The sequence below is a fragment of the Cupressus sempervirens genome, chromosome 8 (genome assembly GCF_028749045.1).
Source record: "Cupressus sempervirens isolate cs-2001-9-10 chromosome 8, ASM2874904v1, whole genome shotgun sequence".
NCBI lineage: Eukaryota > Viridiplantae > Streptophyta > Pinopsida > Cupressales > Cupressaceae > Cupressus > Cupressus sempervirens.
This window is the reverse complement of record NC_143125.1, coordinates 11,116,792-11,188,880: the sequence shown is the minus strand read 5'-3', so window position 1 is coordinate 11,188,880 and position 72,089 is coordinate 11,116,792.

Genomic DNA, 72,089 nt, shown 5'->3' with positions numbered 1-72,089 from the left:
TTGTAAGAGCAATAAAAGGGCTTGTAAGAGTCATTTATGACCTAGTGGACTTCATAAAGTTTTATGGTTGAGATATTTTGAGGGTGATGAGAGCAATTTTGACTTGGACTTGATTAGGAAGGTTTTAAGCTTGTTTAGGCTTGTGCAAATGATTAGAGGGTGGATTAGGATGGTTTAGGATTAGCTTAGGGATAGGCAAGTGGATGGCATTTAATGAGGGTGGGTGAAGGAGGAGATATTTGTTAACTTTGGCTTGGGTTAGTAAGTTTTAACCCATGTTTAGAGAATGTGACAAGGATAGGAGGGGATTAGGATTAGGTTTAAAGACATCTTCTAGAAGAGTCTAGACTTTGGATGAGGATAAAAACTTTCTAGAATAGTCTAGAATTTCCTAGGATGAGGATGAAGACTTTCTAGAAGAGTCTAGAACTTCTTAGGATGAGGATAAATTAGATTTTTAGGAAATAAATAAAGTTTTATTTATTTCAAGGGTTTGGGTTGAGGAGATATTTATTAAAACTTTTTTTAATAAACATGAGGATTAATATTTAATCTTAATTAAATATTTTGAGTTGGGATTAGGGGTAGGAAATGATGGGATTAGCCTTTAATCAAAATTAAAGAAGGATTAGAAGATTTTGGAAGAGGTTATTGGTGATAAGGAAATTGGCCAAGTTTTGGGCAAAAAATAATTTTTTTATTTATTTTAGGATTTTTGGTCAATTTATTAATTAAATAATTAATAAATAAGGAAATAATGTTTAAATAAGATTTAAACATTTTTGGGAGGGATTCCTTAATTAAATATTTTTAATTAAGATAAAGGGATTTAATGGCATAAAAATAAATAAATTAATTAAATAATTAATTAATTAATAAATGATGATGTCATCAGAACTTTTTTCAAAAAATAAAAATACTTTATTTTTTAAAGGATTTTTAGGTGTCTACAGATACAACTATTATCAAAATTCCAAACAAGTTTGAAAGTAGATCCAATGATAACACTTGTTTCAAGATATCCGACACAACCCAAGACTTCAACTTAATATAGTCAATCTTGATACATCCATCATCAAGAGTTTCAACCAATTTATAAACACATGATAACATGTCAAGTTATTGATAAGATCATCACCTTACAATAGAAATCTTATCCGCATCAAAAATTTGTCATATTTCATGCCATGTAATACATCCACAATTTTGCAATATTAATTTTATTAAATATTCATGAATAAATTACATAATATGATATTTTAATCTCAAGTTACAGTTTAGTCATACCAAGTTTGTTCAAGAAGTACTCAATTTTCAACTTTGTAAGAGGCTTGGTGAAAATGTATGCATTTTTTTTCTTCAATGCTAATGTAAATCAACTTGATAACATCTATGTCCACCATGTCCCTTATATAATAGTAAGGAGTCTCTATGTGCTTAGAACTTTTATGGAAAACTTTGGTTAACTGATAGTTAAATATAGTGTTATAATTTAGTGGCTTCGAAGGGAAGATCTAAAGCTAATGGACATGTCCAAAATGGTGGAGTTGGTGTCATTGATTGTGAAACTATCGGCCCTTTCATTAATGGTGTTGGGGTTGTTGATGCTATCAACTCTATTGATTCATTTGCCTAAAATTATGTGGCTACCAAGATTGAGAAGGGATTGATTATAGTAAAAGGAAAACATTCAAAGAAATTTCCATCCAAATCTTCTCCTTTTTCCCACAAGCCGGGTGGCTAAGGAGAAATCTTAATTCTATTTTGTTTCTATTTCTCTTAGGTGGTTAGTTAGTTTATCATGAATTTATTCCTTTTGAACACCATCAAGTGTGTGGGGGAGTGATGAGGTGTATATTTAAAATATTTATGATTTATTATAAAGTTAGTTTATTGTAATTAATACTATTTTTCTATTAGTCTTTCATTTTATTATTAATTTTATATTAATATTAAAATATTAAAAAAATTATTTTGATTATTAATTAAAATTATATTCTACTATTTTTAGTACATTTAAATCAACTTTTCAAATAAAAAAATATTAGTATTATTGAAAAAAAAATGAAGTTGAGATATGTGAAAATAAATTATAGGAAAAAGTGAGGATTTTAAAAAGGTTAACACACTTTTAAAAAAGAAAGAAATATGTTATAATAATCCTCACCAAACATTAGGGAAATAGTTTGAGATGAAAGTTATACATAAACACACACAAAAATATATCTTACAATAAAATTAATTAACAAATTAAATTTAAAAAAATTAATAGATTCATGATATTAAAAATATAAATATTTTTAAAAATCTAATTTTACTAGTGTTTATATTTATGATTTTTAAACTAATATCTATAAGATAACCCTTGATAAAATAATTTAATAAAATCATCCAAAAATATTTACTTACAAATTTTCTAAATAACTCTCTATAAAAATTAAGCAATTTTATTATATTTATTACTACGGCAAGTAATGATAATAGTTTAATAAATAAAATTCAATTGACAAACAATGCACCTTTAATCCTACTAACAATAAATAAATCATGCATCTAACAATTTTGGGCAAACTCAGATGACTCCAAACACTGCCAAATAGAAGAATGTTAGTGATGAGGAAGCATGGATGGTATGGGGTTAATGGCTCCATCCCATTCCATGCAAGGAGGGAAAATGGGACATAGTGCATGGGATTCCCAGGGGTGCAAATTTTCAACTGATTAGCCAGTGTCCACGCACATGAGCTATCCGTATTCATTTTTATTATGTGATCATAACTCCATTATTTTATTTTTTTGTCAAATTCCATACCAAATATTTCTATAGATAGTTTTAGAATTATACCCTCTTCTCCCTTGTGATGACCACATATTTAAGGTATTAAAAAGATATTATATATTAATTATTTTATGTTGTTTTCAAAGGAAAGATGGGAGAAGAGATGATGGTGACATGGGTTACTTTGAACACTTCTCCACCATTAGTTAATATTCATTATGGGTGAGGTAACTTTGAGTGCCATGCTATCTAGTGATATAGATTGATATTTCTTAGAAATAGGTAACTTTATAATAATAATAATAACTTAATGATGTAGATGACCATCTCAACACATTTTGGTTAGTACTTGATGAGAAATTTGGTTTAAATATTTTTTAAATAAATATTTAAACTAAATTACAAAAAGAAAGTGAAAATTATATAAGCTAAACTAAAAATATTCAAAATAAAGAGAAAACTCAATGCAATTTCTAAGGCTAGTTAAAATAACAAAGCATTAAGATCCGTTTAAAAGGAGAGCAACAACTAGGTAACAATGGAGTACTAACTTTTCAACATTCCCAGAATATTAAAGAGCTCTCACTTATAGCTTTTCCAATATTGTCAAGACAATCATTAATAAAATTGTTTATGTATATATATAAAGCTCACATATGTGTATGTACAAATATGATTATATATTGTTGGAGGTATTTTTCCAAACTAATAAGCCTATGAATCACCCACAAGAAAAAAAATTGTCACAAATGGAGGTCAAGCAAGAATTTTTTTCTCAAGAATGCAAAAATTGTCGTGATGCACAAAAGATAAAGATACAATTGTTCATACAATGAATCATTATAGGAAGGATATATAAATCCTTAAATCTACTTCTAAGTAGACATGAAATCCCTAAAGAAAGATTAAAAGTGGTATCCAAAAGCATTCACATCATAATGGACACATGTTAAATAAATCTCAATGATGAAATCTTGAAGACATATCAAGATCCATTACTTGCAAAAAATGTTTCATCCTTAAGAAATAAATTCACTTGAGATTAGAGAAGAAATTTCCATGAAATAGAAGTAACAATAATCCAAATCCAATAGTGTGTTTACATCAGGAAACTACTCAAATTTTGTTATTTCCATGAAGGATGATGATGCTACAAACCAATCAAGGCCATCCTAATTAATATAGAAGATAACAACCCCGGACTCTATGTAAAAACTTATGTAGAACAAGAACCATGGGTGATGAAGATGAGTTGACAACACTAGTAAAGAGCTATCAACAAAGAGGATATGGATATCCTCAAAATAATCCTATATGTTTCTAATCTAAGATGATACAAATAAGTATAACATAACTCCCAAATATGAAACCTAAGCATCGTATGTGGATACATATTGTTATTTAATTTTATTAAATTACCTTTACTCCCTTTTTAAGATTTCCCTTTATGCACATGGGTATGTGCAAGATCATGATTAACCAAACTATGGCCTTAAGCGACAATGAAAAATTAGCAAATTGGGGTTATGTTGACACATAATTTTAAAGTAGTTATGGATTTTATATCAAAAAGTTGTAAGAAAAGAATCTTTAAGAAATTGAATGTAGTTTATAAAATAGTGGCCTTATCTGGAGAAAAAAAAATTGATTTGAAAAAATTTTGGATTTTAGTTTAGTACTACAAAAATTACAAGGTGAAAATAAAAGGTAGCGGTATGTCTGACCACCTTAATCAAAATCAAATGATAATATATTTTAATATAAATATAGATATAAAAATTAAACTCGTGCCTAGATGTGATGCATATTTTTTTGTATTTTTATTCTAAATAAATAATTAAATATGAATTTTCTACTATAACTTTTTCAAAATAAAAAAGCTCCCATGTCTGACCACCTTAACTAATTGAAAACTTTACAAAATTAAATAAATTGTTTTCTTATACTAGATGAAGCATAGAATGTGATGCAACTTTTGGATTTCAAAAATGTTATACCATTTGAAAGATATAGCTATTTTTCAATCAGTATGTCAATCAATAGTTTACAAACATCTTCATTAAAAATTAACTAATAAATACTTATCAAACTCAAAATTTGACAACAATTATATCGATGGAATCTTGAGTGTTATCAAAAAAAAACTTTTTGTTTCATTGAATTTTGATGAAAAAAATATTGTCAGATGACTACTTGAAGTCTGAATGTCAATGAAACATATCTCAAACACATTTTTTGAGTTGACCAAAGAGGTTTGGTAAATACCAAGCCTAATCAGGCACTCGAAATTTGGTGGCAATATTTTTTTTCCCCAAAAAATTGATTGCCAAATTTTTGGATGGAAATCATTTAGCAAGTGTTCAACAATTAAATTATTACTATTATATATTATTACTATATATTATAATATAGTAATATATTTTATTATTATATATTGTATTAGTATATTATTATATATTAGTATATATTAATATATTATTATTATATTTAATATATACTCATATAATATAATACAGTAATGTATTATTATTATTATATAATCTAGTAACATATTACTATTATATTTAATATATAGTCATACATTATCATTATATAATATAGTAATGTATTAGTATTATTATTATTATTACTATTATATAATAATAGGGTTGTAGGCTAGGGTAATCGATGCAATGGGTTGAACGGAGTCGTGGGCTAGCCAATGACCCCATTCTACCCTATGTCCCTAGGGTTCCTAGGACCCCTAGGGGTACATGTCTAGGATCCTTAGGGACACATGTCATGATGCAATGGGTCCATTGCCCACAACCCCATTTGACCCATTTCATGACAACATATGTCCATAAAGGTCCTTGGACCCCTAGGGGGCTATTTGATTTGTTCAAAATGGTCGAAAGGGTTCATAGGATAACTTATGAGCCTTTTCGATGCATTTTGACCCTTAGGGACACATGTCATGATGCAATGAGTCCATTGCACACGACCCCATTTGACCCATTTCAGGACAACATATGTCCCTAGGTGTCTTAGGACCCCTAGGAACCTATTTGGTTTGTTTGAATGGGTCAAAAGGGTTCATAGGATAACCTATGAGCCCTTTCAATGAATTTCATGACAACATATGTCCCTAGGTGTCTTAGGACCCCTAGGAATCTATTTGGTTTGTTCAAATGGGTCAAAAGGGGTCATAGATTATCCTATGACCCATTTCAATGCATTTCATGACAACACATGTCCTTAGGGGTTTTAAGACCCCTAGGGACCTGTTTGGTTTCTTTGAATGAGTCAAAAGTGGTCAAAGGATAACCTATGACCCCTTTGGATGTATTTCATTATGAGCCCTCATCTTGGCCCATCATAGCATATCATAGTAGTTTATTTTCATTTTAGATACTTTATATTTTGCATTGTAGATACTTTATACTTTGAGACCTTGTTATATGCTGGACTATTTTGGACTGTTACTCGGACTATTGGATACTATGGAACACTTTATTTTATCATATTCATTTATCATGTTAAAACTTATTTATGGTGCTTGATGATTAGTTACATTCATGTACTTGGTTAGTTATTTTATTAAGGAGTAGGAAGTTATATTTGACCATAAATGTTAGATGGATTATATATATGTATGAAAATCATGAAATGTGGAAAAGAGTTATGTCATGTTTAGTTTGATAATGGTAGTATTATATATGCACAATGGTTAGAAATGGAAAAATATTATTTAATTGAGAAATGCCTCATGTTTTGATTCAATTATGAAAATAGAATTGATTGAGGATTTATATATGCATATGTTTAATTTATCTTGGACTATTGTTATGTGGTTTGAGTGTGCAGGAGATATCCATGGTAAAATGGAGAACCAAGACTATACCTTTGTATTAATTGAGTTTGCCAACGTTAGATCTAACGAAGAGATCTTAACCTCATTGTTAAGTATTTTACTTTGTGAACGTAATGTGAATGGATGTCTTAGATTAGATTTATTTTTGTGAAAATTGATTTTCCACTCATAATGTTAAATGTATATTTATAGTATCACTTGACACTTGTGTTGTTATGTGTGTAGTGGCAAGTCAGGTTGAGTCATTGGCAAAAGACACCCAACCTTATTCCTAACCAGTTAGAAATGTTTAAGTTTTCATCCCCTTGCATAAAAATATCTTATGAAAGTTTTAATTAAATTAAATTTCGGATTTCAAGTTTAGTGTGACTTTAGAGGGCTTTGTTTGAGTCTTAGAATATTATTTTAGTGAAATTGAGTTACCTACATGTTATTACTATATGTTAGGACTTTAATTTTGGTTTACTGGAGTTAAAATCTCTTTTCTAACACTTGTAAAATCTCATTTCTTAAGTATTGCGAAAATGGAAGAAGTCTTACCCAAAATTCCTACCTTATCTTCAGTGAGTTGATCATTCCAACCAAATAGGGAAACTTAGGTGGAGTTAAAGTGTTTGTTCTCTTCCATGATGGAGAAAAATTAGGAATGTTTATCTTTTAGAGGAAAATTGAAAAATAGAGTTGGCATTCACCCCCTCTCTAGTTTTAGAGATTTTTGGTTTTTGAGATTGGATGAAGGAAGGATAGAGGGCTCTTCTCAAACCGGGTCATTTACCATAGCTTGGAGAAAGGTTGGATCTTTTTCCATTTTTTTTTGGAAACTATGTGTTGTAATGTTTCTTTTATTTCTGAATAAAAGATGTGTAAATTTTGCTACAGATGCATCTGTGTGTTGTTCATTGTCTCTATGGTATTGCTGGGTGTGGATGAATTTCTATTGCCTTATTTTCATTTGATTTTGAGAGTGTGATGTTATGAGTGTGGAAGGACATCACTCACCCTTGGGAGGGAAGAAGTGGCCTTCGGGTGAAGGGGTTACTTGGGCCTATCCCCTGAATGTAGAGTCTCTTCCCTAGAAGGAAGAGGGATAAGCATGTAGTATGGGTTGCATGTGCCAGTACTTTGTTATGCACTTTGGGGGTGACAAGGGGAGAAATTTGTGAGAGTTGGTATTTATTTTGTATGCCTTGTGAAGGAAGATTTGGTTTTCTATATTTGGCTTCTCCTCAGGGTTTTAGGCACGCCTTCACCCATTCTATTGGTTCCTCTGGTAACCTACTATGTAAGCTCAAAAAGAGTGTTAAATGTTGTATCTTATATTGTTGATTTATATGTGTGTGTTTGACTATTATCTGGTTGGTCTTGGTTCTCCAAGCTCAGTGGGTTGTCTCTTAGAGACCTAGGCTAGGAGGTGAGCTCTCCATGGTTTACAGGGTTGTCTTGTACAAGTTTTCTAAATGGATGCGTTGAAGCAAAGCTTGGAAGATTTTTACTTTCTTTTGGAGATTTGAGGATGTTTTATTATGAACATTTGTAAAAGTTATGATTTGTAAAATATCAGAAGTAGATCTTCTTATGATTTGTAAATTGATGTAAGGATCCAATTATGGTTGTAATATTTGAAAGAAATTTTCAATACTGTGAATATATATTTTCTTTAAAAAAAATTCTTAAATGGTTTCCAAGAAATAAAATTGAATGTTATTATTGTATGTATGTGTGTGTCTTGTTCAAGATAATTTGGGCATGACATTCATGACAATATATGTCCACAGGGGTCCTAGGGACCTATTTGGTTTATTCAAATGAGTCAAACGGGGTCATAGGATAACCTATGACCCCTCTCAATGCCTTTAATGACAACAAATGTCCCTAGGGGTCTTAGGAACCCTAGAGACCTACTTGGTTTGTTCAAATGGGTTCATAGGATAACCTATGACCACTTTCAACACATTTCATGACAACATATGTCCCTAGGGGTCCTAGGAACCCAAGGGACCTAGGACCTATTTGGTTTGTTCAAATGGATTGAAAGGGGTCATAGGATAACCTATGACCCTGTTTGATGCATTTCATGATAACATATGTCCCTAGGGGTCCAAGAACCCCAAGGGACCTATTTGGTTTGTTAGAATGGGTCGAAAGGGGTCATAGGATAACCTGTTACCCCTTTGGATGCATTTCATGACAACATATGTCCCTAGGGGTCCTAGGACCCCTAGCGACCGATTTGGTTTGTTTGAATGGGACCTATTTGGTTTGTTTGAATGGGTCGAAAGGGGTCATAAGATAACCTATGACCCCTTTCAATGCATTTCATGAGAATATATGTCCTTAGGGGTCCTAGGATCTGACCTATTTAGTTTGTTCAAATGGGTCAAAAGGGGTCATAGGATAACATATGACCTCTTTTGATGCATTTCATGCAAACATATGTCCCTAGGGGTCCTAGGACCCCAAGGGAGCTATTTTGGTTTGTTCAAATGGTCAAAAGGGATCATAAGATAGCCTGTGAGCCCTTTCGATGAATTTCATGATAACATATGTCCCTAGGGGTCCTAGGACCCCAAGGGAACTATTTGGTTTGTTTGAATGGGTTGAAAGGGGTCATAGGATAACTTATGACCCCTTTCAATGCATTTGATGACAACATATCTCCCTAGTGGTCCTAGGACCCCTAGGGACCTATTTGGTTCTTTCAACTGGGTCGAAAGGGGTCATAGGTTTCATAGGATAACCTATGACCCTTTCAACATATTTCATGACAACATATGTCCCTAGGAGTCCTAGGACCCCTAGGGACCTATTTTCTTTGTTCAAATAGGTCAAAATTAAAGGGGTCATGGGATAACCTATGACCCCTTTTGACGTATTTCATGACAACATATGTCCCTAGGGGTCCTATTTGAATGGGTTGAAAGGGGTCATAGGATAACCTATGACCCCTTTTGTCACATTTCATGACAATATATGTCCCTCGAGGTCTAAGGAACCTATTTGGTTTGTTTGAATGGGTCGAAAGGGGTCACAAGATAACCTATGACCCCTTTTGATGCATTTCATGAGAATATATGTCCCTAGGGGTCCTAGGATCCAACCTATTTATTTTGTTCAAATGGGTCCAAAGGGGTCATAGGATAACATATGACCTCTTTTGACACATTTCATGCCAACATATGTCCCTAGGGGTCCTAGGACCCCAAGGGAGCTAATTTGGTTTGTTCAAATGGGTCAAAAGGGATCATAGGATAGCTTGTGAGCCCTTTCGATGCATTTCATGATAACATATGTCCTTAGGGGTCCTAGGACCCCAAGGGAACTATTTGATTGTTCAAATGGTTCGAAAGGCCTATGACCCCTTTTGACGCATTTGATGGCAACATATGTCCCTAGAGGTCCTAGGACCCCTAGGGACCTATTTGGTTTTTTAAACTAGGTTGAAAGGGGTCATAGGATAACCTATGACCCCTTTCGACATATTTCATGGCAACATATGTCCCTAGGTGTCCTAGGACCCCTAAGGACCTATTTTCTTTGTTCAAATAGGTCAAAATTAAAGGGGTCATGGGATAACCTATGACCCCTTTTGACATATTTCATGACAACATATGTCCCTAGGGGTCCTATTTGAATGGGTTAAAAGGGGTCATAGCCTATGACCCATTTTGTCGCATTTCATGACAATATATGTCCATAGGGGTCTTAGGGACCTATTTGGTTTGTTTGAATGGGTCCAAAGGGTTCATAGGTAACCTATGACCACTTTTGACGCATTTCATGAAAAAATATGTTCCTAGGAGTCCTAGGACCACTAGGGACCTGTTTGCTTTGTTCGAATGGGTCAAAAGGGATCATAGGGTATCCTATGACCACTTCCAATGCATTTCATGACAACATAGGACCTATTTGGTTTGTTCAAATGGGTTGAAAGGGGTCATAGGATAACCTAGGACCCCTTTCGACACATTTCATGACAACATATGTCCCTAGGGGTCCTAGGTCCCCTAGGGACCTATTTGGTTTGTTTAAATGGGTCAAAAGGGATCATAGGATAACCTATGATCCTATGATCCCTTTTGACACATTTCATGACAACATATGTCCCTAGGGGTCCTAGGACCCCTAGGCACCTATTTGGTTTGTTAGAATGGGTTGAAAGGGGTCATGGGATAACCTATGACCCCTTTCAATGCATTTCATGACAACATGACTTGCGCTAAATAGTGTATGCATGTGAACTACAAAATTGATCAAAAAACTTCATCGTCATTCATTGTTTCCTCTATTTCATTGCATTTGATGAATTTTTTTTATTTTGCCGCATAAGAGTCCCCTAAATCATATAACACTATATTATATAATAATAATATATGATTATATATTAAATATAATAATAATAATTTATATTACTATATTATATTTAATAATAATATAATAATAATAAATATTAATATATAATTATATACAATTTAGCAATTGATTTCTCACACTTACCAAATTTTGACTTCCCTCCTAAATTAGGGCAGTCATTTCGAATACCCAATATCTAATGAGTATCTGATCTTGAATCGGATACCCGATATGGGATCGGGTAACCAAAATAATTGCATACTTTTTTCCAAAATATTATATTACTACAGACCCAAAAATCACATTTTTTGGTCCATTTTCATGGGTTTGTAGAAAAATGATTATTTGGGGCCCATACAATCGAAAAAGTTTCTACACGGTTTGATTAAGTGTCAAGCATTGTCATCTGAATGGGGAGTAATAGTCATCAAAAGGCTAAATGCAAAATGAAGGTATCAAATAAAGGCATTACAACATATAGGGAAAGGGACAAGGTAAATCACTGAAGAAAGAGACAAGGTATGTTAAATGTGAATCAAGTTAACGATGTATTGATTGAAGGTGAAATCATAAAGTCAGATAATGAATATGTTCAGTTGGGGAATGAAAATATACCATTTGTTAATGATAATGTTGAGATTGAAAATTTGGAGAATGAAAATTTACCATTTCATAATGTAAATGCCACGATTGGTTTCATGCATATTTCTTTATTCTAATCCTTGTATTTGAATGTAAATAATTAGAATTGTTAATTAAACAATATTTGATAACTCTAAATATAAAAACATCAAAGAATGTTATCCACTATGAATTGCACACATTGAACATCACTTTCATCTACCCAACTCATTCTAAATATTTAAAAAAACTAAGAGTGTTCTCAAGTATAAAATGTACACATTAAAACCACTCTTCATCTTCCAATTTATTCTAAAATACAACAATGCCTAAGAGTGTTACCAAGTATTAGTTTTACAAACTAAACAAAAATTTTCATCTACCTAATATTCTAAACTATAACATCCAAGAGCATTATAAAGTAGTAATTACACAAACTCAATGTCAATTTTCATCTAGTATTTCACTCTAAATACTACATCAACTCCTAAGAGTTTTAACAAGTATTAATTGCACATGCTAAACACCACTTTTCATTGACCCAATTATTCTAAACTATAACACCTAAGATAATTATCAAGTATTAATTGCACATATTAGATACCAATTTCCATCTATCAATTCAAACTAAACTATAGTAGCACATCAATTCATAGATTTGATAAAGATCCTCGAAAATTGATTCTTTCAAACATCAATCACATGTATGTACTTGTGATATTACAAAATATTCAACATTTTGTTTACCTATTTCATCCACTTCATGAATTTAATTCTTTCAAATATTAAGCACATGTATATATTTGCGATATTATGAAGCATAACTTTTCAACTATCCAATTCATTCAATTCAAAGATTTGACAAGAAAAGCTACCATTTGATTCTTTCAAATACCTTTTTTTATGAGAACATGTTTTTCATGTACCTAATTCATTTACTTGGTAAACATAGACAATAAAATTATCTCAAACATTAATCATATCTATATGTTTGAGGTATTATGAAACAAATGTATTCTAAATTTGATCTAAAAAAAAAAATCTAATGATTCAATTATTTGAAACATTAAAATTGTATTTACATATATGTAATATAATAAAACATAACCTAGACTTTTATGTATTCAGTAATCTAATAGTATCCTTGACCTTTGGTTGGTAATCTAATAGTATCCTCAACCCAAGTTCATGCCAAGTATAATATAGATGTCGAGTTACAATGAGTGTCTAGTCACTCATGTGCCGAGTAAATAGTAAGTACAAAGCAGATAGACAGATGCTGAGCAAATTCAAGGGCCGAGCCCAATAGAATTTTAGTATGTGTTGAGCATCAGTAATCAAGAAGTGTTGAGCAACACAAAATTAACATAAGAGTTGTGAAGGCACAAACTATTATGTAAACCATTTATAAGTTGACATATAGATAGATCTTAAAGCTTTAAAGATAAAATCGTTCATCTTTTTGGATTCCCTATGCGAGCAATATGCAACCAATGAGAAAAATGGAAGGAATTGAGTGAGAAAGTTGGATGAATCTCAATCGTAGATTCATACCTAACCCTAAGTCACGAAACCTTTATAAAGGAGATGAAGCCCCATACTTATAGAGTGTGAGAGAGAATGCATGCAAGGAGGTAATGCTAGCAAGAATTTGAAGGAAGTGAAAGGAGTGAATTGATCAAGTCGAATGTGACTTAGAAGAAGGAAAACATTGTAGAACTAGATAGCAGAATAAAGAATCAAGGTTACAAGAATTTCATATCAGATTAGAGGGATCAAGAAGGACTGAATTAGGATCTAAAATTAGCAATATCATATTCTAAATGTATCATATCAAAACATTCTATTGTACTCTCTCACAATTGTTATAGTAGAATGAAATCGTATGGACTTAGGTTGGTTTGACATCCATTTTATAAAGCCTTTAACAAGGTGACATTCCAAGTGAGTGTTCTAAAGTCCTTTAACCAGGTACACTTCTAATAGGGTGTTAAAATCCTTTAACAGAGTAAGATCTAAAAATCCTTCTAAGCCTTTAATAGGGTAGGCCTTTCATAAGGAAGATCATGAGAATGGTCAAAACATGCAACCTTAACAAGTGAATTTTATTACTGCAGTAGTGAAAAGTTGTGGGTGTCATCCCCACCCTAGTTTTACCTTCTCATTGGAGGGTTTTTGGGTAATCATATCTAGTGTCAAGTTTTTATGTATTTTCATTTTCTTTACATTTTATTTCTATATGTTTATGCATGCAATGTTTTAAAGTTGTAAGTTTTATTGGTTAGAGTTTAGTACTTTTGATTCACCCCCCCCCCCAGAAATATACTTCCCACTTGTTAATTCCAATAATTGGTATCAGAGCTAAGTTCTCATCAAGAGAAGCCTTACAGCTTGGAGAAAAGATCTTGAGATGGAAGTTTACAAGTTGGGAAAGACCATTGATAATCAAAAGATTGAGATATACCTCTTATTGCAACAACTGGATGAAGCCAAAGATGCCTTAAGGAGTTTGCTAAAGAGAAGGAAAGAGATTGCCATAGCTGAAAATGACACTCAATACAAGGAGATTGACACCACAAAGTTATTTGTAGATGGTAATTCTTATGAATTCGATGCAGCAATTGCAGATCTAATGGACAAGAATAGAGCACAAGCTAAAGATATCATTAATCTCAAGGTGGAGCAAGAATCACAAGCTATACTGCTTTGTGAGATGGCTAAATAAAAGAAGAAAGCTATAGAGGACAAGGTCATGATTGAAGAAGACAAAAGAATCTTGTCAAACAGACTGGAAGAAAAATTAGCAGAGTTGTCTAGGATCTCAAACATGCAATTGGACACCCTAAGCCAAATGATGAATGCCCATCATGAGTTGAATGTCAAGGACATTGAGATAACTACATTGAAGCTATATAATGAGCAACTGCAGAATCACCTAAAAAGTGAGAAAGAGTTTGTTGAAAGTTTCAACAAGCCAAGTGAAGCTATCAATTACTTTGAACAACTACCAAAATCCCCTAGATCTAGTAAAAACACATCAGGTTTGGGTTATACCAACACTAAAGAAGGAGAATCATCCAAAGCTACTGAGGAAAGAAACAATAAAGGTAAGAACTCTAAACCTACTTGTCATCATTGTGGAAAGAAAGGACATACATATAATGTTTGCAAGAGCAAGAATGCTAGTCAGAATGCTAGGACAAGGAACATGATCCATTGTTACAAGTGCAACAAACAAGGTCATTAGGCACATGAATGTGTAGACACCTAAAAACCTTTAGAAAATAAAGTATTTTTATTTTTTGAAAAATTCCTGATGACATCATCATTTATTAATTAATTATTTATTTATTAATTTATTTATTTTTATGCCATTAAATCAATTTATCTTAATTAAAAATATTTAATTAAGGAATCCCTCCCAAAAATGTTTAAATCTTATTTAAACATTATTTCCTTATTTATTAATTATTTAATTAATAAATTGACCAAAAACCCCGAAATAAATAAAAAATTTATTTTTTGCCCATAACTTGGCCAATTTCCTTAAGACCACTAACCTCTTCCAAAATCTTCTAATCCTTCTTTAATTTTAATTAAAGGCTAATCCCATCATTTCCTACCCCTAATCCTAACTCAAAATATTTAATTAAGATTAAATATTAATCCTCATGTTTATTAAAAAAGTTTTAATAAATATCTCCTCAACCCAAACCCTTGAAATAAATAAAACTTTATTTATTTCCTAAAAATCTAATTTACCCTCATCCTAAGAAGTTCTAGACTCTTCTAGAAAGTCTTTATCCTCATCCTAGAAAATTCTAGACTATTCTAGAAAGTCTTTATCCTCATCCAAAGTCTAGACTCCTCTAGAAGATGTCTTTAAACCTAATCCTAATCCCCTCCTAACCTTTTCACATTCCCTAAACATGGGTTAAGACTTACTAACCCAAGCCAAAGTTAACAAATATCTCCTCTTTCACCCACCCTCATTAAATGCCATCCACTTGCCTATCCCTAAGCTAATCCTAAACCATCCTAATCCATCCTCTAATCATTTGCACAAGCCTAAGAAAGCTTAAAACCCTCCTAATCAAGCCCAAGTCGAAATTGCTCTCATCTCCTCAAAATATCTCAACCATAAAACTTTATGAAGCCCACTAGGCCATAAATGACTCTTCCAAGCCCTTTTATTGCTCTTACAAGCCATTATGAGGGTCTTTATGAAGATTTTATCCCTTGAGCCTCTTTTGTTGACTCATCCTTCCCCTTTCCTCCATCCTCTCACCATGTGACATGTGTCACTCCTTGATTGGTTTTAAGGAAGCACAATCCATGTGCTCTCCTCTCATGCAATTTGAGCCCTCCATGAGCTTTTTTCCATCCTTGCATCTTAGCCCTCAATCCCTCAAGCCTCTTGCCTATAAATTGGATCCTTCCCCTTTGCAAAATAACACAATCCATGAAGTAAAGTCATAATTCCATTTTGAGAAGCCATTTTACATCAAAACCATACACTCACACCCAAATTCCAACTCCATTTGAAGCCCTTTTTGAAGCATAAGCTTGAGCATACATCCTATCTATTTAGACAAAGCTACTCAACAAGAGAGCTTCTCATTGAGAGAGCCCATTAATGGCTCATTATTCTCAATTAAGAGCTCATCTTACTCTATCTTGAAGTTTATGAATTTTGTTTAGTTTGTAGAAGCTTTATTTAAATTTGGTTTCTATTAGCATACTAACATTGCTCATATACATTTTGGCACGTCTGGTGGGACCCCGCATGGGTCATCTTCATTAACTTTTTTAGTCAAGTTTTGTATGTCATTTGCTAATTTTGGCTAATTTTACTTGTTTTTGTGATTGGTAGGATTGTATAAATTGGTTTTGTAGGTCCACATGAGCATGAAGAAGACAAAGGAACGCATAGTCTATCTCATAGTATTTGCAGATTTTTCAAGCTTATAGGTGGACAAAACACTTGGAATTCTTCTTCCTCTTCTTGTCTATATTCTTCTTATTCCATCTACTTCTTCTTCTTCTTCTTGTGGGAGATCTTGGCCATTTTTTTTAAGGAAGCAAAATCATACACACTTATTTTTAGTGCTTAAAATGAACCCCCAAATCATACTTAAATCCATTAAAAAATTAAAAATTTGCAAAAAAGAAAAAATCTTTTAACAAGTGAAACTAAACCAATCCAATCATTTGCATCCTTGCAACATCAAGGTTTTAGATGTATTCATGCAAAGTTAGGAACACTTCATTTTTGGGAATTTAAAAAGAATTTCAAGTTTCCATTTCAAAATGTTCAAAATCAACACTAAGTGCACACTAAAATCTAAATCAAACTCAAAGCATCAATCAAGGATAAAATGAACCTCATTTGCAAATATTTTAAAGTTCTTTTAAAAATCTCATGAAAACTAAGAGTCCTAAATGGTTGCCAAAATTGTCCTAAAAGCTTTGTTATTTGTTCCAAACAAATGTCTTGTTGCAAAATCTTGAATGTTTCTTAGATTTTTCATGCATCAAAACAATCTAGGAATATCATTTTTGGGCTTAAAACATGCAAACTAGAACACAAAATCTTGAATGAAAAGCAAAGTCCAAAGAGTCATTTTCACTTTTGAGTCCAAAAACAATCTTGAATGATCTAAGGTTAAAACAAAGCACTTCAAAGTTCTTAAAACAACACACAAAATCTCAATCTTGAATGCTCAAAGAAAAAAAAAAAAATTGAATGTTTAATCACTTGTCTTGGAATGCATGTTGCTAAAATCACTCTTGAGTGCCATGGATTAAAATCAAGTTTTTTTATTTTATGAATGCATGATTAAAACAAAAAATCCAATCTTGAATGCCATAGATCAAATAATCATCTTTTGGGGCATAAAAAGAATCCACATTTTTGAAATCTTCTAAGTTATAAAAACTAATAAAGATGCTTTGAGTAATTTTGTAGTTGGACTCACCCTCTTTAATCACCCATCAATTTAGCCATTGGTTGCAATCTCAGCACCATCTATGGGGATGGGTCTACCTAAGAGGGTGTTAAGTGCTCCACAAAGATCAAATTCCACTCACTTGGGTCTTTAGTGGTTTTTCTAAGTTAGAAAATTCCTTGAATGTGCATTAATCTCACTCACCCTTCATTTGGGTATAAAAATTGGACAAATCTTGATGTGGAGGGCCTTCGGGTGCGCGCTTGACAATCAAGTTTCACACATCTTTGTTTTGGGCTTAAAACAAAATCACACCAAATCTTGAATGCTTTAAATGAAATTAATCGATACTTGACATGGAGGGCCTCCGAGTGTGCGGGTGTACTTTTTTGTTGACCCTAACTCTTCTTCTTGTATTCATTCTTCAATTGATTTTGCTTTGTTAGCACATTTCAAAGTTGGAATTGAACATTGTCTCTTAAACATGAGTTCTTGAAAAGTCTAGATCAACACACATAAGAGTCAGTTGGAAAAGAAACAAGCGTGTTTTTTAGCCCAAGGTCATCCAAGTCTTCTCTCCCCTTGTCGTCTTTCGAGGCCAGCTTGGGTGCATAAGATTAGGATCCAAAACCTTGTTTCTCTTTTTAGGAGGCCTACTTGGAGATTTCATCACTTCAAGGGACAACCTCAACTCTAGTGTTTCGGTAGAGTATAAAAATCGGGAGGTGAATCCAAAGACACCTCTCTTGGAATCAAGATTTTGTCACTCGGGCTAAGCCTCAAGGAACTTTATACACTTGAGAAGTGAAAGAGGAGAAGTGGGTTACTGCTCCTCTCGACTGTGTGACATCTTTTTGGTTTCATCTACGGATTTGGGCCTCACGTACCTTGCGTATATCGAGGACTCCCTAGCTATAACAAATTTCATCCTTGTAGAAAGCTTCCTAGGATGTTGGTGTGTTTGATGTGCTTGCTCCAAAATTTTGTTTACTTGTTTGTTCATAGCTTTTGAATGAATGTTTGTCAATTTTGGTCGAAATCACAGAAAAGCAAAAATCTCCCAGCTCAAGGCATACTTAGCCTAGTCACTGCCTCATCAGAAAATCATCCAAGCTCCCCCGCTGCAACCGAATCTATCTAGTTCCTTGCTTTAGAAAAATCCCAAATCCAAAGTCTCTCCAAATCATCCCCCCTAGCCAGCTAGCAACCCAATCCAAAATCACACCCAAGCCTTTAGAGACTTGTTGTCATTCTACTAGAATTTTCTATCCAATCAATCCAACCAATCCACCAGCCTCACCAAGGTTATCCCTTTGACAGAGCTTTGTCTAGGGTAATCTAGCTTTGTCACATGTGAAAGGGGGAGCCAAAATGAAAGGGGGAGTTATAAAATAAACAGAGAAAAGAAAGGGGGAGAGAAAACAACAGGAAATAGGGCATAGCATAACACATTATATAAAGCATATTAGAATTTAGAATAAAGACAAGGAGTATTAGTAGAGGCAAATAACTCTACTTAGAGAGATTTTGGATACAAAAAAGGCACATTAACTTAGGGGGATGTTGATCTCAGATTGGTTTTGAAAATTGAGTATCAACACACTTAACAAAATTTCTAAGCTGATGCCAAGTATAATATAGATGCCAAGTTACAATATGTGCTGAGCCAAAATATCAACAAGTGCCAAGTCATTCAGATACTAAGCAAACAGACAATGCCGAGTCATTGAGATGTTGAGAAAATAGATAATGTTGAGCAATTTTCAAATGCCAAGTGACTAATAGATGCTAAGAAAAGTTCAAGTGTCGAGCAAGATATAATTTAGTATGTATCAAACATCAATAATTAGTAAGTGTCGAGTAACATTGAATCAGCATAAGAGTTTGTGCCTTCACAAACTAAGATGACAACCATTTTTGAGCCAATATATGGATAAATTTTGAAGAATTAAAAGATAAGAACAAATCTATTTGGATTCCTTATGCAATCAACATGTAACCAATTAGAAAAATGGAAAGATTTAAGTGGGAAAGATGGATGAATATCAATCATAGATTCATACCTAACCCTCAGTCATTAAAACCTTTTAAGGAGGTTGAAGCCCCATAATTCAGTATGTATGAGATAGAGTGTGTGAAAAGGAGAATGCATGCAAGGAGATAATGCTAGAAAAGTTTGAAAGAAGTGAAAGGGGTGAATTGACTTAGAAGAATGAAAAAATTGTAGATCAGTTAGAAGAATAGAGTATCAGTACTATAAACAAATTCATACTAGATTAGTGAGGATTAGATTGGACAAAACAAGGATTTGAAATTAGTAATATCAGATTGCAAGTAATTAGGTCAAACACTCTACTATACTTTCTAACAATTGTATTAGTAGAATGAAATCCTATGGAGATAGGTTGGTTTAACAACCATTGTATACAGCCTTTAATAGGGTGACATTCCAAGTGAATATTTGTAAATCCTTTAGCCAGGTACAATTTTGATAGAGTGTTAAAATCCTTTAATAGGGTAGGATTGTTCTTGTAAGATTTTAACAGGGTAGGCCTTTCACAAGGTAGATCATGAGAATGGTCAAAAATATGTAACCTTAACAAGTGAACTTTATTGTTGCAGTAGTGCAGAATTGTGGGTGTCATCCCCACCCCAATTTTACCTTCTCATTGGAGGGTTTCTAGGTAATCATATCTAGTGTCAAGTGTTATGTGGATGCATTTATTTTACATGTTATTTTCATATGTTTATGCATGTAATGTTTTAAAGATAAAAGTTTTATTGGTTAAATTTTAGTACTTTTGATTCACACACCCCCCCCCACGAAGTATATTTCCCACTTGTTAATTTCCAACAATTGGTATCAGAGCTAAGTTCTCATCGGGAGAAGCCTTATAGCTTGGAGAAAAGATCTTGAGATGGAAATCTACAAGTTGGGAAAAACCATTGAAAATTAGAAGACTAAGATACACCTCTTGCTACAACAATCGAATGAAGCCAAAAATGCCTTGAGGAGTTTGCTAAAGAGAAGGAAAGAGATTTACATAGCTAAGAATAACACTCAATATAAGGAGATTCACACCACGAAGTTATTTTTAGATGGTAACTCATGTGAGCTTGATGCAACAATTATAGATCTCATGGACACGAACAGAGCACAAGCTGAAGAGATAAAAAATCTCAAATTAGAATAAGAATCACAGGTAATATTTCTATGTGAAGTGACTGAACAAAAGATGAAAACCATTAAGGATAAGGTCATGATTGAAGAAGACAAAAGAATTTTGTCAAACAAATTAGAAGAAAATTTAGTAGAGTTGTCTAGGATCTCAAACGTGCAGTTGGATACCTTGAGCCAAATGATGAATGCCCATCATGAGTTGAATGTCAAGGACATTGAAGTTGCAAAATGACCTAAAAAGAGAGAAGGAGTTTTCTAAAAGATTCAACAAGTCAAATGAAGCCATCAAGTACTTTGAGAAACTACTGAAATCCCCTAGATCGATTAAAGACACATCAAGCTTGGGCTATACAAGTACTGAGGAAGGAGAGTCATCCAAGACTACTGAACAAAGGAATGACAAAGGCAACAACTCCAAACCAACTTGTCATTTTTGTGGTAAGAAATGACATATAGCTAATGTGTGCAAGAACAAGAATGATAGTCAGAATGATAAGTCAAAGAATATGACACATTGTTTCAAGTGCAACAAACAAGGTCATCAGGCACATGAATGCAAAACAAGGACCATGTATGCACCAAAATTTGAAGGATGTTGCTACAAATATTAGAAGTATGTACATAAAGCCTTTGAATGTAGATCCAAGTCCACATGGTCACCAAACAAGGGAAGAATCCATGAAAAATCCTATAATTTAAATTACAACACAAGACATAGCTATCGCTACTGTCAAGAGTATGGACACATCCCTGAGAATTGCATAAGAACACATTTCAATGGAAGCTATACTAGATGGTTGATCCAAACTAAATGCTTTAGTTGTTTGAAGACTAGTCACGTTAGCAAGCACTGCCCAACAAGGACAAAGGCACCTAACTCTGGCTCAAACAAGGGAAAAGGTAAGGTAGATGCTAAACATATTAGAGGAGAGATGAATAAGACATGAAAGAAGAAAGATGGATGCAACACATCAAATGAAGGGATCACTTCACCTAAAAGGTCAAGTGGTCATACTCCATCAAACTAAGAAAGAAGGTATGTGGGACTGATATTTAAAGGCTTTATCATACATCAATTCCTAGAATGAGTAAGCACTAAAAAGGATAGATCAACATGAGTAAAGATGCAAGGTTAAATCTTCAAAGTTCTCACACTGTTGCTGAGTAAGGAAAGTTGCCTTTAGATGCTGAGTGAAATCCTAGTGTATGTTGAGTTGTCTACCAAAGTCAGTAGAAGAAAAGTGTGTAGTGGTTGTCGAGTAAAAGGGAAAATTCTTATTGAATCCAAGTAAGGGAAACTCTAGTGGATGTCAAGTGTTGGAAAATAACTAGAAGCTTAATGAAGTAGAATTATATAAGGAGCCGAGTGGACATTTGGATATGTACTAAGCATTAAATGCTATGTAATAAAAAGTATAAAATCAAGTTTTAGATCATTTCTCATCATTACAAACATAAAGAGAGAGTGATAAGAGAACATAAATGATTTCCAAGAAGATATTGATGCTTTTGCAAAGATATAGTATTGTTTCGTCAATCTAAGCTATTTACTTAAGTGTCGAGCTACACAGTTATGCAATTTCTATATTTTGAAACCCTAGTTTTCAGAAATGGCATCTAGCTCTAGGAATCCCAAGGGCAAGGAACTGTTTGAGGTTCCATTGGCAAGTAATGAAGTCAAACAAGTAGATTTTAAAACAATTCCTGAAGTGGCTTACAAAAATGACCCTGTTGGTGCTTTGTCTATTATTCCACCTAAGGTTGTTATGGTGCAAGATGTTAGAAAATGTTACAATTGTAAAATTGGATCAATAGGTGACATGGAGATTTAGCAAGCTTATGACAAACTTTGTGACAATGAGGTATTAAAGGAGGAATTTTAGATTGTTGAGGGAAAGGGTTTAACCTATCCCCTAGATTTCCCCATAGTATTCAAAATTGAATGAACAAGAATAGTGTTGAGAAAAATACATAGTGGATGCATATGGTTGGAGGATGGACCTATCAAGCTATCAAAGAGAATCATACATAGGGTAACAGGGTACCAAACCCTAGAATAGCCAAAAACCTTGAGGAGTGATTCAAAAGAAGCTATAGAGAAGAACATTTGGGCTAAGTGGAATAAAAGGGGCATGGCAATAGACACAATCAAAGATCCACTTGTAGAATTTGTTGTTAGGGTTATATCCCATAAATTTTACCAGTCAAGTAGACTAAATAGTGTCTCATGCATTGTAGTTGATCTAGGATAAAAATTGGTTAAGAAGGATCATACATATGATCTAGCAGAACTATAACTACAACAAATTATGGAGAATTTGGGAGCAATAAGGACATCCAAGAGTGCTCAGTGTAAGTTTGGATCAATTTTGATATGTATATTTTTCTATGTTCAGAATGAATTCCCCTCTTTTGGTAAAATAAGTTAGAAAACAAATAGGTTTGTAGCAGTACAGGTTAATGAGTATATAGAGTAGATGGGAGTCAATTTTGAAACCTTAATGACAAGCTATTTTGAGGACTTTAAGAAGTCTATGAAGAAAAGGTTCAAAATACTAGTTTCTCTAGTGGAACAACACATCAATGACATTTGTTTCTTAGTTGACATTGATTATACATATATCCAAGTAGTACTACCAAGGGTAAGATGGCTAAGGCCACTTGGATATGAAATTAACATTGATAAGGCATCAACAACAATCACAACATTGCTTGTAGAAGACATTGATAAAAGTGCAAAACCCTTTGACACTTTTGATTTTGTGAAATCCAAGGTAGAGATGGAGTTGAAGACTGCTTCAACCCTAAAGAAGAAGGATAAACTGATAAAAAAGCTAAAGGAAAAATTTGGTGAAGGGACAGCTGAAGCAAAAGAAGATGATGAAGAAGAAGAAGAAGAAGAAAAATAGGGCCAAAGGCCACTTGCCTTGACACAAGACATGGGTGAAGATCTTGAAGAGGAAGAAGGTGCTAAGGAGGAAGAGCAAGCTGAAGAAGCACCTACCACGCCAGAACCAAAGAAAAGAAAAGCTCAAAAATAACTTGGAGCTTAGCCCAAAGGTAAACGATTGCAAAACCAAGCCCATCTAAGCCTACTACAAGGGCAAGTACAAGAGCTACAACAAAGGAGGCTAAGGAGGAAGAGAAGAAGAAGGCTACCATGTAGGAAGGTCCAGCAAAGAAGAAGTTGAGAAGAAATTATGTTGCACCTCTTGAATCAGATGAGGAAAGGATTGAATCTAATGGCAATAGCCAATTTAGAGTGGTAAGTCACACCACCAAGTCTGATTTAGAAAATATATGTGATAACATTAGAGATAATGCAAATTGATCAGGCTTAAAAAGCATTGATTTTAATAAGTTGAGTAGAGAAGAATAGAACATAGTTGAAGAATCAGTCTACACTATGATGGCCAAGTTCAAGAATACTCCACTTGAACTTGACAATTCTATGCCTAAAAAGTTTATTCTATTGTTGAAAGTAAATGGCATTATTGGCTTAATATGGAAAAAGAAATAAGAGAGTCAACATTGGCTCGAGTAATGCTTGAGCTCACTAAAGGGAAAATAACCAAGGCAAATAAGAAGCATGGGAGCAAATTTGCACCCAAATATAGAGCATTCAGTATTCTCCATAATAAGATTGAAGATGTTGTGAAAAAGTCCACTCAAATGTGGAAATTAATGTATGGCCTCACAACTATAAAAGAAGGAGAAGAAGATCCCTTTGAAGGGAGAAATAACGAAGAAGAGGATAAAAATGAAAAGGAAGGTGAAGGTGAAAAGAGAAGGAAAATTTTACAATGGAGAAGGAAACTCAAATGGATGATATGGTAACTACTGAAGAGCAACAAACAGAACAAAGTGTGAAAGACACACAATTGCTACCTCCAAGACTTCCACATGACACTTCTACACCTACATAAACTATAAAGGTAAAGGATGTTCCTAACAATTCTGGTTAGAACATAAATCCATTGACTGCAAAGGATCTCAAGAAGATCCTTGACCAATCAACTCTACAAGCCCAATTATGCAGTAATCTAGTGTTGGTCAGTGTAGATGGGTTGCAAAAAGTAGTAGCTAACTTGACTAGGTATAAGATGGAAACACAAGAAACATCTTCAATCATCCCTATAGGTACAAGTGGACAACCTAAAGAGAAAGTTCCATTGGAAACATCAACTATGGTTGACTCCACAGTTAAAGACACTACAACTGCCGAGGAGCCAACAAAGGACCAAATAGGATAGATGGATACTTTTATTCCTATAGCACAAGTACAAGGTGCACCACCTTAGATAATAGCCATTGATTAAGTAAGATCAGAGGAGGAGAAGGAGACCCCAAAGGAGAAGAAGCAAGAAGCAATTCAAACTTTGGTTGATTTTCCAACCTCTAGGACTCCAAAAAAAATGCCACAAAAGCCAAGCCTTGAAACAATACCACTTCAAATTTTAGCACCAGGCTCGAGCTTTACAAAGGTTGCAAGGGTACTTCACTATGGAGACCCTGCAATAGATGAAGAAATAGTCATTCCCAAGTATGACTATGAAACCATGAACATTGATTAGATCAATGAAGTGTAAGAGGCACTAGAGAGGAAGAAGAAGTAGGAGATACTCAGGAATGAGTATAAATAGAGGCAAGCATTAATTGAAATAAAGGACATATTTTTAGATGCATTTAGCTTACAGACACCTAATGATACAAAGCCCATTATGGAGCAACTTTCAAACATAGTGGACTAGGTGCAAAGTGAAGACCATGATACTAATGCAAAATTGATGGAATGGTCAGAAAGGAAGTTTCAAATAAAAGTGAATGAAAGAATATCTAGTGAGATAGCACTATCACAAGTAGAATTGGCTTAGAAAATTGAAAAGGTGAAGATAGTACTTGAGAACATATTCTCATTGTACTCAAAATTGTGTGATCCTTCCATCTTCACATAGGAAACTAGCCAGAGAATCATGAGCTTGGAGAGGAACTTAAAGATATCAAGTATGCAACTACCCAAAGATCCATCTCAAAGTGAGAAGCACTTTAACACAATGCTTCATACTCAAAAGGAACTAGCTATATTAAAAACAAAAGAGGCTAACACAAGAGCCAAATTGGTGTAAATACAAGCCTCCCTCACCCCTCACATGGAAATTTTACAAAAGGAACTAGCCTATGCAAAGAATGTGATAAAGAAAGATCTCAATCTTTCTACATTAGATGGCTTAGTTCAACTTGCAGTAGAGGCAACCATTAAATTAAATGTCTAGAAGTTGCAATACAAAACTGAGATGCTACTTTGAGAATTGTAATAGAAGTGAACAAGAACTTCTTGGCTAAGTATTCAGTTAGTGTCTAAGAACCTTTGACATACGTTTCAAAAAGGGGGAGAAATTAAAGAAAAAGGGAGAAATTAAAGGCACATTAGGAGAAATTGAAAAGCCAGAAGGACACTTAAACTGCAAGGGAAACATGTGAAAGGGGGAGCAAAAATAAAAAGGGGAGTAATAGAATAAAAAAAGAAGGAGAAAAATAGAGCATAACAAGAACATATTAGATAAAGAGTATCACAATTGAAGATAAGGAGTATCAGCTGAGGCACATCAATCTATTCAGAGATATTTTGGTTACAAGGATATGTCACATCAACTTAGTGGGAGATACAAAAAATTTGATGTATATAGTTCTTCATGAAATTTTGAATAATTTTGAAGTTTTGTATATATGCCAAACAAAATGTATATTATACTCAAGGAGATTAGTTTCATTATGTATAGTAGTAAGTGTTTTTGACACTCATGTCAAAGAGGGAGATTGTTGATCTTAGATTGGTTTTGACAATTGAGTGTCAACACACTTAAGAAATTTTCTAAGTTGATGTCAAGTATATTATAGATGCCAAGTTACAATATGTCCTGAGCCAGAAACTCAACAAGTGTTGAGTCATTCAAATTCTAGCAAACAAACAATGTCGAGTCATTCAGATGCCAAGCAAACTAAAAATGTCGAGAAAATTTTAGATGCTGAGTGACTAATAGATGCCTAGCAAAGTTCAAGTGCCGAGCAAAAAAAAATTTAGTATGTGTCGAGCATCAATAATTAGTAAGTGTTGAGTAACATAGAATTATCATAAGAGTTTGTACATTCACAAACTAAGATGTAAACCATTTTTTAGCCAACATATGGATAAATCTCGAAGGATTAAAAGATAAGAACGAATCTATTTGGATTCCCTATGTAATCAACATGCAACCAATCAAAAAAATGGAAAAAATTGAGTGGGAAAGATGGATGAATATCAATTGTAGATTCATACCTAACCCTAAGTCATGAAATCATTTTAAGGAGGTCGAAGCCCAATAATTCAGTATGTATGAGATAGAGTGAAAAGGAGAATGAATGCAAGGAGATAATGCTAGCAAAGTTTGAAGGAAGTGAAAGGGGTGAATTGACTTAGAAGAATGACAAAATTGTAGACTAGTTAGAAGAATAGAGTATCTGTACTACAAAAAACTTCATACCAGATCAATGACGATCAGATTGGACAGAACAAGGATCTGAAATCAGCAATAGCAAATTGCAAGTAATCAGGTCAAACATTCTACTATACTTTCTAACAATTGTATTAGCAGAATGAAATCCTATGTAGATAGGTTGGTTTAATAGCCATTGTATAAAGCCTTTAATAGGGTGACATTCCAAGTGAATGTTTTGTAAATCCTTTAGCCAGGTACACTTTTAATAGAGTGTTAAAATCCTTTAATAGGGTGGGATCTAACAATCCTTGTAAGCTTTTAACAGGATAGGCCTTTCACAAGGCAAATGATGAGAATGGTAAAAAATATGTAACCTTAACAAGTGAACTTTATTGCTACAGTAGTGAAGAAATGTGGGTGCCATCCCCACCCTAGTTTTACCTTCTCATTGGAGGGTTTCTGGGTAATCATATATGGTGTCAAGTGTTTATGTGGATGCATTTACTTTATATGTTATTTTCATATGTTTATGCATGCAATGTTTTAAAGATAAAATTTTTATTGGTTAAAGTTTAGTACTTCTGATTCACCCCCCACTCTCAGAAGTATATTTCCCACTTGTTAATTCCCAATAGGGGAGTTATAAAATTTTAAGATATATAGCTCTTTACAAAATTTTGAACAAATTTTGAAGTTTTGTATATATGCCAAATAGAATGTATATTATACTCAAGAAGATTTGATTCATCATTTATAGTTAAGTGTTTTTGCCACTCATTTCAAAGGGGGAGATTATTGATCTCAGATTAGTTTTGACAATTGAGTTCCAACACACTTAAGAATTTTTTCAAGTTCATGCCCAATATAATATAGATGTCAAGTTGTAATGAGTGCCAAGTAACTCATGTGCTGAGTAAACAGTAAGTCTCGAGTAGATAGACAGATGTCAAGCAAGTTCAAGTATCGAGTCAGACAAAACTTTAGTATGTGTCGAGCATCAATAATAAGCAAGTGTCGAGCTAGACAAAATTTTAGTATGTGTCAAGCATCAATAATTAGAAAGTGTCGAGCAACATAGAATTGACATAAGATTTTGTGAAGGCACAAACTATTATGTAAACCATTTTAAAGCCAACATATAGATAGATCTCAAAACTTTAAAGATAAGATCGAATCTATTTGGATTCCCTATGTGATCAACATGCAACCAATGAGAAAAATGGAAGGAATTGAGCTGGAAATTTGGATGAATCTCAATCATAGATTCATACCTAACCCTAAGTCACAAAATCTTTGTAAAGGAGACGAAGCCCCATACTTTACAAAGTGAGAGAGAATGCATGCGAGGAGGTAATGCTAGAAAGAATTTAAAGGAAGTGAAAGGGATGAATTGATCAAGTTGAAAGTGAATTAAAAGAAGGAGAGTATTGTAGAATCAGTTAGTAGAATAGAGAATCAAGGTTATAGCAATTTCATATCAGATCAGAAGGAACAAGAGGGACTAAATTAGGATCTAAAATTAGCAATATTAGATTGTAAGTGTATCAGATCAAAACATTCTATTTTACTCTCTAACAATTGTTACAATAGAATGAAATCCTATGGACTTAGGTTGGTTTAGCAGCCATTGTATAAAGCTTTTAATAGGGTGACATTCCAAGTGAGTGTTGTACAATTTTTTAGCTAGGCACACTTCTAACAGGGTGTTAAAATCCTTTAATAGGGTAGGATCTAACAATCCTTTTAAGCTTTTAACAGGGCAGGCCTTTCACAAGGAAGATCATGAGAATGGTCAAAACATGTAACCTTAACAGGTGAACTTTATTGCTATAGTAGTGAAGAGTTGTGGGTGTCATCGCCACCCTAGTTTTACCTTCTCATTGGAGGGTTTCTATGTAATCATATATAGTGTCAAGTTTTTATGTGTTTGCATTTTCTTTACATGTTATTTCTATATGTTTATGCATGCAATGTTTTAAAGTTGTAAGTTTTATTGGTTAGAGTTTAGTACTTTTAATTCACCCCCCCTCTCAAAAGTATACTTCCCACTTGTTAACTCCAACAATGAGACCAATATTTGATAAAACATTATATTATTGAATCCTCTCAACTATTAATCATATTCATATGTTTATAATATTATGAAGCATATCTAAATTTAATATTATGAAACATGACTTATAACTAAATTGTATTCTTTGTATGCAATCTAGTTTATCCTCCTCCTCAAATAAAAAATGATACTTAGAAAGATCACCTATGGGACTGAGAAAAATATTCTTGCACATTATGCAAGTATGGGAGACACAAACATGTGATGAGCTTTTCGATGATGAACTCATGCTAGCATCATCATCATAGGGAGGTGACACTAACCTAAGTTGGAATATCAACAGGCTACTCAATCTATAGATGGCTCTAATAGTCTAAAATCTAGCCTTTGCAATGATAACAAGATGATGCTCTAGAGGAGGGGGGAGACATCAGTAGGGGGGATAAAAGTTTCTTCTTTCTTCTGCTAGGAAAAGGGTCTACTCTGGGGAGCTCCTCCTCCTACACCCATGTTGGGCCTCATGCTCCAGTAATTCACCTTTAGGTGCAACACAAATTTGGCATACAACTATTTAATGAAATAGAATGACACCTCTAAACTGTTGTGTGGAGCTTTTTCAAAAACCATCTAGCAACGATCCCAAAACTTTGCATGATAGCCTCATTTGTGAACCATTTAATTGATAATTTGGGCTTTGTGCATTCTACTACTTTACTAGTTTTTGTGTCCTCAAAAAGGCTAACTATATCATCTTTAGTTATATTTAGGGTTGTAACCTCATCATAGTCCAACCCATCATCAAACATAGCATGCATTTGGTCACTAGTGAAGAGCAACATTTTGTTCATTGTTAAGTGTTTCAATATTATCCACTATAGTGTTTAACATGGATAACATGGGAGCTAATGCAAGTATATTGATATATGTGGTTTGCAAAACCCTTGGTTCAGTGAGATTTTCATATATAAAATCTTCAATTCAAGGAGGGTTTTGAGGGGGTAGCGGATTGTTTGGTGGATGGTTTTTAGGGGGTACTAGATCATTTGGTGGAGGGTTACAGGGAATATTGTTTCCTACCCTATTGCCATCATTTGGGTTAGCCATACTTATTAAATTACAAAACAACATTTTTATTAAAAAAAACTTAATTTTTAACTATTTCTATTTTTTGTAAAATCTAATTTTCAATTATTTCTATTAAAAAAACCTAGTTTTCAATGATTTCTATTTAAAAAACCTAATTTATATTAAAATTCATTCAAAAATCATAAATAAATACAAAAAAAAAAATCCTTACTTATATCATATGCCTATTGCTGTATCATATACCTGAAATGGAGTTAGCTCAAAAAAAATCCAAACTGATGCAGGAGCATCTTGGGTGTAAGAGCAATCTTGCATCACCCAAAAATAATTTATTTTCAGTCTTTTCTATTTTAATAAGGACTAGTAGACAAGTTGGTTACTATTTATGGAAACTTGCTATTTTTAGTAAGTCTTTCATACGAGTTTAGAATATTCTCATTTTCCACATGAAGGTTCATTTTAGAATTATAAGCCTACCATAAAAAATCTCATTGCTCCATCTAGAGTATCTGAGAAGTTATTGCAAATTTTTGGTGGAAAAAATTTGCAAAAAAATCTTTAGGCTCACCATTCGAGGCCATAGATTGCCCAAATGAGGTCTAAAAACTTGATGGAAGGGCCCTTGCACCATTCCAAGCCTATAGATCAAGAGCTAAAATTCCAAAAAGTGGTTATAATAGCCAATCAGAGCAATAGTTCAAGAGTAATGGCTTTCCAAAGATGGGCTACATGAAATTTCTAAAATAATTGTCAAATATGTATTTGGTCGACTCTATATGTTTTGTTAGGGTTTGTAGGCCCTAGATATTAAATTTCAATTTCTAGAACCTTCCTAGATGGAATAAAATTGTTATTTAAGAAAGACCTAAACATTATCTAGGACAGCTCTAGGTGGTAGTTGTAGCTTAGTCGTGCAAATTATTGTAATGAAGGCACCCATGTGAGTTAGCATATTTTACTTGTGAATTCTATAATTCCACATTTGTAGTGCAAATAAGAAGTCCATAATTTGTTCTTGCATTTTCTATTATTCCTTTGTTTATGTTATGCATTTATGGTATTAAGGGGAGCACCCTTCATCACAAATGCAAATGCATTATTTGCTCTTGATTTTTTTTTAAAAGCTAAGTTGTAGGTTTCAGGTATCCAATCTTATATTGGATACCTGATATGATATCGGGCACTCGATAATAGATTGGATACTTGATAAGTTTTGGCCCAACCCTTTTGCCTTGGTATCAAGATGGGTGGAAAAAGTCAAAGCTTATTTTGAAATTCTTTTAGATGTTTTCAAACTCCACTTTTTTTCAAATTGCCACTTTTTGGTACACCATGATCCTACATGTACCCACATGCATTCCTATTTAATAAATAAATATTAATAATTAATTGTCATTTACCTCTTAGGGTTTCTCATTTAGGTTTTATGATCTCCTTCTAGAGGGATTGATCAATTATGTATTTCAATTTATTCTTCCAGTCTAATAATATATTCTTGCATATTTTTAGAACCAAACCCTTGCCTTCTCTTATCTTTTTCTTCTTTGTGATAGTTCTAGCATGTAGGTGTTCTACTAGATTTACGGATTTGTTCTCATCAAATCCTTCATCATATTAGAGTTGGATTTGTTGTAGCTTGTTATTATTTGGAGGAAAAGAGAAATAGAGATTTGACATAACAAATCTGGCTTTTTCGAATATTTTTTTGGGTATTCTTTTTGTGGAAATAGGGGGTCTTTAAATTTTGGCGCACTTTGAGTCTAAAAAGACCTTAAGGATGGATTCACAGGATGTTAAAACCCCTATTTTCATATAAAGCGCTTCATCTTTGACCATAGTTGACAAGGGAGGCAAAAAAATTGCATACCAAGGCCGTATGACCCTTGGCACACATTTCGATCCAAATTTTTAATTAAAAAATTAAGAAACTCTTACCATATAGCATTTGTCACTCTGCTGAGTAGCCACCGATCTGCCACCATGGCCCCACCGCCAGCACACCTCAATCAACCTTCATCCATGCACTGCAAGAGCACCTCCTCTACTAACCTATGCCACCTACACACCACCGCCAAGCTAACAGCCCCACTCCTACTTGCCTGCAGTCATATGAGCACCTAATGGGCTTAAATTTTGGAGTTTAAGTTTATTTTTTCTTTTGAACCTACCTAGGATTTTTTGTGATATCTTAAGCATATGGAGGCATTTTTTGGCAAATGAGATATCGTTGGAAAGTTGATTCTGAGATGGACATAGTGGTGTAGGTTTTATTGGTGAATTTTCCAGTATGGTACCTATTTTTGCAGTCAAATTTAGATGATTGTTTTTGCATTCCAAGGGGTACAACTTGCTCATTTTTGCTCCATTTTTCAATTCTGAAGAAGCTTTGGATCCCAAATTTTCCATGCCCATGTTTGAGGTATTTTGTTATCAGTTGAATAAAGAGAAAGCCAATCTTATACAATTGGACTCTCTTACAGGATCAAAGAACTAGGCATTGGTTGCTCAAACATCTATAGAGAAGCTAAGCAGAAACCAAAGCCCAAAATAGATTCAGCTCCCAATGTATAACTCAAGCTCTGATACAAGATATAGTGCCCTGCCAAGGGATCCAAAAAAACTAACCTAAAGTTTTACTAAGTTTTCCAAACATTTTTTTTAAAGAGAATAATGTGCACAATAATTATAAAGTACTAGAAGCAATAACATACAATCATACATAAGCAAACATAACATATTGGATTCCTTAAGGATCCCAAGAAATTGAGTCACATTTAAATTTAAATAATAGTAAGCCTAATAAATAACACATCCACATGAAAGAATAATTACAAGTCCAAGTTCATTTAAATAATATTCATTTGTCTCGAATGCCACTTGGCAATAAATTTAGAATGCACAATCATCCACTGTACATGTCACGGGGTATGAAAGACTGAAAGAATATACATGTATAAAAATAGATTACATCATCCCTTTCTCATCCATGAAACAAAGTACAATATAATAAGTAAAATCATCCACCATAAAGATATAACCATCCATCATAATACACAAAGATAGAATGAAGGGAAATGCAGAACAAGGAACTCCAACCACGACATCTACGGATGGATCTCAATGGTAAAAGTAAAAAAGCACTACCACCCGACCTCATGGTAACCCAAAAAGGTTGACTCCCACTGCACTGACGAGATAGTCTCAAGTCCCAAACAAGATATCAATCCCAAAAATAAAAAGCAATATCTAAGTCAAGAAAAACCCTAAAAGTAATCTAACTCAAAGGTTCAAGATAAGTTGACATCTAAACCTAAAGGCAAACAAAGACACGTAGGAAATCTATACTACTATTGGACAAGTGTCATCGCATGAACCAACTCTAGGGTTACTTGGCTAGTCTTTTAATCCTCTAGCCCCTTAGTGACTCTATGTGGCACTAGTATCCTTTCATATTGACAAGGCATACTAATGATGCATGGTTGCAACCAAGCATCATTTCCACTCCCATCCTAGTCTGTACCAGCACTTGAGGCATGGGAAAGGAAAACAAAGACTCTTATTAGGTTCATTTTACTCTCATTTAGTGTAGTGTTATCACTTATTAGCTACTTAAAATGGGTTACCCTAACAGCCACTTTGGGCCCCGACCTCCACTACAAGCCACTTCCCAACTTAACATATAGATTACCTACCCTAGGATCATAAAAGTACAAATCAAAGAATCACAATTTTCACCTCAGCCCTATACAAGTGACTAGAAAGCATCAAAATACAATTCACAATAACACCTTAGTCCTTTACAAGAAATTGGAAAGCATCCCAAAAATAACTGATTGAAGACTCAAAGGTTAAGCCAAGTATGTCATAACATTCATCTCGTAATCACACAAGAACACTAAAAGCAATAAAAAACAATATAACCGAACTCATCATAGAGCATACTAGACATAATACCATGGTTGAGTTTAAAAGATCAGAATCAAAGCATCATCATGACATCACAAACACAAAACTCTCGAGCCTCTGGTAACATCTTAAGACTGGTCAAAGCTGAGTCAACCCAAACCCCAAAACATAAGACAACATGTAGTTAACAATGTAATTTCATAGTTTGGTTTGATTTTGAAAACACATAGTTTGAGTTAATAGTAAGGTTTAAGTTTTCGTTTCAATGTATGTTTTCAAGTAGATGAGATTCACAGTTTACCCTTACAAATTAGCCCATTCTCATCTTAGAAAAAATTGTACAATTCACTCTTAACTTATGAAATTCCCAAGTTCACAATTTAATATCATAAGATGACTTAAATTAAATATTTTTTTTATTTTTTTTAAATAACAATTATTAGTCATCAAATAAAATAACTATGATCTTTATTAATAATCCAAAATCCTCAAATAATAATATCCTTAATTAAATGATTTTAGACTCTTAATAAATTATAGCTTTTATTAATTAAAACTTAACTTAAAATAAATAAATAAAGTTAAATTAATAATTATTTAAAACAAAACTATATTAATAAATTTATTGGTTATTAATTAAGATAATAATAATAAAATTTACTAATAATATTATTAATAATTAATACTTAAATTTTATAAAAAATAAATTTAATAATAATAAAACAAATTAATAAATAAACAACATGCGATTTACCTTTGCTTCAAGCCCGTAGGCTTTTTCGTTGTCGTGGCAGTAGGTGTACCTTTTGTTCACGGTAGCAGGTCTACCGTGTAGAGCATTAATGGTTGCCAACAGTCCCACGTTGGTCATGGCGGGGAGAATTGTGGGAGGTGTGGGTTTGATGGTCCCGCCTCCCCACTAATATTATATTATTATTATTATTTTGAAAATAAATTTTAATAAGAGTCCTCCCCCCCAATCAAATTTTATGTATATTTTTTTACAATAATTCTACCAATACTCTGATAGAAGAATTATGACAAACCAGCCAAATTTATTTTCTAAAATTTCCATTTATTTCAAAATTCTTCTTGATTTAATTAACAACTTTTAAATCTACTAAATGAGGGTTATACTAAATTTCAAGCCTCACATATACAGAAGAAAACAATAAGAATACCAATAAATTCTAATGAATGATTTAAGAGTTCATCACAATGCAATTTGGAAAAACAATTCATAATTACAATGAAGACAAGAATATTAAATTACATAATTAACTGGGTGAACAAAACACAAGGATCTACCTAGTTATGATGCTAATTCACAATCACTTGAAGATTGTAAGAGAAACCTCTTCTCTTAAAACCTTCTCTCTCAAAATTCCCTTCTCCAAAATTCTCAGTCCCTGGGAAAAGAACTCTCAATCTCTCATATGGAGTTCTTCCCTAAAATTGGGGCACTGATTATGTGATCATGCAAGGGAACTCATTGATCACAATCTTTTAACTCTTTATTAACTTTTCATTTACATTTTCATGCACAATTTTTGCAATATAAAATATCTTTATTAAATTTATTTTCTTTCTTGTTTTAATTAATTTATTATATTTTAATCTCATGCATAAGCTTTATGCAATATAATTAATATAAACTTTATTAAATAATTGTTTTCTCTCTCTTAACAATTTTTGAAGCATTTTTAATATAATATTTGTTAACTTAAGAAATACTAATATTTAGCATTTACTCAAAAAATGATCTCCTAAATATATTATTATTAAATTAAATAAAAATAAATATTATTACACTCTAAAATTAGAACTATAATTTTCTCTTTAAATTTAATTCTTTTTATTTAATTAATTTCTTAATTAATTAAATATAATTAAATATTCTAATTATCATAATAATTTTCCATTAAATTAAATCATTAATTGATCTTTTAATTTAACTAAATTAACAGAAAAATCACTAAAGACTTACAAGATGAAATATGAAAAACCCATCATATAATACCACATACAAGATCAAACTCAAGGGTTATAATCATGAATTTATCATACGACAAATTTAGAAGGGTAATCATCATAGATACTTGTCCTAATTTTTTAGGACAATTGGTTTAAAAGTTAGGATTTGGACTTAAGAATTTATCTCCCCTCTCTTACCATTGAGATATTGCAATAGGGTATGCTCATCCTGGCAATTAAGGGAAGTCGATACCCGGTACCTGCAATTTGCATAAAATCCATGCATGTACAAACACATATATTTTAAGCTAAATAGACAATGGCAGTAGGTGGTGCATCATATAGATCCCGACTAGCAGGTGACTACGACTCCCTTCCTTAACCAATCTGAAACGTCATACATAAAGAAAACATACACACAAACCATACACATGTAGTAAAGGGTAAGTATCCATAAGAAAACACATATAAGAATCCAACTAATTAATATTATAAATTAACTGGAATCACTGTAAATAATCATCATCAAGGTATAATCATGCATACATGAAGTAAATAGTACCAAAGTAGTTTCATCATATAATTGAAACTGAGTATGAAAACAATATCCAATAATCTGAAAAACACTGCTACTAATCATCAAGCATAAACATAACTAGCCTAAAAGAGTTCGGCAATAAAATCAAAAAAGTTAGCTAGGGGTAGGCACTACAATGTGCACAACACGCATGTACATATATCTTAAAATTTAAGTTAATATAGGAAACCATAGTCTCATTCATTTACAAATTTTATTGTTTCAACACAATGAGGATAGGTTGCAAACATGTTGAAAATAAAATGACAATATAATCCTTCATGTCATTGTAGAATGCATTTGACACTAATTACCATATCAACAAATAAGGTCAAATTACACCATCATGCAACCTTCTTCATAAATAACTCTATAGAAAATTTGCATGCCCCGAATGAATCACTATAATGAAAAAGTTGATTCACAATCTTTATGTAACTATCAAATTATTTTAAAAATAACTTCTAACATTAAGAGACTAAAAATATCCTTTGAAACATAAAACTAAAAATATCGTGTACATTAGCATGTGACACATAAATACACCCAAATAAAATGGCCACGTATTATATAAAACATATATAATTAATAGATACTACATTTTAAGTGAATATAGGAAGCCCTAGAATCTCATTCATTGGTAATCAGGATTTTAAAAATGTTGAAAATAAAATGTCCAGATATTAATTCTTGTCATTGCATAATACTGAGCTGAGATTTGTTAGCATTTTGATATAAATAAAATTAAAATACACAAGGGGGAAGGACCTAGTACCCACACTCCCTTACTTCACACACCTGCAGATCCTAAACAATATGTAAAGTTTCAAGAATTTTGTTAACATGTCTCCGCAAGCACATTAACTACTTAAAGCTAAGCTTTCAACTTTTGGATATCCATAGATCTCTCTATAGAGACCATCAAACACAAAGTGGTAAAATAATGATAGTTTCAAAGTGCCACACAATATCCACTATGTTCTTGCACCAATAGTTGTTCACTAAAAAATGCTAGTACTTGTGGCCAAATGTCCCAATAAAAGTCACTCAATGTCCCAATAGTGGTGCACAAATAAACCAAATGCCAGCCCAAAAAGCTAAAAAAAGGATTGACTATTAGTACGTGTGATCGATAATTGGTACATATGTTATCATTTCGGAGGCTCCTTGGATCAACATGACGAAAATGTCACAATTATTGGACCACCTATCTTCTCTCCAACTAAATAGCTCTATGTAAAATGTTGATTCACAATCACCCGGACTAAATCACTATAGGCAAAGAGTTGATCCACAATTATATAGTAACATTTGCATTAGTTATAAGGACATCTTGACATCTAAACTAACATATCAATAGATAAAATTAAATTGCACCATGTGACACCACCTATCCACATCACCTACCCACTTTCTCAATAAATTAATATATGTTAAAAGTAGGTTCACAATCAATATATAGCAGCATTTGCATTAACTATAAGGACTCCTTCAAAACGACAATTTAAACACATTGTTTGAAGATGCAAGCCTTTTAAAAACAACAAACTTAGTGACCAAAATTCATTGTCAAATAATTGATTTCAAAAGAAGGTTGAAATTTGTTAAGACTTTGGTGTCCTTTTATTAGGTTGAAATTTGTTAAGACTTCGGTGTCCTATTATTAGGTTGAAATTTGTTAAGACTTTGGTGTCCTATTATCGATATTCTTGGGTCCCACACAATGCTTTGAACTTGTGATTATTCATTCAAACCTTTCTTTGTGTCCCACCATTACAATTTGTCTCCTACTTTGTTGTCCTATTATTTGTACTCTTGAATCCTAGAAAATACTTTTAGACTTATGGACATGATTAAAACCTTTCATTCAAATATTTCTATAATGAAAAGAACAACCCAAAAACCTTTTTGACGTTACAAAATTACTTCTAATAAAGTTTCTCTAACTCTCCTCAAAAACTGACAGGAGTACACAAACACATTTATCATGATATATAAATTTAAGTGGTGCCAAAATAGACTATGATACTATAGTGTAAAGAAAATAGTAGCATTCTTATACCTTCCCTGCCATTGCTTTCCTTGCATTGCAATTTGTACTCCACTTCAAAGCCCATCTTCTGCTGCTTCAGAACCATTTTCTTTTCACAATGTAAGAACCATCATCTGATAAGTTCTATCACAAAATGTATGTGTTCATTTAAAATTTGTATGTTTTTGGTTAAAATACTGTAACAGAATGGTGGTTTTTCTAATCTTATGTGCAGATGAATGGTGAGGATCTATTGGGAGGTAGTAAGATGAATGGCAATGGAGAAAGCAAGCAGAATTACCTTAGCAAGCCATTAGACGTGGAGGAGTTTAGACAATGGTGGAATTCATTGCAAATTATTATCATAACATTAAAAACTTCCCAGTTCTCAGCCGAGTGCAGGCATGTATTATTATTATCATCATCATGTATTAGTTATTGTTAGTTGGTAAAGTTGAATACGTGTTTTTTTTGATTAAATACTTAGATATATATGAAATGAATGAATGATTTCAATATGATTTACAAGATTAAAATAGTCTGAATGACTTGGGAAAAAACTGAATTGAATGAGTGAATGATTTTAATATTGTTCTAAAATAATTTATATAATTTACAGACACTATACAAATGAATGAAGTTGGGCCGCTTAGATATTTCATAAGGCTAAAATAGTCTATCTGATCTACAAATGAATGAAGTTAGACAGCTTCAATATTATACAAGACTAATGAATGAATGATTTTAATATTGTCCATATTGCAGATCTACAAGTGAATAAAATTGAAAATATATAATAATTAAGATTAAATATTAACTCTCAACTAGAAATTAATTGTTTTTAGAAGTGTCTATGATTTCTAAGTTTTCAAAATATATTCTCTTCCATTTAAGATTTTAATATTTTTCTACTAACATATATTTAATCTTTATTGATTGTGGAAATGAAACTTACATGCAGCCTGGTTACTTGCAATCTCTGGTACCTAATTCTGCTCCACAACATCCAGATTCATTCGAAAGCCTTCTTGCTAGTAAAATATGATTAATTCAATTGCCATTGACTTTATTTCATAAACTTTGTTCAGTTGTACAGATGGTTTTGTTCTTAATTTTGTTTTTTAATAGTATTTGTTTTGATAAATATTGTACGATAATATTATATATATATATATATATATATATATATATATATATATATATATCTTTTTAATTATTTCAAATAATTAATATTCATTACATTTCAATGATATTCTTTCATCAACTTCTATTGTTTTAAATGTTATTTTAGTTCAAATTTTATATAAACATGTTATAATTTATTTTCTAATATTCTATATAAAAAAATATTATTGAATTTCATTCAATCAAATGAATAACTTAAAAATAAATACATCATTTTTAAAACTTAATATGCTACTAAATTTTTTTATTGTGTATATAAATTAACTCTTATTTATTTTTAAATGTTTTGTTTGACTTTTTAACTATAATTTTGTTGGAAGTTACCTCATTTTCAATTAACAAAGTTTCAGCTCAACTTAGTAGCACATTGAATTAGGGGAAAAAGAAGTGTAGAATCTTAATGATCCAACAACACCACTACTTATGTGACATGCTAAGTGGTGAACTTGTTCTTAATTAGAGTGGGATCAATTAATATTATCTATTGTCTATGTTTCAATTAATCACATTGCCAATCACATATGATTGAAGAATAGATGAATTGTACAAGCTTATTGGTACCAATAGTAGCATCAAGAATATACGATTACTGAGACATTTGTACAGAAAACTTAGATCAAGTGTGCCAATAGTAGGACAAAAGATCTATATTTTCTTTGACGCTTGCAACAAACCTATAGAAAGACAACAATAAAAGCCTCCAAATCCGACTTACTTTTACAATTTATAGATACATATGAATTTTTTCCTCTTACAAAAATATATTTTAAGACTATCTATTTTAGAATCAATTATATTGTTGCAGATGTGAACGAGAAGATAATGCCTAGATTGACACATTGGTACAATCCCAATTTCTATGCATATTTTGGTTCAAGTGGTAGCACAGCTTCTTTTCTTGGAGAAATGTTGAGTGGTGGGCTTGCAACAGTGAGTTTGAGCTGAATAACTTCACCAGCTGCCACTGAGCTTGAAACCATTGTACTTGATTGGCTTGCCAAAATGATCAACCTGCCCAAATCTTTTCTCTCGTCTTCAGGTACATAACCTTTCCTCTCTTAAATGATAGTACATAGTTATGTCTTTTTCCAAAGAATGTTTTGCCTTTTTAATTTGGGATATTGTTATTCTTCATATAGAATAGATAAATGTTCATTTGCATATTTTCTTTTTTCAATTATATTTCTTTCTTTCTTTCTTTCTTTTTAACAATAATTAGGTTTTTTAAATTATTTTTATCTAGTAAGAATCAATCTAAAAAGTATTTGTGTCATGCATTTCATAGACATAGAGATTAGGAAACTAATATTTTACTTAATGAACTATTGTCTTTTCCTTCTCCACACAAAATAGTACCATTATGTTAGACAAGTATGTAAGAGAACTCAAATTTACATGCATATTATTAGTACTTGCCAGTAGGCCAAGTACTATTGTGATGATTTTTGAATTTCACGCTTTAACCAATAATTAAAACTTTTCTATTTTACGAGTTAGAATTAAGATTTTTATATTGTCTTTTCAATTTAATACATTGTGCATAGCATATATGCAATATTTTTAACGTTATAATTTTCAAAAAATATTTTCCTATGATTTAATTAGATGAATCCATTTAAGGAGCTAGTCTTGCCATTACGCATTACTTTCATCCAAACTAAAGAGAGCGCCTATCCATCCTTCATGACTTGGAAAACAACATGGTTAGTAACAACTTTGCTAATTTATGAAGATCTTGGAGAAAAAAAGGGAAGAATACTAAATCAACCAAGACTAACAAGCAATACCTTTATCAAGGTAAATATCTTCAAACCTTTACAAATTATTTAAGAGTTAGAGATCATTGAAGGATATAATTAAGGAAGGCCTAGAGCCTAGAATTTGAGTAAGAGACTAAACTTTAAAATTAAAATACTAAACAACTCATTTAATTTAAGATATACTGATAGGAGCTTAATAATCTATCTTATTAATCAACTGACATGAACTCAGTCACCATCTGTCAAACATCGAGAGTATCATCACATAGTTGCCAAAATAATTAACATAACTAAATTAGCATATACTAAATCAATTGCTAAGCATCAGAAAACTCTTCTAAATTAAGCACCATGCACCAAGAGTTGAAGTAATGTACCAGGACTAGCTATACCAACTAGAAAGCCAAAGGTGTGCTTTAAAGTAGGGGCAAATAATCCTATAGATTTTTAAATACTATGAGGGAATCAAAACCTCAAAGGTCTATCATACTATATTTTAGACATCTGCTCCATATCTACATTAAAATACAACATTCAAGTGAAAAAGGCACGGTCTCAACTCAATGGAATAGCTAAAAACCACTAAGAAGACATATTTGCTGAATTCGTTCATAATAACTCAAAGGATCCATAAACATTATATATTGATCATCCAATAGCCCTTTTGTGCTCTGGCCATTAAAATAAAATGATTATAAACAATAATTCATCAAATCCTACCCAATAAATACAAGAAATAGATGAAGATAGCCATACCAGTGGAAAACAATTAAGAAATATTGTTGCATAATAGCAGAAACCAAACATATCATACATTATTTAAACTAACCATATTAAATATTATGTCTCATAAACTAATTTGCATAAATGTTTAACAGAAATATGTCCTTTACCATGGTTTACAATAGTGCCTACTCTTAACATAGCTTAGACCATATATACATATATCTCTAAAAACATAAGCTAGTATACTAAATATCTAGATACTAGATCCATATTAATAACAAGTTATGATATTAATAGCAACCCTAACCCTAAAAATACCTAACAAAGTCTAATTAAACCTATAATTAGCATAGACTACTGCTAAGAGTATTTGGTATGTAAGTTAAAAAACCTCAAAAACCCTGGAACTCTATATCTAAAGAGGATAATGCTGCACGAACTAGTCATCAAAGAGTGAACCAAAGCTTGATCCCATCATCTCCTTGCCATCTCTTCCTTTTTCTAGTAAACCATTATGACTTCAACAACATCATTCGTGTTTTCAACCTTGAAGAATGGAGGAGACTCGAAAGTGGATTTCTCTCTTCTATTCTTTTCAATATTAGTGGTGCAAAAATCCAATCTTTCTAGGTTGTCAAAAACCACACAAGGATGGATGTAAGCCTTATGCAGGCTAAGATAGTTTACCAACCAACCATGACCAACCTCAACAGTGATCTTTCTCTAGCCCATGAGAAAATGGAAACAAGATTCCATCTTGGGTCACTTCATTTTAAAAGAAATCCCATCCCTAATAATTAAGGTTGGACATCTGGGAATGTCAGCTATAATAAGACTCCTCGAAGGGTGCTCCATGTACATCTCTAGGAGAGGTACACACAAATCTTCGTCCAAACTTGTAATTGCCTCCATAAGACCTCTACACCAAGTTGTGTCAAAGAGATTTAGGCATAATCGTATCATGGCCCATTTCATAAAACCAACTTTTGCCATACATCCTATGAAATGCCTATAACATCATTGTTGGTCCTCCACAAATATTGATACTTAAAAATGTCTTCTTCAATCGCTCTTCTGGCTACAATTATGGTCATGCCATCAATTTCCCTAAAGCTTCTATTCCACCTTTTTGATTTAATGTTTCCATGAAATGCCATGGTTCAGGCTTTGGAAGTGTGGAAAACACAGATGTTAGTGTCCATTTTCAAATTTGGCCAACCCTTCTTGCAAGTGACTACGAGCTAAAATTAAAAGAGTTTTTTCGATTGCCAAATAATCTAGAGGCTCTTGGAAAGCTTGGACTCATGGATAAGTTGTCCATCGCCAAGCCATGATTAATGGACAGGATGTAAAGGACTTAATTTATGATTATTCTGTCCTATACTTAGATCTTTAATAAATTATAAGAACAAGGAGCGTTGTTTGCCATAAAGCCTAATGATGTCACCCCAAAAACCTTTAATCGACTCTAAAACTATAGCATTCCCGTTATGAGTCCCTTAATAACTAAGGAACTTCCTTGCTTGTTTAATATGCAGGGAGAGATATAAGGAATTATATCCCATAGCCTAAGTAGACATATGGATAACCTAATAAAACTGCCCTAAACATCCTATAACTTAATATCAAAATGACTAAAAGAAATAAGAGTTTTATTAAAAATAAAACAAAAGAGAGAGAGAGACTATAAATTTAAATGCCTTGACTGAATTCCAAAAAATTAGCACCATATCCTAGTTTCCTCAAACCTATCAAGCAAGTGAATGACTTCTTATAGTTTCGAATTGAGAACCCAATTTGGAGTTGATGTATTCCTAATTGCATTTAAAACTATTTGAGAATCACCCTAAATTATGAGTTTAGATATACCTAAATGATGGCATATTTTTAGTCCTTCCTCCAAAGCTGCGAACTTAGCTAGATTATTAGTAGTTGGATCAATGGCCATATCTTTTTTGGCTAACCACTTACCCAAGTCATTATTAACAATGCAACCAATTCCTGCTACCCTTGGATTACCTCTTGCTGCTCTGTCAAAATTAAGTTTTGCCCAACCCTTCAAGGGGGGAGACCATTTACAATTTTTCCTTGCCTCCTTATTATCCTTTAAGTAAACAAGTGAGGGATTAATCAAGTTGGTCCATGCATTTTTTATTAGACCATCCCAGAAGGAAAAGGAGCCTTCTTCGATTCTTGATTTCCTAAGATAGGAATTAACATTTTCCACTATGCTTGCTTAAATTTTAAGGATTAGCTCTTCTACTTTCATCTCGCTATCACAAAAAGTCCTTCTGTTTCTTTCTTTCCATATTTCCCACATAAGTATAGATGGACTAATATTCTAGAGTTTACTGTACATGCCCTCATAGAGATAACAAGGCTATCCAAGAAGAAAATCCATAAGATTTTTAGAAATAGGAGAGATCCAACCTAATTTTTGTGTGAGCCATTCCCAGCATACTCGAGAGTAAGGACATTTATAGAGGAGATGATCTACATTTTCACCATCATTTTTGTAGAGAACACATCTTGGCGGTCCTTCAATACCTATTTCACTAAGCCTATCAGTTGTCAAAATCCTATTTTGAAAAGCTAACCATAAGAAAAAGCTAGCTTGTGGCAGACATGTAGGATCCCAACACAAATTAAGAGGGATTTCCACTTCTTCCCATCTCTTTGAGTTAATTAGAGCTTTATAACCATTTTAACAGTATATTCACCATCATTTGATGTTGCCCACATTAATTTATTCTCCCTCTCAGTCTATTTGACTTTCCTAGTGGAGATAATCTTTTCATAAGCTTTAATCTCATCGTGATCTAAATCTACTTCTTCCAAGGGTTTCCAAATCCACGAAGATTTATTTTTTGAATAAAACTTAGTTTTGTATCCACTAACTTTCCTACCCTAATAATTGATTAGTTTTTCTTTGAGACTAATTGGGACAAGATTATTGTTTATAGGTGGATGTCCATCCCACAAGTCTTCCCACAAAAGAGCATCTTCTCCCTTTCCGACATCCCAAGTAAGATATTTACTAACAAGATGATGACATTTAACCATGAAATTCCAACTTTCTGATCCTTTAGGAAGAGTCTTCATTCTGAAAATCGAGCTGGAGTCACTTGCATTAAGATACTTATTATACAATATCTTGGCCCACTTTTTCTCTCTTTCCCTATATAGACACCAAATTAGTTTAGCCCCTAATGCTTCATTTTTCCATAGAAGATTCTTGATGCCTAACCCAACATACTCTTTAGGTTTGCAGATGTTGTCCCATTTAATGAGTGCCAATTTTTTGGAATCCTCACAATCATTCCATAGGAAATTTCTGAGTTTGACCTCAAACTTATGATGGAGATGTTTAGGAAGAGGCAAACAAGAAAGCAGATACGTCAGAATAGCTAAGAAGACTGATCTTATCTTAATGCTCTTACCTACTCTTGTGAGCCATCTATCTTTCCAATTTTCAATCCTGGCTTCCACTTTTTTCAATGTATTATTAATCTTAACTGATTTAATACCCTTTTCTAACTCTATACCAAGATACTTGCATGGGAAAGAACCTTTTTTGTATCCCATAATTTGATAGATTTAATTTTCCACCTCAGCTTCTATATTGATGAAAAATATTTCCAATTTAGCATCATTTACTTTTTGACCAGAGGCTTTCATGTGTCACTCAATGATTGTCTTTAAATTAATTGCCTCCTTTTGAGTGCTCTCTCTTGGCAAGATCATGTCATCTACATATTGTTGATGAGTAATGCTAGGAATATTGTTGGTAACAATGACACCTTTAATTTATTTATTGTTATATGCTTTCGTTAGAGCTCTCCCAAAGGCTTCTTCCATAATGATATATAAAAATGGGGATAATGGATCTCCTTGCCTTATTCCCCTTGATATCTCAAAAAAAACCTTTGGGTGACCCATTAATAAGGAATGAAATCTTGGTAGTTGAGATGCATTTAAAAATAAGATTAATCCATTGAGGGAGAAACCAAAAGCTTCTAAAGTTTTGCATAGAAATCGCCAATCTACAATGTCATAGGCTTTTTGAATGTCCAACTTCATAAACATACAAGCCTCTTTGTTCCTACGGGCTGAATGAATTGCTTCCTAAATGATTATGATACCATCCAAAATGGATCTTCCTGAGACAAAACCTGTTTGTTGTTAGGATTAAACCATAGATAGAAAAACATGCAAATATAACCAATAACAAAAAATAATAGATCACATAGAAAAGAACACAAGACACCAAGATTTAACATGGTTCACCCATCCCTAGGCTATGTCCACCAAACAACAGGTGCAATATTATTATGATCCAGTGACTATAACCTGATTACAATCTGTAACCCCTTACAACTCAATATCGCCGCAAGAACCAATTTTACATCACAACTATGAAACAATCCCTAACCCTAAGCTCTTTTATACAAGTATTTTTATCGCTTTAGGGTTATAATTAATAATTACATGTGGGCCCAAAATCTTGATAAAATAGGGCAAAATTTTTTTTTTTCAAGGGGATGCCCCAAGCCCCAAAGAATTTATGAAGTATGTGTTGGCTCCTGATTTAACAGTGTTTAAACAACCAAGTATGCAAGGCAAGAATGCGTCTATGGGCAGCTATCTCCAATAATGGACACACTTCACCAAGAACCTGGGCCAACTATAAGGCTATACTCCTTCTGTACTTCAGGCTCTGCAAAACCTAGGTGGGTAGACCTATAGATTCTTTATATGGTACCAGTTATCAAAGCATATACTGAATCTAATGTAAAGCAGATAAAAACCCCTAAATCTTCTATACTTAACCAGGAATCACAAGAATTAAATAGCTAAGAACATAACTCATGAAACTGGCAAGCTAAGTGTGGATTAACATTTGAATAGCTTTCAACATAAAAGGGAAAAATGATTTAATATGTTGATATCAGCAAGACCCAAGTATGAGCAACAAAACTTAATTATCCTATCTCTGATCAGTGCCTTATCTATTGGGCAATTAAATGAATCATAACCGTACATCTCCTGAAAACCTCAAACGTATCTCTAAATCAAGATCCCTGATCTATCTTTCACCTTGTGAATAGACATCTGCTATAGAATGAATCTCATACTCAAAACATTCTATCATGAAATGTGCAAACCCTGTGACAAACATCAAGCAATTACATGGTTCTTTGCCCCACCAGCAAGACATTTTAATCACATACATTCCTAAACGAAATGCAACCTAATCTATGCTCTTTGATCACAAATTAGAAGAAATAACAGATCCATAATCAGGAGACAAGATTTAGACTGAACTTAAAACCTTTGTTGCTCTTTATTTTCTTTCCTTGAAACCAAATACATGAAATGTACAAAAAACAACTCATAAATCACCTAACAAACTAGAACTATCTGCATAAAACATGAATACTGCTCAATACAAAAGAGAAATGTTGGGTGTGTGGCTTTTACAGCCTAAGCAGAGCTCCAAGAACTGGAAATAGAAAACCAACCAACAACCTGTTTCAGAGAAGAAGAAAGAATATGTATTGAGAAGGCAATTCCCGGATTCAATTTGTAATTGACACATGTCACTTTGGAAATCCTTCCCTAGAAGAACAAAAGCTTCTTTCTAACTTCTCTCTATAACTGCATATCAGATCCTCTTCATTCCACCTCTCAAAGGCATCAAAATATCTCAAAATTTGATGATGAAAAGCATGTAACTGATCCTGATGCAAAAGTGAATTCAAGGTAAAAGTAACAAATCAGTTGAAAATGCCTTGAGAAGACAAGAAAACAACCTCAAGTTGATTTTCTTCACTTTCAAATTGCAACAGACCTTTATAACCGTCTTCTAACCAATCTTAATCATTACTGAAGAACTTAGCCTGTTTTGTTTGCCAATGCCTCTGATTTCACAAATTGTCCTATAACTTGAACCAGGAAGCACCTGTGCAAAAAAAAACTCCAGATTTAGAAATTTCAAATTTTCTCGATTCCAACGATATATTGGAGTGCCCAATTCGGTTAAAAATTGCCCCAGATATGGTTGTTTGAAAATTAGGCCTCTGCTCTAGGGTTTGAACCATATTTTGCAAAAATTTAAACTTTTATAAAGTTTAAACTATATGAAGTTTTCAGACTTTAAAAAAAATGCACGTTTAGACCTACATGAGGGAGAATTAAAAAGATTAAAATTTAAAATTTTCCCAAATTTCCACCAATTCTATCCAGGTCAAACTTGTTGACCACCCTGTGACACGTGTCAACATGAGACTCGTCCATCCGATCATTGTGTCAGTGACACATGTCATCTTCTCGCTAACTCGCTATGTTATCTTTCACGCATCTTTCTTATAGCAAGTTATTGAGAGCCCTCAGATCTGCCACATGGCATGATTTGGGGCACTTCTGAAATTTGATTGCCACATCATAGTCTATCTTGAAGTTCGTGCCACATGGCACCTTGGGAAGCATGCCATGTCAAGAAGCATTCGCCACATGTCACCTTCTGGTTCGCTGCTCCATACCCAAGCGGAACCCACGTACTCATTTTACCTTTTAGCTGGATTTGAAATTTTCAAGTCACTAGCCAGATTTTCTGAGATTTTCTGGCAAGCGCCATAGCGACCTGCTTGATTTTTGACTTTTTCGGCCGCTTCAATTTGTTGATGTCATCGGATTTTATTTGTGTGCCCATTCAAAATTATGCTTTGGACCCTGCTGACATCACCACATAGCTGTCTGGGATCCGCGTGCATCATGGCTTCCAAAAGCCTCTTTCTCAATTCATTATACATAGCACACACAATATTATTTAAAGACTTTAAAAGTCTTACCCCCAAGCAATGTGGGATAAACACTCACTGGCTTTTCTTATGTGCTCGTGTTGGTTCTTTTCAAACACTTCTACCCTTCCCTGCTACTATGTGAGCTGTTTCATATACATGCCACTGACGTTAACTGCTGCATTCACTTCTTTTAAACAACAAGTTGATCCTCACGTTTTGCTTGCCCATTAAAATCTGTTGTGTCTCCCTTATCATTTCATTGATTGGAGATGACTTTGTTTTAGTGCCATTTGTCCTCTCTAATGTGTGAGGCTTCTTTGTGAGTTGTTGTGTTCTTTGTAGCCATGGATTTATTGTTCTTTGAAGGTGTGACTCCTCTTTTTTAGAGCCTAGGAAGATGGAGTGATCAAAGCCACACAATAATTGTGGAATGGATCAGCATGAACCACGATATTGTCCATATAATTACTTGTGGACAAAATTGCCTCCACTTTGCCCAAGGATACGTATTCTCCATGTTGTAGTTTACTTATGTCCCTTTTCCAGTCAATAATCTCAAGGCAGCCATTAGGATGAAATTTGCCAATGTCTCCAGTTTTAGAAGTTGCACTTTGAATCAACTCTAGATGTATATTCAGCTTTCTCTATTGGTGAATGCTTCAATGCTATTCAATTGAAGACCAATATGAGGGGAGTCTGGTGTGAAAAGTTCCTCACAAGTTTTAGCAGCAATTTACACATCAAAAAATAATAATTAGAAGTATTATTATTATTATTTTTTTGACTTAGGCAAAAGACCCGACAATTATACCAAACATCATTCCTAATATATCTTTTAATATAGATATAATGTCACTTGAAAAGGTTTTATTATATTTTCATGTGACCATTATATATATCTCTTATTTTATCATGTATGGATATTATGCATAATGTATCTTCATTGATAAAACTAATCTTGAGGTTTAAAACTTAGTAAGTTTACTATTTGGTATATTAGAAATCTTGGATCCATTGATAAAACTCGGCCCCAATTTGGAAACTCTCCTGTGGATTTTCAACCTTCAATGCATTTTACGAACATGATCATTTATTTTCAGCATAAGCTCTCTTGTACTCAATATCACTACCAATCCTTGCCTTTTTTATCAATTCTGAAAATTGTGAATTTGTGCCTGGAGGCCTACCAGCTGGGCTTAAAATTGACTAAATCAAGTAACCAGGCCACGAAAATCGGCATGACTGTTCAATCCTATATGTTTTATCATACTGCAAATTTTCAACCCATGATGAATTCCTAGTCAAAAGATGTTAATTGCCGAACATCCATATTTCAGTTACCCATCAGGCAAACAATGTTAAAAAACATAAAGTGGGCTTGGGTTCGGCATTATAAACTGGGTTATTGATCATTTGGGGTTTTGAAAACTAGGATATAAGTTATTTGCAATGGAGAGAATATAATTCCATGTTTTGGGCTAATGACAAATCACAGGGCACATTTGGCGAATTTTCAAAAATAGGCACTTGGAAATTTTAACTGAGAAATGTGTCAAAAAGTAATTTTTAGCAAATGTAAAGACATGTGAAAGTATGTAGAAGGATTCATCATGACTTGGGAACTGGCTTACTTCAAAGATTTTTAGGAGACAACACAATGATATAATCCATTTAGGCTCACCAATCACAGGATCAAAGTTATAATGTGTCGAATCAAGGGTACGGATCAATCAGGATGCCTTAGTCGTAACAAGATAATATAAACTGGGTTTTTAATCATGTTCACAAATTGATCAAATGGATTCGTCATGACCTCAAAATTTGAACATATGAAGTGTTTGACACCTGGAACACAATGCAAAAAGAATTTTTTCATTTGGGTCAACTGGGTCAAAGATATGATTGGTCGAACAGGGCTTCCTAGAATTGTGAACAAGTAGTCAAATGCACAAAACAGTAAATGACCAACTTTGAGGGGTTCGAAATCTAGTCAAAAAGATTTGAAATGACTTGAAAACTGAAACATAGGTTCTCTATTATGGACACTAAACATTCCCAAAGTGGCGGGTCATGAAACATTCCTAGGTAAAAGATATTCAAATGCAAACTGGGCCTCTGGTCACTATTTGACACGGGCAAAATTGCAAATTTTGACACTAGCTCAAAATGGGACTTTGCAGAATGGTTCAAAATGTCAGTTTAACTTCATAGAACACATAGACGAACTAAATGAAAGGTGTTAGAAGCATTAAACACCTCTTAGGCCTTAGACTGACAACTAGGTACAATCTCATCAAAAGGGCATTTATGGGGCTTGATTTTTTCAATGGTTCTCAAAATTGACCATGCAATTTTTAGTCCCAACAATATGTACGGTACTTTCCTGATCAATCACCACAATCTAACATTTGTTCCTTGAAAATGATCTTTGGAAGAATTAGTTTAAGTCTATTAGGTAATATTTTAGAGAAAATTTTATAAATAGTGTTGAATAATGCTATAGGTCTGAAATCTCCTGGGGTCTGATAAAACTCATTCCCAAAGATGGAGATGAAACTTTTATTAAGAACTCGAGACCAATCACCCTTCTTGATGTCTCCTACAATATTATAGCCAAAATCCTCGCTTAAGACTGGAAAACATTCTTTCTAAGGTGATCAAATTTACTCAACTGACTTTGTCAGGGAAAGATATATATTAGAAAACCTAATTACTTGTTGGGAGGCCATGGACTAGGCAAAGTGTTCAGGACAGCAAGCATCCATGTTTCTGATAGATAATGAGAAAGCATATGACATGATAGAATGGAGATGTATCACGATGATGAAAAGCCTTGGTTTCCCCTCCTTTTTTAACAAACAGGTTTTGACTCTCATCTCTCTCTATCTAGATCTATAAGGTAGGGTTGCCCTCTTGCCTCGGCGTTGTTTGTTATTGCTGCAGACTTGTTGCATTATATACTAAGGGATGAAACAATATCTCCAAGGGTCAAAGGGATTACACTTTCCAATCAGGAGGATCTTTCAAATTAATGTACACTTTGCTGATGACACAACATTACTATTTCATTCCCTGAAAGGAACATTGAAAATCTTGTTGCTAAGATTGATATCTTTTGTTCTTTTTTTGGGTAGTAAAGTGTCAATGACCAAATCTATAATGCTAGGTTGGTAAGAACATCCTCTAGTTGGGTATGATAGGTTTGGAATAGTTTGGGATGGCCCTAACCATATTGTCAAATATTTGGGTATCCCTTTCTCTGTTTCCACAAATATCAATTCAATGTGGGATTGGGTAAGGAAAAAAATTGACAAAAAGATGTCCTAGTGGAACAACAGATATCTATTCTTACTAGGAAGGTTACAGGTTGTTAAAAGATATTGTCAATATATATCATCTACTATTTCTCTGACTAGCTATTCAATCATTCACAAATAAATTATGTCCAAAAGATCATTAGACATTTCCTTTTATCTGATGGAAAAAGGTAACAAAAAAAGACATGCTATCAAATAGGAGTGGTGTGTGAGAAGAAAGGAGAATGGAGGAATGGGTTTGAAAGACCTTAGATGGTAAGGAATTGCCCTTGTGGTCAATTGGATAGCTAAGACTACACAAGGAGGAGAACCATGAAAAATCGTAATCCGCTACAACATTGGTAGAGGTGCACCTTTAGTTGGTAAGTCTTAGAAAGGACTACATATTTATGACCTCCTTTCAGGTAAGTGGAAAATCAGGGTAGAAGGGTCACAAGTCTTTCAATCAATATGTAAGGTTGGAAGCATGCGAGGCACTTGATTTCAAGGAATAGTCTAGTAGATAAAGATTTCAAGGTATGTGGAGACAAGTCAATAAGGTGAAATCTAGAAAGAAATGGGAAACCACTTGCCCTTCTTCAAGGTTGCTCAGCTAGATAGTGATCCAAGCTATGCTTTAATGGTCTTAGAGATTTCACTAAGGATGTTAGGCTCATTGGTTGGTAGGATCTGATTTCCAAATATGATATCCCCACTACTCAAAAGAGGACATACTCTATGCTGACACAGGTCTAGGAGAATCTTAAACTACGCAAGTTTTGTGGAGTGACCAAAGATAGTTTGCCCCTACTGAATTGGCCTGATGGTTCCTTGTTGCATCCTCCAAAGCCAAAAATATATATAGTCTCTTGTCTAACTCCTTTGTTATCCTTTTTCACCTCAACCTCAAGTGGAATTTCAACCTTAATCCCCAGTTATGGAGCAAAACCTTGTGTAATATCTGGCGTCGACCTATTGAACCCAAAATCCATTGCTTCTTCTTGTAAGAATTGCACAAATCACCCTTCTCTAAACCAAATGGTGAACCCTATGCATGCCTAATTTTCCAGCAACCTGAACCTCTTACCAATGTCTTATTTGAATGTCTGTTTGCCAAGGGAAATATTTGGTATTTCACTAAATCGGGAAACCTTTATTGTTGATGTTATCTCTAGTTATATTTATGATATTTCAAAATAGATAAACTCCTTTTGGTCTTTATTTTATCCTCTATTTCTTTGGTGTATTTGGTTATTTAGGAATGAGGATGTATTCAAAGGTAGCCATAGGGTTCATACCGAGTCTCTGCAAAGACTCATTTATTCTCATATCTCCTCACAGGTCACCTTAACATTCTAGGTAAAAGAGCACTAGCTAATCAAAGTGGTCAAAGATAGTACCAATGCTTTTAGGAAGGAAGACATACCCTCTGAGATGAAAACTAAAGAGCAACCAAAATTCAATTTCGATTGTACACTAAAATAGTTATTAGAGATAATTGATAAGAAGAAGAAAAGAGACTCAACCTCCAACAGAGTCATCAATCAACCAACTGTGGAGCCAAACAGTAGCAACAAGGATATTGAGCCTAAGAACCAACAAATCACTATGGAAACGACCGAAATAGTGGAATTAACCAGTAGCAGTAGAGTTGTCGAACCTAAGAAACAACAAATCACTGTGGAGACTAATAGAGCCATCCATTGCATGGTGATCGGTGCCCCTCCTCGCCCTCCTGCTCTTCCTCTGTGGGAAGCATGGTTCGACAATCCTTGCAATGTCATTATTGATGAAAGCTTTGGACTTAGAAGGGCTTATGGAGCATTTCCATGGACGACCTAGTTTAAATTAGATGATTTAGTTATAAGATGCTAAAGTTAATTTTGCAAGGCTCATAGTATTGTCATTATAAATCTATGTGGACCATTGATCAAGAACTGTATGATTTTGTATTTTGGTACTTGGTAAAATCTCAATAGTGTAATGGTTGTATCAAATTGGTTACTTAACTTTTAATTAATAGAAAAAAAAAGCCTTCAAAAAATGGAAGATTACCACAAAGAATCCAAAAATCTTTGAGAAAGATCGTGTGAGAGAACAAATAAACCACAATGAAGGTCTAGAAAGAACAAAGAAGGGGTCGTACAGAGAGTTGCAGAAGGAAGTAAGGGCCACTAAATGTTGGAGACATACTGCAAAAAGACAAAAATTGAAGGTGAAATGCATTTGAGAAGCAGTGAAGGTTGTTGTTTTGCAAAGAGAAACGGATGCGAGATCCAAAAGACACAAATTTCGCTGCGAGTTTTGATGGAGCCCAAAATTATAGTCTCCATTTTCAATCTTGAAGAATGAACAAATATGAATCTAGAGAAAGAAGGGATTCAAATACTTATGTTTATATGCAGGACTTGATGGACAGAGATAATTTAATGGCAAAATATTATTGATTTCATATATCCTTGTAGTGAATGTCTAATTAACATACTTGGGCTTAGTCGTGGAGCAATATACGTGTCCATCAATGATGAATTGTGAACACTTTTTCTATAGGATCTTTTTTAGTAATATATTTTGAAGTCACAAAGTCTGCAAGGATGTAAGGGAACATCTACCTATAGATTTAATCATCAAAGTATAAGTTCAGTCATCGATTTAGAGAATGATCACATGCCATGGAAGGCTCTCAGAGATGAGTCAGTAATGATACTGATGAAGGGAGTACCGTGAAATTGAAATGAAGTCCAAAATCAAAGTCACATGGAAGATAGAGTGTTGCTGGCTGCTTCCCCTACTTATATGAAACTTATTAGTCATCAGATAGATAAAGTTGAGACTTTTTTTTTAAGGTTATTATTTTTCCTTTGGAGTCCATGACAGGCACGAATTGAGCTCTCCTTCCAAAAGGAACTCCATGATAGAAGCATCTGGTGGAGGAGCCCTTCAGAGTCTGTACAAGTAATTGATCCAATTAAAATGTCAAACAAATCATGTGAATATTAAAAATATTATGGGTGAAAGCAGCCTGCGGTTTGGAGAGAGCAAAGAAGGGCACAATACAAGAGACCACATGAAATAATAGTCATGCAAATTACTAGAGATGACACACCGTGACACGCATGGACCCTATGTAGCAGTGGTGACGGGTATCAAATGGATATTATAAGCCATTGAATTCTTGAACAGTAAAAAGCAAGTATAAGGAAAGTTTTTCGGTAGTATCGTTGGATCCCTTTATAACATTCAAGGAGAAAGCAATATAAATATTGATAGAGCATGATAATTCTAGAAGAAGATTGGCATCTTCAAATAATGGCAAAGAAGGATGTGATGCATTACAATAAGAATCGATTAATTAATAAATACCAAGCACTGGGAGCAGCTTTAATGGGATCCTTGCCGAAGTTAGTAAAATATGCCAATAAATGTTTAAAACAAGGGAGCCCGATAACCTGTTGCAGCTAAAATTATGTGGATTTCTCATCACCGATTGTCACTTATTTATTCATGTTTCATTTAGTGGTTCATATCTAATAATACTCTTTTGTTTGCAGGAGACTCTTTCTAGAGGAGAAACCTATGCAAATTTGGATAGTAGAGATTAGAGCCTATTTATATATTTGAACAAGAACTTTGAAACTGATCTTAATTCTTGTTGAAAACAAGATGAGATAAAACTATCATACCATCGATTATTTTTGTCAGAGTTATATTAAAAGCTTAAGAGAGTTTAGTTATTTGTTATAGAGAGGTGCGGTGCTTGAAAAAGAAACCGACACCCTTCAGCCTCCTATAAATATAGATGTAAAACCAAAACAACAAGGGTATTCATATTAAAATGATATTACATATCCTATGCACACTTTGATATATTATATTCTTTCATTGGTAAAGGAATGAGTGATTGCACAAAGCTCGTGGATTTGAATTATTGGGTGAATTTTATGCCATCTGGATAAATTTGCAGAAGATGGATCATCCGTAAGGAGTGTCTCTATGTGCAATTGTTATTTCTCGATACAATCTATAAGCTTATCTATTTTATTTATTTGCATTAGGGTTTAAAATATTATTAGGTTGTGTCCTTTATAAATATTTTTATTAAATTCTATAAATATTTTAATGTTCGAACAAGTGAACTGGGTCCTTATTGCATTTTAAACTTGATAAACATAGATATTGTGAAATAGTTAATTGTTTCCATATTTATGTCTAGTTTGTCTCCATATCACATGAGTTAAAGTACATCCTAAAATAGTTTAAAATTGCATTCATATAATTGATCTGTTGCATCGAAATTGTTAAAATTGTTTATAGTTTAAGTACATTGTACATTTCAACTTATAATATTGACTCTGATTGCCCATTTAATTAAGCACTGGTCTTTATATTACTCTTGATTCATAATCTATATGTTGGCAATAATTTCATTTCTTTCCTTTGAGGGATTAATATATTATTTGTTGCATTAAATCTATAGCTATTCTTTAATTAAAACATTATCACATTCATACAATCATTTACTTTTATTTATTAATTCATAATTTTCAAATTTAAAGTTTTTCTATAATTCTTTATGTTAGGAAAACTTTCAAAACATTCGCATTCTAATCAATCTATTATAAGCATATTGGATCTAAGTGTTTTGTCTAGGATTAGGTGCACCTGCCTTGGTTTTGTAGAGCCAGAAGCGTAGAGGATCCAGATTGAATTGGCCGATCCTATCAAGTTGGCCTTAACTAATTGGATATTCTAGCATCGAGTAGGCAAGTCTCATAGGATTCCAATCTACGATTTTGGGAACCAACAAGTTTGAAAAGAATGAGCCCCAAAAAATGAAGCACAACCCCCCAAAAATGAGCCAACAACAAAAAACTCTTCAATGGAGGCCAAAGGATGAGCCGTGGGTCGTCTTTTCTTTTTGAAACAAAAAGATGGCCAAAAATATGTACGTGAGTTGCAGGAAACAAGACAAATGTGGGTAGGGAAGAGTATTTCCCTAGAACAAAGCCATGGATTTCCTGAAATTTGTTTTGGAAAATTTACTAAAAATATTTCAAACGAAAGATTTTAGAAACTAAAATTTTTTCAATGGAAAAATAAAAAAATCCCACTCTAATACCATATTAGACAAATTATTGATAAAATATTGGATAATTCATTTACAGAGAATAAATTGTTCTTATAGAGTTTATAAACAACATGTTTCTAAAAAGAAACATACAAATAGTAGAAAGAATCTATTGTATAGGATATTACAATATCCATAAGTGACCATTAAAATAGAAATAAATTAACTTAGGAGATAATATTTTAATACATGTAACTTATGTGTTGGGTGGATGACCTAGACAATTAATGAGTTATGGAAATCATATTCTTGGCCTTAGATATGGTATACGCTGTTATACTTAGGAACTTGCAAGTGATGACATCAAGTAGTATACAATGCTTAACTTTCATGATAGGTGGTGGATGATAGGTATGTAGTATGGAGTGCATTGACATCCCTTTTTCAGACAAGATTGTTTACAGAATTTTTTGCTAGCAAACCTAGTAGGATAATGCATCTAATAGATTGCACCCACTTTATGCTGCCAAATGCTCTTTATGTAACATGTGATTATCTATGGATCATTTGCAGTGGATATGTGTGGCATATTAGTAGTCATTGCTATACTTATGCATATGAATTTGTCACTCTATGTATAAGGGTTGTGTTCTTCAGCCAATCACTGTGTGAAGTTGGGATTATGGAATGATACAAGTCCTATGTGAATGTGTCTATTTGTACACTAATGATTGGCAAGGAAACAACTCCTGACTAGAATGTGTTATAGTCATTCTAGTGTAATTGGATTATTTTAAAAGCATAAGATTAACTGCAATCATGGTTTAAAAGAAAGATAACAAATCTCATACAGGTAAAATAGAAATTTAAAATAATAAACAATAATTAGTCCAACTTGTTTCTATTTTAAGACACTAAATTTAATATGCTTCTTTTGACTTTATGCATTGTTTAAAGATCCTTTTTATGGGTAATGGGATGACGGTGAGAATAATTATTATTATTTGTTAAGCTCAAGTTGACTCAAACCCAAGACCTTCCATATGAGAGGCTTGCAACTTACCGTTCAGTAAGTTGTTGCCTCACATTGTTTAAAGATCTTATGTGTATGTTTGTATACTAAATTTAAGACTAGCAATAGTATTAAACTGATCAAGCCATCATATATTGGTGTTAGATGGTTTTTTATCTAATAAGAGAATTCTAATTCCATGATAGAATAAAATAAATAGAAGAAATATTCTTTCCTTAAAGCTCTACTTTCTTTATTTGTTCTCTTTGCATCTTAGTTTTATGTTCTCCATCTTCTCTGCAATAATTCCACTTGATACAGTTAAAATAGGCATTTAACACTTGTAGTGTGAATGGTGAAAATGACATCAAATTCACATATTGTTTCCAGGCATCAGACTCTAAGCTAGTGATTGATTACAAAGATTGGCAAATACCACTTGGAAGTCATTTCAAGTGAGTGTTTTTTCCCTTTGTATGAATAAATTATCAAGAACCAAGCTCTTTACATTGTACAAATACTAGGTTTCTACTTATATCTCATTAGACAAGGTGTAGTAAAATTAAGACTTAATTAATTTAACATGCTTTATTCCCTTTTAATGTGATTTTATATTACTTTGACATTTACTAATCTCTGTTAGTGCTAGAAATTTTGTACATTTGGAAATTCCCTAATAGATTTAAATTTGTTGTTTCCTCATATCTTGCGTAGATCATTGAAGTTGTGGATGGTCTTGCATCTTTATGGAATTTCAAATTTACAAGCTTATATTAGAAATCATGTTGCTCTCGCTCAACATTTTGAAAATCTTGTTACTCAAGATAACAAGTTTGAGGTAATTTTTTTCAAGTACCAGTTAGATTCACATGAATACAATTTGCCACCTTTTGTTGTTCAATGCTATTTGCATGTTTAGAAGAACTAATTTTTAGAATGACTTACCTATAATGTATTCCACCATAAATTTTGAGTAGATCATGGCACCCTGTACTTTTGCATTAGTTTGTTTTTGAGTTTTACCTCCAAAGAATGATCCAGATAATGGTTGCACTATAAATTCAAGCTTTTTGGATGTTGTAAATGAAAGTGGGCATATATACTTGTCACATACAGTATGCAACGCTCAACTTTTTCATTTTTAATGACACCTTTTTCTTCAATTTTTTCATAAATTTATTTGGCATTGTTTGATGTTTGCACATTTCAACAAGACAGCTATAGAATCTAGTTATTCAATTTCACGTTTTCATTTTTCTTTTTCTCAAATCTGTCTCATGCATATTGTACATATTTAGTTCATGACATGTGCATCTAAGACTAGAAGCATTTATATTTTTTAATCAAGTGTATTAAAAAATTGTGTACAAAGGTTATGCTTACACACTAAAAGATATCATGCTTAAAGTTGTAATAGTACTAACATTGAACAACCATTAGGAAGTATCAAAACCATACTTTCTAACATACTCTGCAATCCTTAGATTTATTATAAGTTTGTAGGTCATCTTCTCTACACCTTTTTGACATGAAGCAGATATGTTTTTCATCAACCTTGAAACTTGGTTGTAATAGAACTACACATTACTTAGCACTAGTCCACCCTGATTGTAACTATTAGCTTGACCAAGGAATATACCAATGATTAATCATGATCACAAAAACTACAAAATACATATGCCCTATTTCATATCTTTGATCTTCATAATTCAATTCATAATCAAGGATTATATTGTTTCATACATTGGAGAACTTGTTTACTATACAAGTACTGTCACAAACAAATTTTGCTTTCTATAATTACTATTGAATAAAGTCATAATTGGCAAGAAATGCCACTTTCATAGTGCAAAAAATTTTTAATCATGCTTAGCACGGACAACTCATAACAATTCAATCTATTATGATTCCAACAGAGGTCAAACTGAATCATAACCAATTATCTTTTTACTTCAATCGTACTTCAATCATTCCTTTTTGTCAATGAGTTGGATAATAGAGCATGAGTCTATAAGAGGCCTCAAGAAATCTGAAATAGTAAATCTGTCACTTGAACATATACACCAACTAGACAATGCTTTCTTAGTTCATGTAAATATGTATGTTGACAAAGTTTATATTACGTTCGTGATCTATGCTTGATCAATGTTAGCATATATATTTGAAATTTATATATATCTTAAGAGTTTGCATATCTTTTGTAATATTGATCTTCTTTTGTTCTCTAAAAAGTAACTAAAATATCTAGTCTAAAACCACATTCCCTTGTCCCTTGCCATCCTATACTTAAAACTTAGACAAACATAACTAATAATTGATAATTCAATATCAAATATTAAAATAAATCAAAATAAGAATTTCTAAATTAAAAAAATATTTTATTTCTTACAGGCATGGGATGCTTCGATACAGTTCAAACTAGATGTATAGCCCTAGGACATCCCCATGACTTACTTGAATTGGGATCCATATGGTGTGGTATGTCTCAGTACAAAATATATGTGATAATATAATAGAAAATCAATGTTCAAATAAAAAGTCATTGCATGATATAGAAAAATAAGATAAGAAGTAAATGAAGTGATAATACAATGATGTTAAAAATATACATAGCTTAAAGTGAAAATTATGGATGAATCTGTTTTCTTTTATGTTTAAAATTTTAAATAGTCTATTTAAAAAAATTAATTAAAAATAATATAAACAACAAATGTAACTATATTGTTTAAAACTTAGCATCCACATATATCTAGGAGGCAAAATAATATTTAATAGAATATATCAATAATATTTAATAGAATATATCAATAGTCAAGTTAATTTAAAAAAGACATTAAACAAGTATTTGATATAGATAAATGTGTTGGGATTAATACTGAAGCTAAATATGAATTCAAATGATTTGAATATAATACAATGTACATTTGAAGATGTCGAAAATGTGTTCACCAATGTATTAAGAGTTAGGATTTTGCATAGATGAAAATCTCAGAATTTATAAATTCATTGTTTTACTTCAGTTTATAGCCACACTTATAAAGTGAATCAACATTTAGAATTTAATAGACTTACATAAATAAACTAGCTAAAAGCTGATGATAGAAACTAACTTGTTTTGATCTTTTAATGTCTAAATCCCACTAAGGACCTACCATTATTTACAAAATACTTTTGTTGAATATGTAAAATCTCAACTTAAACTTCTAGATGATTGATTCAATGATAGTGAATCGAGATTGAAGGCAAGAAGAAAGCATACATATAATATGTCTAAAATAATGATGTAGTCTTTTTAATCCTTTATGTGATCAATAGATTCCTCTCTCCCATACTGCTCCTAAATGAATTGGGATTAGTCTTAAAAAATACACTGACCCTAGCGTGCAACTCAAAATAATTGTATCTTAAGTGGCTCACAACAGTTGGTAGGGGAAGGAAACATTGGCCCAAATTAAAATACACAGAAATAACTAGACGTAGAGATCAAATCTGAATCCTCAGAATAAATGACGAGGAAGATAGGATAAGATGCAACCATTTGCTAACTTCCATACAAAATATGTCATCTTACATATCAACCAATGTGATAAGAATAACCTACTTTTCATGAATTCAAAACCTATCAACCACCACAAAAATAGAATCATGCTTGCACTGTGTCCTCAGTAATCCAAGAACAAAATCCATGTTGACATCCTCCCACGGCTTATTTGGTACAAGTAATGACTGATACAATCCTCTATTCTGCTTCACTCCTTTCACCATCTGACATACTCTGCAACTCTATACTAACTTCCTCACATCTTGTTGCAATTGTGGCCAGTAATAATTTTCAACAACCAAAGCTATGGTTTTATCTCTACCAAAATGTTCAGCCAACCCTCTACTATGCTTCTCTTTAATGATATTCTCTCTCATTGAACTTCTGGAAATGCACAACTAGTTTCCATTGAACAACATAATATTCTGGATCATAAAATCCAACCACTTTGTCCTGTCAAGTGTAACAAGTTCTGTACAAGTCTTCCACACTTCACCAAAATCAAGATCATCTGGATACAAAGTATTGAGTTCCTTGAACCCAACTACCTCTATCTATATTTTTGTCAGCAAAAGTTGTCTTTTACTAAGAGCATCTGCAACTCTGTTAGACTTCCTACTCTTGTGTTTCAAAACAAATGTATAAATTTACAAAAACTCAACCCACTTCAAATTACTATTCAAATATTGCAAAGCTTGATGATTAATATACAAAACAAACTCCTTAAGAAGAAGATAGTGTCTCCACTTTTTCAATACTTGAACTATAGCATAAATTTTTTGATCATAAACATAATATTTTATGTTTGCATAATTCAATTTCTCACTAAAATAAGCAAGAGGTTTACCTTCTTGGCTCAAAAAAACACCTATTATAGTACCACTAGCATTACAATCTACTTGAAATACCTTGTTAAAATCAGGAAGTGCTAAAATAGGAAGCTCGGTAACTTTTTGTTTTAACAAATTAAAATTCTTATCTACTCTTACAATCCACTTAAATCTTTTCCTATTCATTCTCATTGTTTCAGTCAGGGGTCCACAAATACTGCTATGACCTCTTATGAACTTTCTATAAAAACTAGCCAATCCATGAAAATATCTTACCTCTATCACACTCCTTGGAGCAGGCCATTCTAGGATAGCCTTCACTTTCTCTGGGTCCATTTTCAGACCTTCTATTGAGACTACAAAGCCTAGGTACACCAACTCCTTTAGAAAACTACACTCATTCAGGTTTATCAGCAACTTGTCTTCCCTCAACTTATTAAACACCTTGTGATATGAATCAAATGCTCCTCCAATGTCTTAGTAAAGATCAATATATCATCTAGATACAATAACAAACTTACCCAAAAACTTCTTTAGTACCTCATTCGTGAACCTCATGAAAGTGTTTGATGCATTGGTTAGCCCAAAAGGCATGACTAACCACTCATATAGTCTTTCCCTTGTCTTGAAAGCAGTCTTCCACTTCATCACCTTCTCTGATATAAATCTGATGGTACCCACTCTTCAGCTCTATCTTTGTGAAATACTTAGCTCCACTCAAGCAGTCCATAATATCATCCATCCTTAGAAAAGAAAATTTGTACTTGATTTTGATCTTGTTGATGGCATGTGAATTTCTACACATCCTCCATTCTCTATTCTTCTTTGGTGCTGATACAACTGGTACTATATGTGGACTCAGACTCTCTCGAATCAACCCATTCTGCAACAACTCATGAACTCGTCTGTTCAACTCTTCACTTTCTGTTGGTGTCATTATATGTGCTGCCTTGTTTGGAGAACTAGCTCCTAGAACCAAATCCATCTGGTGATTGATCTTCCTCATTGGGGGCAATCCATCAAGTACATTATCTGACACAATATCATAAAACTCTCCCAACATATCTGCAACTTCTGCAGGCACCTCCTCTACTTCTTCTTTACTATATTTAGGAGTTATAGAAAAACACATATGATCATGTTTTATACCTTTAACAAAATCTTTTCTATCAACAAAACATATTATGGCAGCCCTACATCCCTTTTCTTCTTTATCCTTCAATAGCTTCAACTTATGTTTCACTCCATCTTTGGTTAGAGTGTAGGTATTTTCTCATCCATCATGTACAACATGCCTATCAAAATGCCACAACCTACCTAGCAACATATGACATATGTCTATAGGTATGATATCACATAGTACCTCATCTTGGCAGCTTCCAATCTTGAACTTCAATGAGCACTGCTCATTGACCATGACCTTGTGATCATCTTGCACCCAAGCAATATTGTATGGACGTGGGTGTTTTTGCCTCTTGAACTTCAACTTGGTGACCATCGTTTCTAACACCAGATTGTCAGTACTTCCACCATTAATGATCACATCACAACACTTATCTTCACATCTACACCTTGTGCGAAACAAGCTTCTTCTTTAATCAAGTTCATTTTCACCACTCAGTAGGACTCTTCTATTAACTAAGACTTCTCCTCTTTCAGCATCTTCAGAATGTGATAATCTGGAATTTCATCAACATGTGCAACTCTGGCTTGACCTTCTTTTCTTTGATATGTCCTTCCTTGGCACTAGGTACATTCAAATGCTCTATGCCCTTCTTTTCTGCAGTGAAAATATTTCCCATGCAAGCCTCCTCTTCTAGATCCTTGTCCTTTGCCTCTTCCTCGCCGATCTCTATTGTTGTGATCATGGAAACGATTGGAATTGTTTCCCCTCTAGTTTTGATTGCTACTTCTAGCCTCATCCTTGTTCTTCTGATCATCATTATGGCCACCATAAGATCATCCACTGGATCTTCTGTTGTGACCTGTTCCACTATTCTTGTTGTCAAACTTCTTGTTCAGTTTCTTCTCAACTCTTAGGGTAAACTGGTATGCCTCCTCAATACTGTTCATTCAAACCAGACCCAGCTCATCCTAAATACCTAGCCTTAACCCATTAAGATAAAGGGTGACTTTCTCCTTATCAACTTCTGCATGGCTAGTTCTGATGAGAACTTGGTAGAACTCTTCGATGTACTCTTTTAATAGATTGTCTCGTTTGCTTCAACCCTTGCATCTTCTTCAACAGATCAAGCTCATAATCTACCGGAATGAATTGTTGCTTCAGTTTAGCTATCATTCGATCCCATCGGGTGATTTTTTCCTTTACCTTCCTATTTTTCTCCAACTGAACCTCTTGCCACCAAATCTTCACATGTCCCTTCAGTTTTGCTTTCACAAACTTCACCCTATTAGGATCATCAATATCTTCATACTCAAAGTACTCCTATTCATTGATCCAATTGATCAACTCCTCTGGGATAAGATTTTTTGAAAATGTGGGAACCTCAAATTTAGGTCTTTTTCCAATCTTGGAGATGGTGCTAAAAAACCTCTCTTCCTCTGGGTTTAGAACCACCTTTGCTTCGGCATTTTCTTCTACTTCGTCCTCATCCTCGCTTTCATCTCTTATGGGAAGATTCATCCCTCTACACATTTGTTCTTCCAATGCATGCATCTATCTTTGGAGGGCTCTAAAACCCTTATGTGTAACACCTACAACTTTTTCACCATGCTCTCTTCGTGGAGGCATTTTCATGCTTTCGTTGAAACCCTAGTGTAAACTGCCTCACAATCGGCGATCTGTCTACATGCTCAACCCAAATCATGGTCTTGTGCAAAGTGCCTCACATTCGATGATCTATCCACATGCTTAGGAACTTCTGCTCTGGTACCACTTGATGAAGGGTGTTCCTCTTACTACCATAAACTCATAATAGAAACAAAGAAACATCAAATGCAAGAACAAAATATGGACTTCTTATTTGCGCAACAAATGGGGTATTATAGAATTCACAAGCACAATACGCTAACCCACATGGGCATCTTCATTACAATAATCTGCAAGACAAGTTGTGAACTATCACCCAGAGCTGTCCTAGACAATGTTCGGGCCTTTCTTAAATAGGCAATTTTATGCCTTCTAGACAATGAAACTTAATAACTAGGGCCAACAAACCTAACAATACGTATAAAGTCGACCAAATACATCTTTGACAATTATTTTAGATATTTTGGGTAGCCCAACTTTCAAAGGCGATAACTCACGAACCATTGCTCTGATTGGCTATTATAACCACTCTTTAGAAATGTTGGCTCGTGATCTATAGGCTTGAAATTATGCAAGCACCCTTTTGTCGAGTTTTCAGACCTCATCCAAGCACTCTAAAGCCTCCAATGGTGAGCCTAAAGATTTTTTTGCAAATTTTCCCACCGAAAATCAGTAATAACTTCTCTGATACTTATGCTTGAGCAATGAGATTTTAATGGTAGGCTTACAGCTCTAAAGTGAACCTTCCTATAAAAAATGAGAACATTCTGAGCTCATATGACAAACTTACTAAAAATATCAAGTTCCCATAAATAGTAACCACCCTATCTACTAGACCTTATTAAAATAGAAAAGATTGAAATATTTTTTATTTTATTTTTTGGGTGATGCAAGATTGCTCTTACACCCAGGATGTTCTTGCATCACTTGGCTAACTATATATAATCACTAAGGCTTCTCAAATACTTAGACTTATAGTTGTTAATTCCTTTGAGATCTATAACAATGGAGATTATTTCTATCAAAATTGTATAAATTTTGAATCAAATTTATTGACCAATATTTTATGACCATTACCTCGATGTAATGGGTACTAAGTGTACCATTCATTCTCAAGAGAGATGGATTCATGTCAATTGCTATAATTTGTGAAACATAGTTTAATAAGTTTAACACGAAAATTAGACATGAATCAAATCTTGATAACAATATTATATTTGACTTACTTGAAAAATATCTCTTACCTACAAATGGAGATTAACTACAAAACTTAGATAATAGAGTTATTTACCATACCACAACCTTGATTCTCTACAATTAATTTCTACGTATTCATACACAATTAGGCGTTTTAGATTTGTTTCCTAAATTCTAAGCATGTTAATTTCAATATATTTGTTGAATATGGTTTCGTATAACATGTAGAGAGTTCATACATGTTAATGATGGGCTAGGATATCCATAATTTGATGGAAATAATAGATGCAACTTTTTAAATTCTGTATGAAACTATAATGGTCAAGTCAAATGTGCAGACTTAGCACTTGTGAAATTTACCTTAATTTGTCTTAACATTAATTTATTATACCTAGAAAAGGAAGAACAAGATTTATCTCAATGATAGTAGACTTGAGAGCATATCCTATCTATGGTGACTAGTTTAGAAAGCAATATAGGCCTATAAAGAAATAATGAAGACTTCTTATATATTACATTAATTCTTCTATTATACATCTCTACCCATTTGTATATTCTTGTATAAAATTCACTAGTGTATTGATGTATATTTGAATTTCTTTTATGAATTTGTCTTTAAACATTTTTTATTTCTTATAACATATTAGATAGAATTGCTTTCAACTTAATTATTTAAATTACCCCCCCAAAAGATTATAGAAGTCTTTTTCATAGTAATAGTATATAATACTCCCAAACTAAGGCCAAGCATGTTTTCCAGCTATAATCTAGCAAATGAGCTATTTTGGTCTAGAGGAGCATGAATGTTGAAATATACTTCAATTTGAGTTGAGCCTTATTTAGAAGACATTTATCAAGCTACAAAGCCTATCCTTCATTGGAATTGATCTTTTTCATAGTACTAGAATATAAGATGCTCAAACTAAGGCAAAGCACGTTTCAACAACTTTAGTTTAGCAAATGAGCTTTCTTGGTCGTAGAGAATGAATGTTGAAATATACTTCAAATTGATTTGAAGCTTATTTAGAAGACATTTATCAACCTACAAATACTTTCCTTAATTGGAATTGATCTCTTCACCTTCCAATCTCCAACAGGAGTTTCACCATGAATTGAATTTTTTTGTTATTCCTTAACCTTTCTTCGGCATCAACATAATCCCCTACTTATACCATGTATCTTAACTCCTTCCACTTGTAGGACTTAATGTCTGTTTGTAAAGGTAAAACCCTCTCTCCATTCGTCTAATTATAGGCACAAAATTACAAAAAACCTCCCAAAATAAGTAAATTGCTATGATACCAGATTTGTGAAGTATGAGGATATTCGTTAACTAGTTTTCCAAAATGAAAGGAAGATTTTGTTAATGGTTAGGGGAACTACTAAGATGGAATGAAAAGAGAGACAAGAAGACAGAATTCAATGGCATGCAGTGAGACCATTATATCTTGAAGAGACAAACTCCGACAAACATTATATCTTGAGGTACTCCCACTTAAGTACCTCAATTGAAATTACAATTGATCCCCTACCATGAGGCTTACACAAGAGCACTCAAATAAGACTAGAAATGCTCTTCAAGAATAATTGAAACTCTTAGAAGAATTCATTTCATTTGCTCTATTAAATATTAATAAACTATAAGAACATTTAGCTGAATTGTTAACACAACTCTTAATGAGAGAATTAAGTGTCATGTACCCTTTTTCCATAATCAATGTTGGAGTCAAAAATTTATGTTTCCTACCATCAAACTTATCAAAAAAATTGTACAAGTTCTTTTTCCTTCTTCCTGTTGCATTTTATCAAGATTCCCATAACTTTAAATTATGAAAGCATATCTAGTTAGTTAGTGTAAACTATTGGAGTTGTGGAGTTTCCCTTCTTGTTAATTCCATTTTCGTGAAATTAAAATAACCCCACAATTTTTTTTAATCAAACATGGAAACTCAAAGTATGTTTTTATCACATTTTCAAAAATAAATTCAAACATTTATTATCACTAATATTCTTATTTATTTTTACTCTTTTCATCTGAGGTCAACATTTTCTTGTCTTTTTGTTAGTTTTTTAACAAAATATTGCATAGTATATCATATGTAAATAAATGGGCAATGAAGAAACATTTATTGTTGCAAAAGTTTTATATGTGTGGGTGTAATATATATATATGTATGTATGTATGTATGTATGTATGTATGTATGTATACACTTTTACATATATATATAGATATATATATGTATATATATATATATATATACATATATGTATATATATATATATATGTATATATATATATATATATATATATATGTATATATATATATATATGTATATATGTATATATATATATATATACATATATATACATATATGTATATATATATATATATATACATATATATACATATATATATATATATACATAGATATATATATATATATATATATATACATATATACATATATACATATATATATATATATATACATACATACATATATATATGTATGTATATATATATGTATGTATGTATATATATATATATGTATATATATATGTATATATGTATATATATGTATATATATATATGTATATATGTATATATATATGTATATATGTATATATATGTATATATATATAGATATATGTATATATATAGATATATACATATATCTATATATATATATAGATATATGTATATATATAGATATATACATATATATAGATATATACATATATCTATATATCTATTTATATGTAGATATATATATACATATGTGTGTGTGTGTGTGTGTATGTATACACATATGTATATGTATACACATACATATATATACATACACATATATATATATATATACATATATAGATACACACACACATGTATATATACATACACACACACACACACACATATGATTGTATATAATTTATTCTTGGAAATCTTTGAATTAAGTAAAGTTAACCTTTTTGGTATTGTTAGTGTAATGTTATATGTAAAAAGTAATGAAAAATGTATTAAAACTACCAATGACTGTCATAATTAGGGTTTCTACCTTACATTACATGTTTTATAAACATGAGAAATCATGTGTAATATGAAGTAAAAATTCCTACGTTTTTCCTTGTTAGACCTATAGTAAATGAAATATAAGGATGTGCATCAAATTTTAAAGCGCATATTGCATCTTTGTTAAACTTAAAATCATCTTTAAAATTATGATATGTCATCTTTTGTTATATCAAATTTTGTCTTTCAAAGGATGAAATACAAGTTTTTCTTTTTCTTTTTGATGAATAGTGTACTTTCTATTAATTTATAATATAAAATACATATTGACAAACAAATAAAGCCAAGGGAACGAAAGCTCAAATAGGCCAAGCCTACAAACTGATAACATTATCAACTATTCATTAGAAAAACAAAGGCCAATCCCTAAGAAAACTACCTCAAGTGGCCAAATCAGTGCTAGGAGGGGGGACATGATCATCATTTTTACCCTATACATCAACAACACTAGGAGTTTGGTTTGGGGTAGACTAGCCGTCATATGCTTTATCTTCTTCTCCGTCCTCCTTCCTAGAAGGTGAAATTGAGAACAAGCTAAGCGATCCACTTGGAAGAAGTGGGAAAGGATGAGTCTTCACTAGCATCTGGCCAACTAGAACCACCAGGCGTAGATAGAACCTAGCTAGCAATAGCCCAATCAAAAGAAAGACCAAGACGGGTTGGACAAGTTGAGTGACACCTCCCCCCACCAAAAGAGTGGCGAGGGGCCTCAAAGTGAGGCATCTATGAGTGATAAGTGATGACCACAACAACAACCACGAGGCATAGTTTGGTCATCGAAAAAAAAAACATCCGGTGCCACTCTAGCAACCATATAAGGGGCATTTCCCAATCCTCAAGTACTTTTCTTAAGTGTGCCACTTTCAGCACCACTTGGTTTCCTTGAACTTGAATCCACATAAGCACATTATTACATATACATGCTTAAGTCTACATAGAAACTTTTATATCAATAAAATGTTGAGTAAAGAAAACAACATTCCTATCCTTCCAAGGAGTAAATGAGACATTTGGCTTGAAAGCATGCCATATATGCAAGAACTTGAAGAGAAGCCTATGAGAATGTCCTGGCAAGATCATATGCAAAGAGAAAGGCTCAGGCCTAAATGACCTAAAGTGAATGTGAATTCTATTTAAATGCTTTTAACCTCTTCTACAAAACCAAAAGACATGGAGAAAAGACACATGCTACCCACAAAAATAGATCCTAGGGTCAGGCACCTAGATGTGAAAGTCTAGAACTTGAAGGCAAGTCCTAGAAAAGAATACACTAAGAAAAATGAGAAATCTTGGGTCCCATAACAGCAGACCACACTATAAGAAATCTGAGTCTCCAAGTTTTCTAAGATGAGTGCAAGTGTCAACGCTAGTTGAGAACAATGACAATAGGAAAATGAGGAACCAACTAGTGATAACCATTTTGGGTTCATAGTTGAAAAGAGGAGTACAAGGATATTACTTCCAATCCTTCTACTAGGGCTCGATAGACTAAATGCCTAGCTTATGAAGTATATTAAGAGATAACATTGAAACCACCAAGTCAAACGTTTGTTGATTTGGGTGAAAATGAGAGAATTAGACTTGAAGGTCATCACATGACTAGAGGCTCATAATAGCTTTGGAAAATAAATCCTTAGGAGAGTGGATGCCATATTTGTGGAAATACAAAGAATAAGCTTCTTGAATCTTAGCGAGAGGAAGCCCCTATGAATGTAATAACATAGACCTATAGATATTGTGTTGATTGAAAGAAAGACCATTACAAAACCCATCTCCTTCCTCGCGAAGTGAAGGTTTGATAGCTTCCCAAGCATGCCATAAGTTTTTTGCCACAAAAGTACCCTAGATCTAAATTGAGTATCTCAAAATGAGGAGAACTTGAAAACCAATCCCCTTCACCTTCTAGGCTTCATTGCTAGCAATGGCTTTGATAACTCATTTGACACATAAAGCCAATTCTTGTTTCTATAGAGACAAAAGGTCAAGA